Raw genomic sequence first — 72,089 nt, forward strand, 5'->3', positions numbered from 1 at the left:
CTTTTTATTGGGGACTTCAACACTCTATTATAATTACACCTCACTTCTGGGATTACTGCTGTACTCCAGTTCACATATTTATGTTATGTAGTGGGTTATGAAACATATGACTGTATACTGATTCCTTTAACAGGTTCAGTTTTGTTTTACTATGGTGAGGACTTGTTTGCTGATACCTCATTCTTCTGTAGTTCTGTAATGGCTTGGTGGTTAACTTCTGTGACTATGGTGTATAGAGTCTTGGGTTTGAGACCTACGTGGCTACTTATTTTGTTGATGGGCAGAACAAGGGCCGTAGGATACAGAGTGATTAAGGCACTTTTGAGTAATTGTAAGCAGGCTTGCATGACGGCAAGCACTGCTAACCTGCCATTACATCTGCTTACAGAGAGTTAGCTTTACAATTGCTTAACCAGTGTAGGCACTGCTTGCCGCTATGCAAACGGGCTTAAGTCTGCTTACTAGTGCTTAAATATGCTTACTACTGCTTATTTGTGCTTAAACCTGCTTACTAGTGCCTTATTCATTATGACACTGTCACCTCACATGTGCATTTACTGCAGTACTCCAGTTCATGAAAATATGTTATTTAGTGGGTTATGCAACATAAATATTACTCTTAACGTGCTTTGCCATGGGAAAAGGAATGTGCTGCAGTGGGTCTCCAACCGGGAATGCCTGCTCATAAGGCGAATGCTCTGCCCACTACACTATTGCTATGCTGCTTCATTTGCATATATCATCCTTGTTATCCTCTTCAGCCATTTAAGCTGCATTAACCATAGCTATGCGATGGGCACACCCGCGCACCTACAGTTAGCTTTAATTGGATTTTAAAAAAAAAATAAAGGGTTTCTTCATTTTATTTATATATACTGTTGCTGTTGTACACAAGGACTGTTGGTGGGGATATGTGGTCACCTATGAGTGGTCTCGCTCATTTCATACCCCTTTCTGCTGTTCTTCATTGCGGGGGCATGTATATTCTGAGAGCTCTGCTCTCAGACACGCCCCTGCACTCTTACACGCTCCGTGTAAGCTTAGGAGTTGCCATCCTGCTCCTAAATGGCCGCCTCCATGCAGGACTAAGCTAGTCCTGCACAGAGGAATAGTAAATCTGGGGGATAATTTATATTTGGTCAAGAACTGTATACCTTTAAATTTCATGACAGCATATTGCTGTCTAGTAATATGAAATTTGTAGAATGGTTATTTTATCATATCATTATTTTTGACTATCTTACTACACAAAATTTTACTAATACTGGCTGTGTGGCACATCTCTATCTCCAGAACCTACATTTTAAAAAAAAAATTATTTCAGCTCTAAAATTCTACATCATTGTTAATACACTATTGTGAGAGAGCTTACGCTTCTAACATCATTGTGTACACTTTATACCTTTGACCTAGGCTAAGTCTGAAAATGGTGAATTGAGATCTGCATTCTACCATAGTTAACAAATAAAATGTAAAATAAAGCAAAGTAAAATAAAATAAAACTGAGAACTTGTTGAGATGCATGGCTAGGCTTAAAAAAAGTCCCCAGTGGTTGTTAGGCTAGTACACATCTATAAATCAATGAACCTATGTTAGATCACACATTCTTAGCATCTGGTTTTCTGGTATATAAACCACAAGAGGGTGATGAGGTTGGACAAAGCTTAACAGAACAATTTTTCATGTCTGGGTGTAGGTTTCACTGGCATTTATTCACATCTGACTTCAGAACTGGTCAGTCTATCCACACTTTCAAAGCCAAACCATATAATCAGCATAAGTAAATCCAAGTATAACCCATACTCAGATAACAACACAGTAATAATAAACTGGTTCTAGATCTTGAGGTCTTATGGAATGAATATCCATCAAGATATGCCATACATTTCTTTGCCTCTGCCATGTTATTAAACAGGTATATACTTTCTAAACCTCTTGGGTGTTCTGATAAGGAATTCTAGAGTTTAATTATATACTGAATGCTATATGAATAACTTTTACCAGTCGTACTTGAAAATTCAATACTTTATGTGAAAAGATTCTAGCTGAGACCAGCTTACTAAGAAATTAAGTTGTTAGAAAGGATCATCATGGAAAGCCTTATGAGCCAGAATTAATGTGTACCTTATGATATTGTAGATAACACAATAAAGTTGTCAAATTGATAATCTGTCAGCATACATGAGATTGGTTAACCCAGATTTTCTTCTAGTAACACTTCTGTGGGCACCTTCCAATGGAAAGCTTAAGTTTCACATAACTAAAATAACTCTTCCACTATTTAAGTATGAGTTGGGTGAAATAGTTATGAAGCTCAAGTAATACTGGAGAACTAGAATAGAGAAATGCTGAGAAAATCAAAACTATATTATAATAGTAGATAAATCACTTTGTTAGCTTTATCATAAAAGATAAGTTTGCCATTAATCATTAACCAAAAAGTTTTACAGAACAAGAAATTGTTATTGTAGAGCCCTAGAAGTTTATTACAGCAAATATGTTTTGCCACATTGAATGGCAGCACCTTTGTTGCTGTTAAATATCAACTCCTAATAGTGCGCCAGTCTGAAGCACTATATTATTTAATATTGTGTATTCTTAATTCCTTGTTGGTTGTTGGTAATAATTTATGGTTAAACCAATTGTTTGATGAGTTTAAGATATGGGTCATATCCACAATGCAGGCCCTGAAAATGACCCCTGATGCACATCTGTACTGGTATGGGATCAGTTCAAGTAATGGTAATTCTTTATCTTCTCTATCTCAGCCATCTGGCAATTCATAAGATGATACAGCTGTGAAGGTAAACCTTCTTACAGGAAACCATGATACCTGCATGAGGAATACAGTCATATTGTTGGAAAGGTCTATACAGATATCGGCTTCTAGAAGACATATGTCTCATAAAGTTCTATTGGACTGATTATGGAGGATCTTTCTTTAATGATCCTATTTTGAAAGTGATCTATGTATGATGTATATTGAGTGGTGTATGAACTAAGCACTTTTCAAAACCCATCAATTCATCCATTCGTTTCTAAATGATGCTGGTGATGGTCATAGTGGTAGCAACCTGAGTAGCGCAGTGCAACTTTCCTTACCCCAAGGCATTCACAGGTCACCTGAAATACATAATATCTCCAGCATGTCCTGGGTGTGCCTCAGAGCCTCCTCAAAGTGGGCTGTGCCTGGTATACCTTCTGTGGGGGATGACATTGAAGCATCTTCACTAGGTACCCAAACCAGCTTATCTAGCTGTTCTCAGTCCTGAGGAGCAATGAGTCTATGTCAGGATCCTCCCAGATTACCAATCTCATCAGCATGTCATGGAGAGGGAGGCCAGTAGCCATATAAAGGAACCTTATTTCTACTGCTTGTACATGCGGCATCTTTTTTCTAGTTACTACTCATATTCATGAATGAGCCATCCACTGATTGTGACCTTGTTTTGGAAGAGGGGATTTGCATGACTGTGATTCTTAAAGCTATGCCATCTGGAGTTTTGTGTTTCTAGTATGATTCCCTTTCACAGATATGTCTACTAGAAATGGACATATGAACTGATGCCATTATGATTCAGTTAAAAATCAGAGTACCTCATTAGGAACAGGGATACCATGGCCACCTCTGTGGCTAGGACTGAGGGTGGTATTCAACAGGAAAAGTCAGTTGAGTTAGTTGAGCTATGCTCAAACCAAAAAGATACATGAAATTGCCATGTGGAATCTCTCCCACAAAGTGAAGCACAAAATACTGCCTAAACACATTGATATATAATTTGAGAAAAGTGAGTGTCACTAGTTGAAGTGCATATTCTTTGCAAGGTTACACAAAACAGATAATGTTTTCCGACTCACACTGTTGATGATTTTGACTGAGCATAGGTCCATAGGTTCGTAGGTTGGTACTAGGCTATCAGCCCTAGGGCCTATACAAGCCTAGCCATAGCAATTCCCTGGCTATTTCTTCCCACACTATTTACTTCATTTGACCCTTGTCTAGCAGGGTGACTGACGTGATCCATGGGGTGAATTTCCTTTCTCCCATCCAATTGTCAAGGTTCCTTTTGAAGAAGGTCATAGAAGCGCTCTGCTTGGCATGTATGGGCAGTCTATTCCAGAATCTGGGGAGTCTGTGGGTCAGGAACCTATCCCTCCTGCATGTTTTCTTTATTGTGATGACAAGGTTTAGATCCCTGGAGCGTGTGGCTCTGAGGGATTGGGATTTCTTTAAGTGGAGCATATCCAACAGCTCTGGGTTTGACGTGGCCTTGTATGTTAAGCAGAGATCACCTCTGAGTAGACGATATGTGACAGAGTATAGCTGGAGTTTTTTTAAGGCAGTCAGCGTAGGGCATCTGCTTTAGGCCTGTTATTCTTTTAGTGAGGTATTTCTGTGGCCTTTCCAGTTGTTGCAGATGTCTTGAGAGGTACATACCAAATGAGGTATTGTATTCTATAATGGGTCTAATGAGGGATGAGTACAGTGGGACAATGACCTCCTTTTTTCTGGATGAAAAGCCCTTAGTGATGAGGTGTGCCACATAGAAGGATTTCCTGACTGTTGTGGCGATGTGGTTATCGAAGGTGAGACCACTGTCCACTTGTGACCCTAAGTCTCTTATCACACTTGTAGTGTTTAGTGTACTGCCACTTATGTGGTAATTCACGGGTACATGTTTTTTCCCAAAGGGGATAACTATACATTTCTTGGCATTGAGCTTGAGCCCATGGCTCTAGCACCAAGCATCTGTTTCTGTAAGGCCCTTTTGTAGAGTATCCACATTATTTGGGGATTCAATAATGGCTCCCAGTTTGCAATCATTTGCGAACTTTGTTAGCCAGAGTCCCTTAGTGTTGGCCTGTACTTCAGAGAAGTAGATGCCAAACAAGAGCAGTCCCAGGACTGAACCCTGAGGAACTCCACTTGTCACTTGTCTGGAGCTGGATTTGGAATCAGCTACTATTACAGTCTGGGTTCTTTCAGTAAGCCAGTTAGCAACCCATCGAGTGACATAGGGATTAATGCCCAGCTTAGTAAGTCTATCTATGATTCCAGAGTGGGGGATGGTGTCAAAGGCCTTGGTGAGGTCCAAATACACTGTGTGGACCGCCTTACCCTTGTCCATGGCTCTGGAGACTGATTTGAAGAAGTCAGTCATGTTCAGGAGACAAGATCGGCCCTTCATGAACCCAAACTGGGTGGGGTCCAATGTTTGAAGGTTGCCAATGTCTTTGTTTATAAGTTCCATGGCCTTGCAGATCAGGATCATCAGACTGATGGGGCGGTAGTTCCCGGGATCCAAGGTGGATCCCCCTTGTGGAGTGGGATAACTGTAGCTGTGCGACACTCAGTGGGCACTAAGCCTGAGATGAGGCTATGATTAAACATGACACTTAGATGACGTGTCAGTTCATTTTGTAGTTAATGTAATACACAGCCCGGGATGTCATTTGGTCGCATGGATGTTGTATTCTTAGCTTTGGAGAGTGCGTTTTTTACCTGTGTGGCTGTTATTATCAGAATTTGGCAATCTTCCGGTATTGAGATGGACCATTTATGGGGTGAAAGGGGGGTGAAGTTGGTACTAAATTGATCTGCCAGGATATTGGCAATATCCTTGGAATCAGTATATTTAATGCCATTCTGTTGTAGGTCAGAGCAGATCTGAGCATTACCGTTTAGATTCTTGACATAGTTATAGAATGCCTTGTGGCTGTCTTTGGAATCTTTGGCAATTTTAATTTCATAACTAGCTTTGGAGGATTTTATGAGGGATCTCAGATTCTTACTGAGGCTGATAAGGGAGTTTTTTGCATCCTGGGATTTTCCTCTTTTCTGCAACAGTTTCTTCCTTTTGTTGTAAAGTTTGTTTATGGCAGGGGACCACCAGATTGGCTTCCTTTTTTGGAGGAGAGCATCTTGGTTCTATTTGGGATGGCACGATTCATGCATGAGTGGATGTGCTCCTACAGTGCCTTAGTGTAGGATTCAGCAGTCGAACTTTCAGCTCCCGTCTGCATGGGTGTCATGAAGTTTGTCACTTCTGACTTGAGTAGAATGAAGTTGGCTTTGGAGAAGTGTAATACCTTATTCATTTGTGATTAAGAAAACATAGTTGATTCTCCCCAAACACTGGCAAATAGCAGCTATTATTCAGTTATTTTTGTTTACTGGGGTAGTGCACTGATCTCAATGGACCATTTACTGGCACAGTCCAGATTAATAGGACCACATAAAAAATGAACAAAACATATTTACAGATACAGGGCTATGGTATTAAACTATTTTTGTCGTAGACATTCATTCCCGTCGCCAACATTAAAAAATACAATAAGTTCCTTTACCATAGAGAGCAGATTGTAAATACTTCAGTCATTCATGGATAATGGACTGATAATCGATTTCAGATTTTTCCAGCTGTTAGCATACATACAGATTAATTTTTTTATCCTGTACTCCAAGTAAGATGTTATTTTCATATTTACCACTAACAGTGTTATTCATTCAATATTTTATTTTGCTTTGATGTTCCACAGCAAAGAAAGTTCTTCACAATTTGAGTTGTTGATGAACTTGGGCCCACTCAACCAGTCATCTCTACACATTTCACTCAGGCCCCCTGACAATACCTCCATTTTTGTCCTTCGCCTTCCATAATCACTCATAAACTCATTCTCATGACTGAATTACTCATTTATGTATCTTAAACCCTTGCCCAGTCACTACTCTTTATCCTTTCCACCCTTACCTTCCTCCCCCTTTCCCAGACAGTTATTTCCACTTGTTCCACCATATTCACACTCTCTTTGGTCTTTCTGGATCTTCAGAAAATATGCTGAACCTGCCATCTAACCCTCTTTCCATCTTTCCAGCAGTCTGTTTTACTCCCTCTGCCATAAAATGTAACCTAATATAACTCCCTCTGCTCAAAAGTCACCAAAACAAACAAAGAAACAAACAAAGCTCACAAGACCAACTGTATCACTTACATAAAATCTGACCAAACCTAACTCCATAAACCCTTCAGTTCCCTGTAGGTCCACCCAGATGAAGTGGTCAGCACCTGCGCTCCTCTACATCACCACCTTTCTTCTTCCTCTAAAACCCTTCTGGTTGAGGCACTAGTAATGCAAAATGTGTGTATACGTACCCCAAACCAGTATCATTACCCTCAGTGCTTGACTCACTGCAATAGCATCCTTCAAAATATCACTTATTGTAATTTCTTGTCTTCTTTATCCCACCTTTTGTGCAACATCTCCATATCCCCTATCTGTCCTCTCCTCTCTTCTCTTCTCCTCCCCTCCCCTCTCCTCTTTATCCAGATTGTTTTCCTGGCCTCACTTTCCAAGACCTCTCCTGTCCAACCTCATTCACTGCCCTCCATCTCCATAAGCCAGAGGTTTGGGGCTCGACCTGGATGTTATTAAATGTACTGATGCATAAATATTTAAGTTAATTTATAGGAGACCGAGATCCCATACTGCCTATTACAGCTGAACAAATCTTCTAGATGAGTCGGTGATGGACAGGGATCACCTGCCAGCAGGGATTTTGTTGGCTGGGAAACACAACAGAAGAATGCACATTAGTCCCCACATCTTTCCTATCATACATTTTACTTTGCATTTGTTAGTTATTATTATTATTATTATATGGCTATTCATATAAAATGTACAAGATGTGAGCACCTTCTCCATAAATGGCTGCCAAATTCAGTAAGCGATGAAACGACTTGTCTAGACCAAAAAAAAAAACAGTGATGGGGCTGCAAGAAATAAACCCAAATAGAATGAAGATAAGTGTTGTGAATGTTCCCCAAATCTTTAGGATCAATGGCCAGCCTAAAATAAATGACTTGTGGCTGGCTGGGTAAATGTATATTACCAGTCAACAAGGAATATTTAGTTTTCTTTAGTGGTGTAGCTGTAAAGAAAGTGATCTGCAAGAATTTGTAAATTGTTTTACCAACTTTTTTGAAAAAAAATCCTGTCCTAAATAAAAGTAACCTGAAAAAGACAGTGAAATATGTAAAGCGGTGATCTGGTATCCCAACCAACAACCTCAACAGTCTACAGGACAAAGTAAAAGATTAGGGATAAGGTTAACTATTCAGAATGTTGGATCCTGGCAGTTGCTGACTTAGCAAAACATAGCAAAAATAAAGTCCTCTTTCCAGAGGGAAAAAAAAAATCAGTCCACTTAAGGGATAAGCATATCTTTATTCAGAACTTGAATTCTCATCCATCATTGAATAAAGATCTGCTTAAATTCTTAACTGGACTCTTTTTTTTTTCCATCTGTGAAGAGGATTTTATTCAGTTTTGCTAATTGCTAAGTTAGCTGTGGCCAGAATCCAACATTCTGACAGTTATCCTTAGTCCTAATCTTTTAAACAAAAGTACTTTTAGAGTAGACATCTAATTTATTTTTATAACTGACAGTGACAGAAAGAATAGACAGTGATATCCGCTAGTGGGCTGTACCTCTGCATGTGAATATCTTGTGTCCCATTATGCTTCATGTAATGGGGAATTCTTAGTACATGAGTGCATCTGAGGCAAACCAACTCCCTGAGTTCAGGAATGCTGGGAATTGCTTGTATCGCCTGTTCTCTTTTGCTAACAGTGGTTGATTATCTGAGTCCAAAGATAGAGATTACTGGCAACTGAAGTAATTAACTTTAGTGAAATAAATTAAAAAAAAATGTCCCATCGAATAAGACAAGTTTCACATTTTAATCAACTGAAGTCTTCCTGTGCAGATTTTACCTCCTGCTGTTTTGTTTTCAAGACTTTCAGTAGAAAGTTAATCTGCTCATTAGAGCCTGCAATGAGGTGCCAGACTTTTTAAAAAAGTAAGTAAAAAGTATGAACAGTAGAGCGCCAGGGAAACCACTGTATGCTTTTGCTGTTCTATAACCCAAATGTCTCTCTGCCCTGTTACCTTTCAAGTCTGCTGTGTTCTTCCTTTAAAAATACACTTTATTCTTTACTATCAAAGGTCAGTGGCTTCGAAATCGTAAAAAAAACAGTGAAATGAATGTACAGTATGAACCTCTCGTCTCCCTAGAGCATTCTGCAATGGAGAATTCTTTTCACCTTTTATATTTTTTTCTTGGTTTTGTTTGCAAGGGAGAAATATTTCACCTTCTGCAAATTTCATAGCTTAAGTTCTTGCTTTCCAGAAATTGCTGACTGGTTTCAAAATACACAGTTTGGCATTCAAATCCAGCAAAAATAAATCAGACACTTCCAGTGTCTTGGCATCTCCAAAGACTATAGTGTTATATTATGAAAACAAAACTAGACTAGCTGTTAGCATGTTAAATCTGAGACTGTAGTTTAACTACTCAACTGCCTTTCCAACTAGCACCCTCTCATGGCTGAAATGCAAACTGCTGTAGCTAATTGCAGTGACAAATTTTTATTTACTTTTTTATAGCTGCACCATATTGTATTGTAAGACCAGGTGTTAGTAAATTAAATTTATGATTTTCTTGCATATCCTTTTACTGTTTTCTTGTGATTAGCAAGCATTTGGGTCTGGAAAAAGCCGTAAGTAGGTTGAGTGCAAATGCTGCTTGGCCTTCCTCAAAATGTTATTTATAATAATTGCCTGTATGATAATGCTTCAAAGCTTAGTATCTCATACAGTTTTTCAGAACTATTATTTTGGCTCATTTTTTGTTCTCTTATTTTGAGATGATGCCTTAATTTATCATCAACACATTAACGGCTGCCTTCATAACTTTTATATTAACTTCTATCACTTTGTTATATCAAACATTTGTTACCCATCAGCTTTGTTTGTAATCACTGTTTTGGATCGTGTCTCCTCTAGGTAATTCCTGTTAAAGGACCTCTGACCAAGTGCAATGTAGCTGTTAATAGAAAATTTAAATAATAAATAAACACACTCAAGACAAAGTGTTGATTCAATTTATCGAGCTTATCCACACTGCAGAGTCTTCCTAAGTTGGAAGCATTGAACATTTGACCACCTGTGTGCACCTGTTGTGGTCAGTGAATTAAGTAATCTGATATATTCATGTGCTGCTTGCACATCTGTAGAATGTATGGGAAGAATGAGGTAGTTGCCCCCAGGTGCCAGCTTATAGAACAGATACCAAGCCTGGCAATTTATTATTTAAGCAACAACCCATGACTGGGTGTAGGCATCACAAGATTTACCCACAGTTGCTGTTTGATCATGAGGGGAAGCTCAAGTGATCAAACAAAAGCAACCGTGGTTAAATGTTGTGATGATACCCACATCCAAGAGTGAGTTATTGCTATTATACAATGACATTATTTAAGAAAGAAATCCCTTATCTTTCTTAAGTAACGCCTTTGTATAACGGCACTTTAGTGTCCTTTCTCCTTCTTAATGCTTTACTGTTGCACTGTGCCTGTATATGGTTTGTACAGCTACACATCTGCATAGTACAGCAGTACATTGCTAGGCAGCGGCCGTGAAGGAGAGCATACTGATATGCTTTGCCTCTGTGTCTTTTGTTTTTTTCTAATTATTATTTACTTTTCCAAAATAACTGAATTACCAGAAGCTCAGGGGACAAGACAAACATATGAGGACAGAGGCAGACATTCCACTAAAGTCTGGACAGTTGAGAGGTAATGTTAAAAGACTGAGTCATATTACCAGTATTTTTCCTTCTAACTTCGGGAGTTTTGCAAAATGTTCTTTCTTTTTTGTCTCATATTTTGCTCTATCCCGTTTAAAATTTGTGAAAGTAATATAACCTAACAGAAAGTCCAGCCACTCAGCAATAGTTAAGCAAATGGTCTGATTGGTGTATCCAGTCAGCATACACATTTTGGACTAGTAAAGTCCTTTTATTGTATAATTGTATGTAACAAGGAAACATTTCTTGCTTCTCTTCTGTTTAACAATCATGTGTTAAGCTTTTGGTGTCTGCCACAATCATCAAACAATGCTTGCCATGTGTTGAGCATGCATCCTGAAGTACCTAATGGTGTTCTTTAAAAATTAAAAAAAGCTGTGCATTTTCATGCAATTGAGACATCAAACCCCAATCTATACTTCTTTTGTGTCATCCCATTAAGCTCATTGATGACTTGATTGCAGAGAAGAAACTCTTGATTTAGACAACAAAACAGTTCATTCTGGTCTATACATTGCAGTATGTATCATTAGTTGTAATTTACTTAAAAAAAACAATTTGCTCTGGGTTATCTGACCTCAACAGCATGTCTTCCACACATCTACATTTACATCTTTGAAAGTAAGGGGAATATGTATGTTTAAAATACAAATGGCTGTATAAATATAATATAAAACAGAAATATGAATGGTAATGGTGAAGAATACTACTTGTACTGTCTTGCTCAAAAAGACATGCATTTCAACAGTCAGAAGTGTGAAATTGAAACAGTTTATTTACTGCTTAAGTGCTCAAACCATACCTCTCAACCTGCAAATGTTGAAAACAGGAACAAAGCCCCTTGAAAAATAGGAACATCAGCTAAAACTCTCGACATCCAATTAAAATAAAATATGAATACCAAATAACACATAACTCTTCCCACTTGGAATGAGAATGTGGGATACTACACAGAAACACATTTAAAAACCAAACAATGGCAAAAATTATGGAAAAATACAATCACATTATCAAACAGACAGTGTAATATCTGTAGACTTTAATGAGCCATAGCATAAAATTCAACCACTTCAGGGCACTTATATTTCTTCAGAAAAAGGGAGGTGTAAGAAGTGTTTCCTCCTTCTTTAAATTATTGCTCCCACTTGTATGTTGGTCACATAGTCTGGTTTTCTGTGTACTAGATAGCTTCAAATATTGTGTGATGAGGGGAATTCAGAAAATTGTGTGAAGGGATTAATCAAGCCTGAAAGTTGGGACGTACCTCCAAAAATAAGGGCATCCTAAGTCAGGCCTGAAAATATGAACATTCCTCCAAAATAGGGACAGTCGAGAGGTCTGTTGTAGACACATGAGGGTCAAAGACCAAGTCACCCTCTATATGCGTTCCCAAATTTCTGACCACAGGGTCAACTCTTAGGAGGTGTATTATGAATGCAGTAATTTCCAGGTGTGATCATCTTTCCAAAAGATACTATTATGCATTTTTTGGCATTGAGTTTTAAAGTGTGACTCTCTCACCAGGTATTAGTCTGTGTCAAGCCTTTGTGGAGGGTATTTGTTTTGTTGGGGGATTCTTTAACTGCACTCAGTTTGCAATCATTTGTAAACTTGGTAGGCCATAGGCCATTGCCATTGGCCTTGACTTCAAAGAAGTAAATATCCAAAAGGAGTGACCCCAGCAGCAAGACCTGGGGGAGTCCACTGATGACTGACCTTTTTATGGAGGCAGACTTGCCTCTCCTGACTTCTTGAGTCCTATCTGTGAGCCAGATAGCTATCCAGTGGGTGACATAGGGTGTATAACTGGATTATGAGCTTATCTACAATGCCCAAGTGGAGTATTGTGTCACATGCCTTGGTCAGGTTGAGGTAGGCAGTATGCACCATTTTGCCCTCATTCATTGATGTTATGATCTTCTCAAAGAAGTCTACCAGGCTCACTAGGCATGACCTACCCTTGATTAAGCAAACTGGGTTGGATACAGTGTCTGAAGATTTCATAAACTGGGTTGGATACAATGTCTGAAGATTTCCTATGTTGCTTTTTTATCATGTCCATGATAATTCTTTCCATGGCCTTACATATGAGACTAGTCAGGTTATGAGTCGGAGGTTTTCTGGATCCATGGATGCCCTCCATTGTACAGAGGGATAACAATTACAGTTCTCTATTCACCTAGCATGAAGCTTCTTTGGAGGCTATTATTAAATATTATTTTTAGTGGGCCTGATAGGCCATGCTTTATGGTATTAAGCAGGTATCCTGGGATATTATCAGGTTCCGCAGATGCTGTGTTTTTGGCTATGGAGAATGCCTTGAGGACCTGTTCCCTAGTGGTAGTTGTGGGTGTTATGGTTAGGGGTATTTCTTGAGAGGTTGCTTCTATGGTTTCTAGCCCAAGTACAAAATGTAGGATTCACTTGCATTTAGTGATGCTTGTCATGACTCCAGACTAGTAGGTGCCCCAACATTCTTAAAAATGTAGCTCACCCTCTTCCCCAACCAATGTCAGCCATGAACATGTTTGAAAAAAGCATATTGTCTCTAATAGTGCTTTCTTCAGTTTCCCAAAGAAACAAATCACTACAAATGATTTTCATGGTGTATATTGACTTCTCACATCTTTCCAAGTAATTCTCTGAAGTTCACTGGTCTCTCCCATAAAACTTATGAATTCCTAATGTCTTGAAAAAAAATCATGTCTAGCTGCACCCTTCCTGCTCTGGTGCCTGACATATGAATCAGATATCAGCTTCCCAAAAGGAAACAGAATTCTCTGCAGTGCCGCTGTCAGTAAGAGCTCCAGCTGATTGACCTTTCAGGCTTTAGACAAAGCCAATTATTTCCATGGCTACTGTGCAATATCCATGAATGACTCTCTGTTGAGGGGCCAGCATGGGCTAGAGTGAGGCATGAGGACACATAATGGATGTGCTGCCTTAGGCACCAAACTTCCTTGCTACAGTTTTGGCTGCATTCCTTCTCATTTCACAGGCAAATACATTTCTGAATGTCAGATCAAATGACAATGGTGTAGCCAGGATTTTTGGTATTATATGCCAGTTTTCAAAATGCAGCCCTCTTCCCTGAAAAGTACAGCTTACTTAATCCCAAAAGGTGCAAACTTAAGCAACAAAAAAAAAGTCAGCCACAGTGGCATAGTGAGAAAAAACATTTAACATTATATATAGCCATAAACTTTGATGATTATTTCATTAAAATTAAGTTGTAGCACATCATTGTACAAAATAAATAACTTCAAAAGTATACACCATAGTGTACATTGTGCATGCCTGTGTGCACCCACCCAAACGACTGCATGTGAATCAACACGAAGAAATACTAAAAGTAATGTTTCAAGTACAATATTTAAATATTATATTCAGCATAATTGCTTATGCACAAGTTTGTTCCAGTATATTAATTCTTGTTGCATGAGTGAAATTACTTTCCCAAACTGTCTAATATAATTATATGGGGACACAGTTTGGGAAGGGAATCCCCATGCATGCTATTTCAAAAGTAGGCAACTAAAGTGTTGAACCAACAGAACCAACAAAATAAAAAATAAAAATCCACCACAAAGCCAGGGATCCAGTACCAAATTCTTTAATATCAACATGAAAATGCAAAACTGCTCTAGTGCCTTGACACACAGACCTTCCAGGAGTTAATGAATTTAATTAAAATACATCATTCATACCCTCCACAATTAATACCAATAATAAAAATCATCCAGTCACTAAAAATCACAACATATACTTCCAAATGAATTCCATATTCAGTCCAGCAGGTGTCAATGTACCATATTTTAAAAATGAATATAATTTCCTTAAATAATTAATTTTTTTAAAAGAAAACTATTCTATGCTATAACCCATTCTAAAATATAGCCTTTTAAACCATTTGCAACCCCACCATCAACTGAATTAAAATGAACTGCTAGGGGGCATTCACATTTATTATTTCTAATGTCTCTCAAGTGTTCCTGCAATCTTACCCTAAAAGTTCTTTTACTTCCCCCAATATAAAAAAGATTGCAGGGACACTAACACATAAATTTCCCTCTCTGTATTACCGGAATACTTGGCTATAGGATTATACCTAATACCATTAATGTTCTTAAAAAAAATCTCACTGTATATTGACATATGGAACAAACCCCACATGCCCAGGTACCATAACTACTTATACTTCTAATACATCCACACTCAGGTAAAGAAAATGTACTATGGAGAATCATGTCCTTTATACTTCACCCTCTCTTTAAAGATATAAAGAGACTAGTGTACAAATTTTTAACAAAACCTCTACATTTAAGAAGAAAAGCCCAATAATACTTAATGTTAACTATTACATCCAGAAGAACATTAAACACAGTAACAAAATAAATCTTCTTACATTCCATAAATGTATAATTAACTACTTTGGAACTACTATTTTTTTCTCAACAGGACAGGGCATATTTGCAAAGTTATCATCCAAAATAATCTTTCTAGGGCCCTTATGATAAATTTATTACTATAGCCCCTTTGTTTAAACATAACACATGTTTTAATCACTTCTTCTTCTAAAACCACACTATCACTACATAACTTGCTTAAAAATAGTAATTCACCATAAGGCAATGAATTTAACAAATGGGGTGGATAGCAACTTCTACCATCTAAAAAGTGCTCTCCATCCTCAAACTTCCTATTGACTCTAGTACTAATACTGCTATTATCATGGCCTTCCAATTCTACCTCGAGGAAAGAAACTTTTTTTCCCTTTCTGAAGACCATCAAATTCAAAACCAAAACGGTTACCATGTAAATCTTGTACAAAAGATTCCACTAGAGACTCTCCCCATTACATAAAAAGATTGTCCACTATAAACCTAAAATACAAAATAACATATTTTCTAAAAAAATCCACTTTATACAAATATTCTGACTCAAACTGTCCCATCACTAACTTTGCATACATGAGGACAAAAGGTGCCCCCATGGTGGTCCCCTGAACCTGTTGATAAATCACCTGATTAAATTAAAAAAAATGTGTGTCAAACTAAACTATACCAAATAAATAACATAATTAGCCAAAGAGCTATCCCCCCCAAAAAAAACTTAAAGCCTCCAAATCCACTGAGTGTTTAATGTTAATATATAAACTTTTAACATCTAATGTGATCCAGTAATAACCTTTGGACCACACAACTGCTTTAATTTTTCCTAAAAATCAAAAGTGTTTTTCACATAAGAATCCAATTTTGTCACACAATTCATGACTGATGACTGTTATTTTATTTTTTATGGGTTTTTTTTTTTTGTTGTTTCTCTTTTGCGAAAGTACATTTTCAGTAGAAATGAACTTTCGTGAAAGTGTGCTCGGACGGTTATGTTTTGCGTAAACATGATTTTGAGCAATAGTCCTAGATCCATGTGTGTATATGTATATATATATATATATATATATATATATATATATATATATATATATATATATATATATATATATATATATCATCTTCTTTCAGCTGTTCCCATTAGGGGTCACCACAGTGGATCATCTGTTTCCATTTCTTCCTATCCTCTGCATCTTGCTCTGTCACACCAACCACCTGCATGTCCTCTCTCGCCATATCCATAAACCTTATCTTAGGCCTTCCTCTTTTCCTGTTACCTGGTAGCTTCATCCTTAGCATCTTTTTCCCAATATACTCAGCATACCTCTTCAGCACATGTCCAAACCAACGTAATCTTGCCTCTCTGGCTTTGTCTCCAAACCTTACAACCTGGGCTGACCCTCTAATATACTTATTCCTGATCCTGTCCACCCTCGTCACACCCAATGCAAATCTTAACTTCTTTAACTCTGCCACATCCAGTTCTAACTCCTGCCTTTTTGTCAATGCCACGGTCTCTAACCCATATAACATAGCTGGTCTCACTACCCTCTTGTAGACCTTCCCTTTTACTCTTACTGGTACTTGTCTGTCACAAATCACTCCTGACACTCTTCTCCACCCACTCCTTCCTGCCTGTACTCTCTTCTTCACCTCTCTTCCACACTCACCATTACTCTGAACTATTGATCCCAAGTATTTAAACTCATCCACCTTCACCACCTCATCCTCACCATTCCTCTATCCTCCCTCTCAATCACACACATATATTCTGTCTTAGTCCTGCTGACCTTCATTCCTCTTCTCTCTAGAGCATATCTCCATCTCTCCAGGGTCTCTTCCACCTGTTCCCTACTCTCACTACAGATCACAATGTCATCTGCAAACATCATAGTCCACAAGGACTCCTGTCTGATCTCATCTGTCCACCTGTCCATCACCATTGCAAATAAGAAAGGGCTCAGAGTTGATCCTTGATGTAATCCCGCATCCACCTTAAATGCATTTGTCACTCCCACCGCAGACCTCACCACTGTCACACTATCCTCGTACATATCATGTACCACTCTTACATACTTCTCTGACACTCCCAACTTCCTCATACAATACCACAACTCCTCTCTAGGCACCCTGTCATATGCTTTCTCTAAGTCTACAAAAACACAATGCAACTCCTTCTGACCTTCTCTGTACTTCCCCATTAACACTCTCAGAGCAAACATGGCATCTGTAGTGCTCTTTCCCAGCATGAAACCATACTGCTGATCACTAATCATCACGTCCCTTCTTAACCTAGCTTCCACTACTCTTTCCCATAACTTCATGCTGTGACTGATCAATTTAATCCCTCTGTAGTTACTACAGCTCTGCACATCACCCTTATTCTTAAAAATCGGTACCAAAACACTTTTTCTCCATTCCTCAGGCATCCTCTCACTTGCCAAGATTTCATTAAACAATCTGGTTAAAAACTCCACTGCCATTTCACCTAAACACCTCCATGCTTCCACAGGTATGTCATCTGGACCAACAGCCTTTCCGTTCTTCATCCTCTTCATAGCTATCCTTACTTCCTCCTTGCTAATCCACTGCACTTCATGATTCACTATCCGCACATCATCCAACCTTCTCTCCCTCTCATTCTCTTCATTCATCAGCCCCTCAAAGTACTCTTTCCATCTGCTCAACACACTCTCCTTGCTTGTGAGTACATTTCCCTCATTATCCTTTATCACCCTTACCTGCTGCACATCTTTCCTAGCTCGGTCCCTCTGTCTAGCCAATCGGTATAGGTCCTTTTCTCCCTCCTTAGTGTCCAACCTTTCATACAACTCTTCATATGCTTTATCTTTAGCCTTCGCCACCTCTCTCTTTGCCATGCACCTCATCTCCTTATATTCCTGTCTACTTTCTTCATCTCTCTGACAATCCCACTTCTTCTTTGCCAATCTCTTTCTCTGTATACTCTCCTGTACTTCCTCATTCCACCGCCATGTCTCCTTCTCATCCTTCTTCTGTCCAGCTGTCATACCAAGCACCTTTCTAGCCATCTCCCTTACTAGCTCTGCTGTAGTTACCCAGCTATTCGGTAACTCTTCACTGCCACCCAGTGCATGTCTTAAATCTTCCCTGAACTCAACCTCATAATTACCCTTTTTCAATTTCCACCATTTGATCCTTGGTACTGCCCTCACACTCCTCCTCCTCTTCTTGGTCACCAACGTCATCCTACAAACCACCATCCTATGCTGCCTAACTACACTTTCCCCGGTCACCACTTTACAGTCTCCAATTTCTTTCAAACTGGCCCTCCTACATAAGATATAATCCACTTGTGTGCATCTTCCTCCATGTGTATATGTATACACACACATATACCTTAACTTAAAATCATTTGCTTTTTTAGCACTGGTTTTAAACTTACAGATGCATTAATCCCAGGTTTAGTATCTGCCTGAAACAGTATTATCCATTCATACTCACTCAGTTCTAATGCATTATTATCACCCCCTCTTATATTTGGATAAATAAGATTAATAACCCAGAACTTAATATGTGCTCAGTACCCTTCTCCTCAACATGTTTGGCGAGGGCATTAGTGCTCACTCTCCTTTTAATGTCTGATTTATGTTCCACAATTCGATCTTTAAGCTTACGTGCTGATTTACCTACATAAAAAGCTAAACATCTTATGCAGGTAGCAAGGTAGACCACATTATAGGTACTACATGTGGAAGACACTTTAAAAGTATATTTCTTTTTTGTTGTGGGGTGTCTAAATTCATTATGTCAGTATATCTGGACAAGATACACAATTAAGACATGGAAAAGTCCCTGTTTTATCAAGAGGTCTGTTTTCTCTCATCTTCTTATCCTTATAACACAAATGCTTTTTCAGGCTAGTACTATTCCTATATGAAAAACTGGGTTTATCCCTTACAATATTCTTAATTTCAGGTACAGATGATAATAAACTCCAGTTGTTAAAGATAATATCCTTAACAGCTTTAGTCCATCTATTATAACTTGTCAGATAATGCAAATATTCACACTTACTACTTTTTCCCATATTTAGTGCATTAGTGTTCCTGTCTGAAAAGTGCAGTTTAGCCTTATCGTTCATTCCACTAATAGTTTCTACATTTAACTTTTCTAGAGACTCAGCATCATAGCCTCTCTCTTTAAAATCAGCATTCATATCATTCATCTGTTCCTCACATCTATTATCATTAGTATTCAGTCTACTAACACGTAGTAGCTGACTTTTTATCATACCTTTAAAGGCATGACTAGTATGCATACTGATTCTATGGGTCTACTTATTAGCCTGTACTTCCTTTTTATAAATAGATGTGATGATTTCATTATTCATTCTGCCTATCCTATCTAAATAATTTATTAGATCTTTGGAGTAATGAAAAGTAAAATTCAAAAACCTGGTACTGTTGTTAAGATAGTTAACAAAAGTATCAAGTCCTGTTCTGTCTCCTTTCCAATTGAAGAAGATTTGTACGCAAGATAGCGAAGCAGTTAAGGTATTCGCCTCCCATGCACAAGGTACAAGGTTCGATCCTGACCTCCGGCCAATGCATTATCTCTGGCCTTTACATTATCTACTTGTGCTTCTGTGGGGGTCTTTCCCCCAAATCATGCTGAATGTTTCCATCTGAAACTCACCCATAAATGGAAGACAAAGGGTTGGGAGGGTGGCCTAATGGTTAAGGTGTTTGCCTTACAAACACAAGGTGCAGGGTTTGAGTCTCTCAAGGGATAATTGGCTAGGCTTAAAATGGCTCGCAACGGCAGTTAGCCTAGTACTAATCTATGATCCTATGATCCTATGAAAACTTGTAGAAGATAATACTTTCTACATAACGTAGTGGACCAGCATGTATAAACTGTTCCTCCAAACATCCAACTACAATATTTGCATATGTGCTGCCTGTGGGAGTACCCATAGCCACAATGGCATTTTGATGAAAAATAGCATCCTGAAACATAAAAATGTTGTTGTTCAAAACAAGATCCAGTAGTTCTCAGATAGTCTCAACCTCTCTTCCATACATATCACCATGCATACATAGAAATTCTCATACACTATCAATACCAAAATCATTAGAGATTACGGTGAACAAAGATTTAATATCAATTTTAACAAAAACAAAGTCTGATTCATAATTTATCTTATACCACTCATAAAGGTGGTGCAAAAAAATCACCTGTGTCTTTGAGCTAACTCTTTATCTTCAGAAGCATTTTACTAAGTACATACTGAAGATACTGGAAATAGGTTCGGTAATCCATACACCAGTGGAAACAGTAGGCCACTTTGATGGTTTCTCATGAAAAAAAAATGTAACCCGTAATGAATCAGCCACAAATTCAATGAACCTATGATGGATCTCGATAGATTCTCTGTTTCAGAAACTATTGAACGCACTAAGGAGTATCAAGTGATAATAATGCCACCGTCACTCAAAATCCAGCTAATGTTAATATCGCAACACCCGTTCAACCTACCCCAAGGAATACATCGACTGTGGAGATGAATAGAACAGTCCAGGCTTCGGAGGTTTTCCAGCACACCCCCTTTTCATTTGAATCTACCAGAAATGATAGATGTGAGGAAGCACAACTCATCGAGTGACAGATCGATAGGAAGGGGAGAAGGGGTAAGATGGTGAAACAGCAGTCCACAAATGCGGAGCCACTCCAAATACAGGAATAGCAGGATAGACAAGTAGTGATCAACTTATCTGAACTCAATCTCACCAGTGAGGATATTGAACTCTTGCGGAAAGGTTTAACATTTATTCCATTGAATACAGACACCATAGTGGATGCAATCACTGATTTGAAGGTATTTATTAGAAACCTAAGCCTTAAGCTTATTTTTAAAGACTCAGTTTCTCATATATCGCATGTATGTAAATGGGCTAGTACTTTCACACCAATTAACCCTCCCCCCCTTACTGAATACGTTTAGTACCATTTGTGAAATGGAACTCTCTGAACTCTATGCTCAAAAGGAATTAAGGAAATTGTACAATTTAACACCTCGTGAACATGAAGCCTTCTTAAGACTTCAAAATAACTGTGAAATTATAATTAAGCAGGCTGAAAAGGGTGGGGCCATAGTCATTATGAACAGAAAAGACTATGTAAGGTCAATGTTAAAATTTTTGAGTGATACTGCAACATTTAATGAAATTATTGTGCCTTATGTTAAAAACCATATTAATGTAGTAAATATGTCCATTTATGAGTTGCAGATCAATGGAGACATTTCAATGGACATGTTTAACTATTTTAATGTTCCATACCCTGTAACACCAATTATTTATGGGCTTCCTAAGGTACATAAAAGTCTTAAGAAATCACCGGTGGTGGATGCAGTTTCGAGAATGTATTATGTTTTGAAATATTTTAAATATTTTAAATGTCTATATGTGTTAAAAACGATGTATACTTTTTAGGGGAAGTGTGTGTTCTCTTTAAAGCCGTGTCATGTGATTTTATTTTGAATGTATATAAAGAAGGGAGGGCATTTCCATTGCTTTTTTCACACTGAGGAACGACATTTGTCTGAAAGCTCTATGATTAATTAAGCCCTGTTTTCTGGGGTAAATATGTCTTGTTATCAAGTGTTTCCTTCAATCCTTCTACTGGAATATTTTCTGCTCAGGTATGACTGCTCTGACCTCACCACCTCCCCATCACACATACACGTTCTCACTTTCATTACTTAAAAACACACAGACACACACACACACACACACACACACACACACACACACACACACACACACACACACACACACACACACACACACTCGGAGCCCTCTCCGCACCAGATTGCACACACAGACATGTTCATTCACCCATAAATTAGCACACACCTAACATACCCTCTCAGTTAGCCCTACTGAGAAGTCCTGGGCAGACATACAGTCTCACAAGTACATTAACACTATGGCAGTGGGTGACCACAAGCTTTTGTCTGTGTTCAGTAATATGTAAATTTTTGCCTAATTTACTCAAGTATACTTTTCTGAAAGCTTTATTAAGCACTGTCAAATAAGAGATGCACAACTACAAAATGTAAAATTTTACAGCACATCATAGTGACAACCTCATATGTTGAACTATATATATGGTTTCTACTATTGTGGATTTATGACTTCTTTTCAACTTTGGGAATACAATACATATCCAAAATATATATCCATGGAGTTATTATTACCTCAGAAGGAAAAAGTGCATATATTTATTCAATAAAGGAAACTTTTTTATCACTGGAAAGATGATATCAACTAACATCTATGTACCGCCCATGTCAGTATGGTGGTATCATATTCAGTACTGAACTATATTAAGATCCTTAAGGATAGACTGAAAACCTTTGATGTATTTTGTACCCAACCTGAAAGTGTTATTAAGAGCTGCCAAAGAAGAGGATGCTATATGAGCTTTTATGCAAAACTAGCAAATGTGGGATTACAGAGACTGTCAGGATGGAATTTTGTATTATTATTAATTCCCATTAAGGGTAGGCGTGTGACTTTTTTCTGGATACGGGAGTGCAATATATGCCAAGACTATATTTATATAATGTATACTGATTTTTTACATCAGATGAAAATAACAATCAAACTTACACACACACGCACACACACACATACACACACATATATATGTATGTGTGTATATATATATATATATATATATCTATATATATATATATATATATATATATATATATATATATCTATCTATATATATATATATATATATATATATATATATGCAACATACAACAACCATCAAGTCAGATATCACTTGCATCAATAATTCTAAAACCATGCTACGTACAAGGTTTTAAAAGATTTCCCCCAGGATTCAGCAAGCTCTGCACAGCGTGCAGGAGCTGCTGGAGGCAATATGGCCACCATACGATCCAGGAATAAGTGCATAAGTGCTCCTGCACTATTCCTGCACGGACACAGCTCCTGTATCCAAATTACCCCATTTGCAGGTGAAAATCATACAAATGAGGTGAATTTGCGATCCAGGAAGCTGGCAACCAGCCGTGCAGGACTAGTCTAGTCTGCAGAAATGTACTCGGTTAGTAACCGAGTACATTCCTGCAAACTACAAAACGGAACCATGACAGCTCCAAATAAAGGGTGTATATACTGTGGAAAGCATGTCAATGGCCAAATATATGGCCATTGGCATGGAAAACATTTGCAAAAATAAAAAAAATAACTTTTATATTTTTTAGCCGATTTCGGCTGTTTAAGCATAGGGCAGTGGCGCACAAATGGGATCGGGCAGAAAATTAAAAAAAAAACTTGAAATAAGCATTCTATCCATAGTCACAATTTAGCCATTATACTCAATGGCAGGCAGAACACAACATGGCCAGTGAACAGTGGTTGCTAAGGGGGAAGGCTCAGTGTGGGACTTGTAACTAGGCATTAGCAGGCAATCCTATGCAAATGAGGGGAATGATACTGAATCCTAGATTCCCCCTCAAGGCTAGCCTGCACCCAACTGTGTTGTTGCAGGAAGGCCATGGTGCAAGCCTAAGAGCTAGCTGACATCATAGAAGGGTGTGTCAGGCATACTGTAAGCTTACTGTAGCCCTGTGGCTCGGGTTTGCCCTTAGCTTAGCAGAGCTAAGCAAGGGGGTGTGTCTGAGGCTGCCTAGCCCTCTTTATATTGCTGAAATGGGTGTGCGTGCCACTCACCATGTTTTAAAGGAAAAAAAAAAGTAAACCAGGAAATAGCAGCTCCGTGCACATCTGAGCACTGTGTATGCACTGCGTCCCCCTGGGCTTAATCAGGAAGGCAATGGGAAAAGAAAACAGCAGTAGGAAGGTAATCAAAGAGAACCAGCATAGCTGGCAGGTGAAAATGTATCAGAATCAGCCAGTTACACAGGCAGCAGCTCACTATAAACTATGCAAACACCTTACCCTCTGGTTTTTCCCACAAACTCTACACCACCGGTGTACACAAATGGGGAAATATTTCCTAATGAAAGCAACAAAATGATAGGGACTGCTTTTGCTCTCATAAATCAATATGTGGAAGAGGCTGAGGGTGGTGAGGATGAGAATGCTGATGACCAACCCTCAGTGAGGAGAAGGAGAAGAGTGTACAGACCCAGGGTAACCTACCAGGGGCTACATGAGCTGGAGATAGTGGAGCATTATAGGGTGGACAGGGACCTCCTACAGCAAATTGTTGAGCTATGCAGGCCACACTTCACACACAGAACCAACAGAGGGGAACCCATCCCAGTGGATACCAAAGTATGTGTAGGCCTAAGAATACTAGCCACAGGTACCTTCCAAAGGCCAACTGGGGATATCATGGAGATCTCACAGGCATCAGCATCCAAGGTACTCCACCAGTTCCTGGATGCCATGTCAGCACATGCTGGTGAACACGTATATTTCCACAACACCCGTGAGGCATTGGCCAGCAACATGCGTCTCTTCCACCAAATAGCAGAATACCCTGAGGTAGCGGGTGTTATAGACTGCACCCACATATGCATCAAAACACCACCCGGTGAGTGGGGTAGGGTCTACATCAACCGCAAGGGCTTCCCCTCCATCAACTGCCAGGTTGTGTGCAATGCCCAAGACATTATAATGAATGTGTGTGCTGTCTGCCCTGGAAGCTATCACAACTCCAACATTTGGCATCTAACGCAGCTGTACCAGAGATTTGCCAGTGAGGACATCCCTTACGGTCACCTAGTGGAGGATGCTGGTTACGCACTGGAGCCATGGCTGATGACAGCCATCAGAAATACACACACAAACAAGAACTCCATAATGAGACACACGTTCAGACCAGAATCATAATAGAGCGTGTGTTTGGGATGCTAAAGTCACAGTTCTGGTGCCTTGACACATCCGGTAGAGCCTTACAGTACTCACCAGCTACATGTACCCAAATTGTCATTGTATGTGCCATGCTACACAATATGATCCTGAGGAAACAGCTGCAGCAGGAACAGCATGGGCCAGGACCACACAGCCCCCCCACCATTGCCAAGGTCTGCACAGGCACAGAGTGACTCGGAGGAGGAACAACCTGAGCCTGGCCCAGTAGGCAGAAGGAGGCATGCCCAGTATGCCCAGGCCATGGCAAAGAGGCAATGCATAGCACATGCACTGACATGGTATGAACCCAGGGAATGACACCTCTCTCTGACTCACACATACAGTAAAAGGGATGCCAAACACGACACAACCTGTGCTTAACCAAGTATAGGGAGTGTCCTATGTGCATCTGACATAGTCAGCCCTCAAGCACCATCCTCAATACTGGCACAGCCACAAGGTAAGTCACACTTCCTACCAGTTGCCAAATGGAGTAGTATGTGTTTTTACTTGTATCTGTGGTATGGATGTGAGTATGCAAGGGAATCGGGTGGCTGAATGGGATGCCAGCAGATAGTAGACACCTATGGTGGCAGCATGAGATCTGTAACAAATACTGGTGTCACCATAGTAGCCAGTACTAGACAAGGTGACAAAACTCACTGCAGAAAATGTGCTGGGCCACGTGTCCATAGGACACACACATGCCAGTCAGGGAGGCTCACATACCCAACAACAGTCTCAGCCAGCAGGACAGGTGTAGACAAACACAAACAAAGGCTTTGCTAAGGCCTCTGATTGATGGCTATGGAGAACATCCCCCCAGACATACACAGACAGACTACAACAGGTCAGGCAGTGGGATGTTAGTTCTGAAGGGTAAGAAGTCAGAAACTGAAATGCAGGTCAATCAAACCTAAGACAAGTAGTACACTGATATGCCTCTAGTCAGCATGATAGGTTAGAAAACAGAATGAAATGGAGTACCTGAAATGCCAGTACAGTCATAGCAAATGTGTACAAGTGTCAGGTGTGCCCCCCAATCCTATGTAGAACTGTAGTAACAGTCAGGTGTGCCCCCCATCCTGTGTAAAACTGTAGTAACAGTCAGGTGTGCCCCCCAATCCTATGTAGAAATGTAGTAACAGTCAGGTGTGCCCCCCAATCCTATGTAGAAATGTAGTAACAGTCAGGTGTACCCCCCAATCCCATCTAGAAATGTAGTAACAGTCAGGTGTGTGTCCCCAATCCTATGTAGAAATGTAGTAACAGTCAAGTGTGCCCCCCCAATCATATGTAGAAATGTAGTAACAGTCAGGTGTGCCCCCCCCCAATCCTATGTAGAAATGTAGTAACAGTAAGGTGTGCCCCCCAGACCTATGTAGAAATGTAGTAACAGTCAGGTGTGGCCCCCCCCAATCCTATGTAGAAATGTAGTAACATGTATGTGTAGGTATAATATCAGTGGAGCACAGATCACCTGAGCTGGCTCAGGTAGGAGGATAGATTGTAGCATGTGTACAATATGCATGGCTGTGTGTGTTAGGTTGCTGTGTGTCGTATATTGTGTGAGAGTGGTCAGTATGTATGCATGGTGAGGTTTGTCCTGGTGGCCATTGCCCAGTACTGCTGATGACAGGGCCAAGTTCTTACAACTGCAGTGCCAAAAACAAAGCTTCCCAACAAAGCACATTCCAGCAGTAAGCCATAGTAAATGTTTAGAAGTAATATGTGTCACCATCTGAAAGATGGACATGGCATGAATGTGGGCCCAGACATACAAGCAGAACACAGGAGAAGGTACCCCAGACAGACAGTGTATAATATGTAACTGTCAAATGGACACGTCCTTGGAACTGTACATACAGGTTCACAGCACATTATTAGGGCTTGTATAGGGAATACCGATGTCGTCTGGCCAAACACTGGCAGACCACAAAGGGGATAGGTATGAAGTACTGAGAAACAGCTGATGTCTATGCACAAGCCAGCATAAGTGGAATGCCCCATGCATATATGTGAGGCAGATGCAAGTAGTGTCCATAGCACACATGCACCCAGCTCACCCCACCACCACCCACAGGTACCACTCCGGTCTTATCCCTGCTGTTGGGAATGAGTACAATATGACCCCCACCTCTGTATGGCAATAGCTAAAGAATGCAGCATGCAGAACAGATGTCCCATGCAGGTGTGTCATAGCTGTAAGCAGCACCCTGCCAGCATCCACACCACTGGATCAATAATGACAGAAAGTATTGGCATGAACTGGCATGAACACCTTGCACACCTACCCTGTCACCCCAGGGGGAATATAGTGTATTGCAGTCTGAGACTGTAGGAGTGACACAATGCAACGGCCTGCTACAGCTGGCCTGCATCACTACCAAATGGCCTACAGTCCTCTTCCAAAGGCCAGAGTCTCACCCGTACTGCCAATGTATGTTATGTCATGGACTCCCAAATAACAACATAACACAGTCCACAGAACCCAAATGCAAGGCCATGTGGACAAATCTCAGTAACATGTCCATCATGTCCTACTGCATGAACGGTGGACCAACACCAAATTGCTGCTGGGATGAGGTGATAACTATAGGGAACATATCAGATAATGTTTGCCATAATGTATGGAAGAGGATAGAATAATAGAGGGGGCGGGTAGGAGCATGGGTGTCATGGACTGTGCGAAGTCTGAAACCCAGCTGTGTGCAGATACTATCCCTGGCTGCAAACACAAGAATGGGTGGCTACAAGCCTGCTCATAAACTACAATGTGAAGGGGTAATGTCCAGAATTATGACCTCTGCCTCTGGGTAACCTGTGTGAATCTGTACAGCTGTGAGGTAAGGCCACAACAGGATATGGCCATACTGTCACGTTGATGGATGTACAAGCATTGGATCCTCAGCCACCACTGTACCAAGGTGCTGAACCATTTGCACAGACCCAGCAGCAAGTGTCTGCAGCTTCCCCTCTAGAATGGCATGGTTGTGCAAGACTATGTAGGCTGCTGACCACGATACTGGAAATTGCTGCAATCACCCTGTGTTCCCCAGGACATCACTGCAAGCAAATATGTATACCTGACAGTACTTGATGTCATAAAACATCACAGTGTAAACCAGTACATATGTCTGAATATCTCTGCTAACACCAGGACCATGTAGCAGAAGCAGTACAGACAAAATTATCTACAGTAACCCACTATCCTTTGCCCATTTTGACCCCATATTGTCAACCGATCTACAGATATCCCGCAAAAACAGTTTGCTAGCTGTAGGTGTAGGACACAAAAGTCTGCACTGGAGTACAATCTACCTGGAATGGATTCAGACATTCAACAAAGAAGGTCATACTGGGCATGCTCCCACACTTGAGGCCATGTCAGACAACAAAATACTGAAACGTCATACTGGGCATGCTCAGCATGTCTGGCAATATCAGTGGACCATAGATAACTGACAGTCGCAAATGTTAGTGCAATCACTCCTCAGTACACACCGGTCATGCTTTGCACACACATTGGATAGGAATACGCACATATATCCAAGGGCAACACACTATAATAGACCAAAAATACACATACATAGATGTGTGGAAGAGAGTGACAGAGACAAAGAGCCTCCCATCATGAGGCCTGTCCCACCCAGCACACATCCATTTGGCTAAAACCACATGATGTGCAAATGTCAGTCACCGTAGACACTCTGGTATCCCTCAGCACTATAGCGTCTGTGGTGCTTTTGCTAACTGTGTAACATGACTGTATCTGTTACAGACAAAACCACCACCGTAACAGATACAAGCATGCAAAATCTGAAGATAATGCTACTCAATGCTAGAAGTCTAAACCTCAAAATGAACTCTCCCGAGGCACTCCTAAAAATGGAGGACATCGATATCTGTGCAGTAACTGAGACCTGGTTCAAGGCTCCAGAGAGCACCCCTGCAATACCAGGCTACAACTCTTACCACACTTTTCGGCCACCGAACCAAGACCGAAACACTAAAGATGGAGGAGTGTTCATATTCACCAAGGATATTCACACCTCCAGGCTAGTTGCCCAACACAATGCATCTGAAATTCTCCAGGTGCAATTAACACTAGGTAAGACTGCAATCCAAATTGTAACTTGCTGAGCTTATAGTGTGACTACTACTCGTTTTCGGACATCTCATTTGGTGTTTAACTTGCTACATATCCTCACCATGCCCCCAAGATTCTCACTACACCTTTCTAAACATACTCGAAAATATTAAGATACAACCAAACCCCCTAATACTGGGTGATTTCAACTATCCTGTCATTAACTGGGAAAACTACTTGGGTACCAGCACTTTTTCCCAATGGTTCTTGGAATTCATAAATTCCAATGCCCTGGATCAACTAATCCATTGCCCACCAGGGTCTCCAATAGCCTAGACCTGGTCATTACCAACATGGGAGATAGATGCCCCACACCAGTGGTCACCCTCTCATTGGTCAGGTCTGACCATAAGCAAATCACCCTTTACATCCACATCCCACCCTCACCCCCCAGTAAGGAAACCTCCATAAAAAACTTCTCCAAAGCCAACTTCATGCTACTCAAGTCAGAAGTGACAAACTTCATGACACCCATGCAGGCGGGATGTGAAAGTTTGACTGCTGAATTCTACACTAAGGCACTGTACGAGCTTATCCACTTGTGCATGAATCGTGCCATCCCAAATAGAACCAAGATGCTCTCCTCCAAAAAAAGAAAGCCAATCTGGTGGTCCCCTGCCATAAACAAACTATACAACAGAAGGAAGAAACAGTTGCAGAAAAGAGGAAAATCCCAGGATGCAAAAAACTCCCTTACCAGCCTATGTAAGGAGGTGAAATCCCTCATACATTACAAAAATAAAATTGCCAAAGATTCCAAAGACAACCACAAGGTATTCTATAGTTATGTCAAGAATCTAAATGGCAATGCTCAGATCTGCTCTGAGCTACAACAGAATGGCATTAAATATACTGATTCCAAGGATATTGCTAATATCCTAGCAGATCAATTTAGTGCCGTCACCCCCCTCTCACCCCCTAAAGGGCCCATCTCAATACCAAAAGATTGCCAAATTCCAGTAATCACGGCCACACAGGTAGAAACCGCACTCTCCAAAGCTACGAATACAGCATCCATGGGCCTAGATGACATCCCGGGCTGTGTACTACATAAACTACAAAATGAACTGGCACCTCACCTAAGTGTCATGTTTAATCATAGCCTCACCTTAGGCTTCATGCCCACTGAGTGGTGCACAGCTACAGTTATCCCACTCCACAAGGGGAGATCCACCTTGGATCCCGGGAACTAATGTCCCATCAGTCTGATGAGCCTGATCTGCAAAGGCATGGAACACAATATCATGGAACTTATAAACAAAGACATTGGCAACTTCAAATCAGTCTCCAGAGCTGTGGACGTGGGTAAGGCAGTCCACACTGCCTAGCAGGACTTTGCCAAGGCCTTCAACACCATCCCCCACTCTGGAATCATAGATAAACTTACTAAGCTGGGCATAAATCCCTATGTCACTCGATGGGTTGCCAACTGGCTTACTGACAGAACCCAGACTGTAAAAGTAGCCAACTCCAAATCCAGCTCCAGACAAGTGGAGTACCTCAGGGTTCAGTCCTGGGACCGCTTTTGTTTGCATCTACTTTGTGAAGTACAAGCCAACACTAAGGGACTCTGGCTAACAAAGTTCGCAGATGACTGCAAACTGGGAGCCATTATTGAATCCCCAAATGATGTAGCTATTCTACAAAATTGCCTTACAGAAACAGATGCTTGGTGCCAGAGCCATGAGCTGTAGCTTAATGCCAAGAAATGTATAGTTATCCCCTTCGGGAAAAAACATGTACCCATGAATTACCACATAGGTGGCGGTACACTAAACACCAAAAGTGTGATGAGAGAATTAGGGACACAGGTGGACAGTGGTCTCACCTTCAATAACCACATCACCACAACAGTCAGGAAATCCTTCTATGTGGCACACCTCATCACTAAGGGCTTTTCATCCAGAAAAAGGAGGTCATTGTCCCACTGTACTCATTCCTTATTAGACCCATTATAGAGTACAACACACCATTTGGTATGTACTTCACAAGACATCTGCAACAGCTGGAAAGGCTGCAGAAACACCTCACTAAAAGAATCACAGGCCTAAAGCCGATGCCCTATGCTGACTGTCTAAAAAAACTCCAGCTATACTCTGTGGCATATCATCTACTCAGAAGTGATCTCTGCTTAACATACAAGGCCATGTCAAACCCTGAGCTGTTGGACATGCTCCGCTTAAAGAAATCCCGATCCCTCAGATCCACATGCTTCAGGGATCTAAACCTTGATATCACAATGAACAAAACATGCTGGAAGGATAGGTTCCTGACTCCCCATACTCTGGAATAGACTGCCCATACATGTCAAGCAGAGCGCCTCCTTGGCCCTCTTCAAAAGAAACCTTGACGATTGGATGGAAGATAGGAAATTCACCCCAGGGATCATGTCAGTCACCCTGTTAGACAGGGGTCGAGGGAAGTAAATATCGTGGGAAGAAATATCCAGGGAATTGTTATGGCTAGGCTTGTATAGGCCCTAGGGCCAATAGCCTAGTACCAACCTATGAACCTATGAACCTATAAGTAGTCATCTGCAGTTGTATACATGTACCTGTGGAATATAAACCTGTGTGTGCCTGAGTGTTGTGTGTCTGCCTCTAGATGAATGGGTTATGGCCCATGCACACACACTGCACTCCCCATAGCCCTATTATGGCAAGCATGCTGATCTCTTCACCTTGAAATACACCTTTGGGGAAGTAGTAGCCCAGAAATTTCTGTGGCACATCCTACTTTGGCAGGGCTGCCGATGTCATTCACTTTGAAATAAACTTTGGGGAAAGAGTAGCCCACTAATCTCTGTGGTGCAGCCTGTAACTGCGTAATGCTGTAGTGTGATAAACTAGGTAGGTAGGAGTTCTGTTCCCAGACATGGAAAGTATAAATGTTTGTCTGTGTTGGGATCAGTGCTCTTTAGGCCACTCACTACAATTTCAAATGCCCTTCTTTGGCAGGGCTGCTGATGTCATTCACTTTGAAATGCACCTTTGGGAAAGAACTAGCCCTGTAATCTCCATGGTGCATCCTATAACTGCATAATGCTGTAGTGTGAGAAGCTAGTTAGGTAGGATTTCTATTCCCAGACATGGCAAGTTTAAATTTTTGTGTGTGTGGGTTTGTTTGTCTGTGTAGGGATCAATGCTTTTGAGATCATTCACAGTCACTACGACTTCCATTGCCCTTCTTTGGCAAGCCTGCTGATGTCATTCACTTTGAAATACACCTTTGGGGAAGGAGTAGCCCAGTAATATCCATGGTGCATCCTATAAGTGCATAATGCTGTAGTATGATATATTTGTTAGGTAGGAGTTCTATTCCCAGACATGGCAAGTGTGGATGTTTGTCTGTGGAGGTATCAATGCTTTTGAGGCCATTCATAGTCACTACAACCTCCATTGCCCTTCTTTGGCAAGCCTGCTGTTGTCATTCACTTTGAAATACACCTTTGGGGAAGAAGTAGCCCAGTAATCTCTGTGGTGCATTGTATAACTGCATAATGCTATAGAGTCATGTACTAGTTAGGTAGGAGTTCTGTTCCCAGACATGGCAAGTGTGGATGTTTGTGTGTGTGTGTGTGTGTGTGTGTGTGTGTGTGTGTGTGTGTGTGTGTGTGTGTGTGTGTGTGTGTGTGTGTGTGTGTGTGTGTGTGTGTGTGTCTGGGTAGGGATCAATGCTTTTGAGGCCATTCACAGTCACAACCTCCATTGCTCTTTTTTAGCAAGCCTGCTCATGTCATTCACTTTGAAATACACCTTTGGGGAAGGAGTAGTCCAGTAATTTCCATGGCACATCCTATAACTGTGTAATGTTGCAGTGTGATATAGTAGTTAGGGAGGAGTTCTATTCCCAGACAGGGCAAGTGTGGATGTGTGTTTGTTTGTCTGTGTAGGGATCGATGCTTTTGAGGCCATTCACAGTCACAACTTCCATTGCCCTTCTTTGGCAAGCCTGCTGATGTCATTCACTTTGAAATACACCTTTGGGAAGTAGTAGCCCAATAATCTCCATGGTGCGTCCTATAACTGTGTAATGCTGTAGTGTGATATACTAATTAGGTAAGAGTTCTATTCCCAGACATGGCAAGTGTGGATGTTTGTTTGTCTGTTTAGGGATCTATGCTTTTGAGGCCATTCACAGTCACTGCAACCTCCATTGCACTTCTCTGGCAAGCCTGTTGATGTCATTCACTTTGAAATACACCTTTGAGGGAATAAGTAGACCAATAATCTCCATGGTGCATCCTCTAACTGCGTAATGCTGTAGTGTAGTATATTAGTTAGGTAGGAGTTCTATTCCCAGACATGGCAGGTGTGGATGTGTTTGTTTGTCTGTGTAAGGATCAATGCTTTTGAGGCCATTCATAGTCACTACAACCTACATTGCCCTTCTTTGGCAAGCCTGCTGATGTCATTCACTTTGAAATACACCTTTGGGGAAGGAGTAGCCCTGTAATCTCCGTGACACATCCTCTAACTGTGTAATACTGTAGTGTGATGTACTAGTTAGGTAGGAGTTCTAATCCCAGACATGGCAACTGTGAGACTTGGTGTGTGTGTGTGTTTCTCATTTGTATCATGTGTTGAGGTGACTGTGAGTGTGTAACAACTGGACTCACTGTCGAGTGGGTTTTGCAAATTTCTTATATGGTGGGCCAATTATATGTCACAATGTCCACCTTACAAGGATAACAGATGTCAAACAGCAGAGAGGCTGAGGTAGACAATCCATACCCCTACATGTGACATCAAGGCCTGGCGAACAATTTAGGCAACCCTTGTATTACCCAGAGAGCACGCTCAACCCATGTCTCATACACAAACACACTTGGCTAGGCAACAACCACTATGTTGGTAGTCCCCTGAATATTGCCCACAGATAGTAACCATGGTGTGATTGCAGTGGAATACAGAGGGCATGGCACCCTGTCCCATCATTACAATAGGCACATAATTGCATACAGTGCTCCTTCACTATGTTCCCTACTGGATACCTGCAACAAGTGTAGTGCCAGCAAATGTAACCCACAAAGGACATACTATGCCTTATGCACATGTCCTGTATGGACAGATGCCACTGACACCAGGGAATACCTGTATCATGCTGTCAGTGTAGGTGCAAGGTCAACCTGGTGTCCATTGCCAGTTCTCACCACATGAGGCCAGGAATGGCACTTCTGATGATAACAATCTGTATACATAACATGCCCCAGACAACCCAGGTACACTTCCACATGTCACAGAACATGCATGTGGGATGTGTGCACATCCCAGACACTGTCCATGTCATGGACTATAGAACACATACATGGCAAGCATTGCACAGCAATGGCCACCCACAATAGTAACCCAGATGACTGGATGGTAAATACAATACCCACCTGTATGGGCAAATCCAGACACTACACCCCTGAGCCACACAGCAGACCATTGTCATGTGGCCTGATGCCAAGGTATACCCTCTACCTAGCCTTGTACAGCCTTCTGGCACAGTCAACTACTACACACCTGTGAAGCAATGCATCCATGCATGCCAGTACTGGCAACCTGTGTCTGTGTGTGTGTGGAGTATAATGATTTGGATGCCATTCACACTCACTACACCTCCCACATTGACCTACTGAAGCATGTCTTTTGATGTCAGACACCCTGGCATACCATTTGCCCATATATCATCCTGATAACCCCTGTGGTGCATGTAATACCTGAGTTTCACTGTATTGTGGCAAACTAGCTAGTTAGGAAGTCTACGCCTGACCCTGCCAACTGTGATAATGTGTGTGAGTCCCTGAGAGAGTGTGGCTGTGTCAACCTTGACACCTGTTCATGTGGACAGGCTCGTGTACTACACCTTCCTTATCCCTCCTTTATCATTGTTGCGGATGTCAGTCTCCATCGAATATACCTTTGGACAGCTTCCCAACATATAATCTCTGTGGCACATGCAATAGCTGCATAGACATGTGATAGCAATACATAGTCAGGCAGGGGTTTGTAACCCTGTGCTGGTAAGTGTGTAACACAAACATGTTTACTCTCCCACCCCCTCCCTGTCTTACTTTGTCTATGTCTGTCTCTCTCACTCCCTCTCTGGTGGATGTGGAGAAGTACACCTGCTTTATTTGGGCAGCAGCTTGTGATTTGTAAGGGATGCTCATGATCAGCTGATGGCTTCTGCACGAATTGGAGTCCCCCACTAGCTGATTGCACGTGGGACAGCTGTGGTAACATTCCCATAACCAATTACATGGAAACACACTCCTATAACTAGGAACATCATGTGGGTGTTGGCCCTTTTCATTTACTGTGAGCAAGACTTCATGTCAGTGTTTGGCAAACAGCAGCACAGGTGGTAGTGGAATATACCTCTAACAATATACACTGTGGAGACAGGCCAACAAACAGGAGGGGGATGTTCCAGACATGACTACAGAATATAAGTGTTGTTCTTCTGCCTTTGGAGTAATGTTGATTTAACAGAGTTTGTGTGGATATGGCTGGTCGACATGATTTAATACCTGTCATGACAGTGTTATGTACTTGAGAAAACACCCACCTATAAGGTTATCTGCAGACTGGCCAGTGTTTGGAGTCTTATGTGTCTTGTGTTACTCACAGTTCACTTATCTTAGAACTGCAGAAGCATAGTCTGAGGACTGCAGTCAGTACATGGTGACAGCCATGAGAGTTACTGACTTCATATCCCTCACAGGACATGTGTCAAAACAAACCCTGTTACAACAGTAAATGTATGAGGGTATCACAGCAACATGCCAATATTGGCCCAGTGTTTGTGGCTCCAGCCACAAGTCTGTCAACATTTGTACATATGTCATGCAGTAAGAGGTGCATATGTTCTGTACACCATTATGTATTGACATCATACCTGATAACAAGCCATTCAGATATCAGACTGCTAGACATGTTATGTATAGTAGGGATTATTTCTGAGGACATAACCTGGGCATTCTGTGGTTGTGTGTACAGTAGTGGGGTCTGTGTACTTATGGTGATTGTCAACAGTGTGTGTATTACGAATAAGTACCTTGGCCTGTGTATAGACTGTGGTAGATGTCATTGTTCTTGGTCCTGTTTTATCTGATGTTACATGCTGCTCCAGTGTATGATACCCTATCGGCTCACATGTTTGTAGGGCCAAACACACACGTGTCCCATACCAGAGACAGGCATTGGACCACACTGTGTCGTGACCCAGTATATGTAGGATTAGTGTGTGAGTGGCACATATGAGGAGGGTGTTGATCAGACAGTCCATATAGTGTAATATTAAGCTTGCGTACCATATGTGGCTGTGGCTATATTCACATTGGTTGTGTGTATGCACTTTCACACAGGTGTCTTGTTACTCTGTGCTGTGACATGCCTGTAGAGCCTGCTATATTTGCAGATACATGTGTATTCCCCCATACGAAATGTAGGCCAGTGTTGTGGCAGTCTGCCTGTAGTTTACACAGTGCTTTGTTACATGCCTAGCAGCTTAGTGTAATTACCCAGTGTGATGTTATGTCCAGATATTTGCAAGATGTACTGCTGATGGGCCAACATGACTGCTGTGTATTTCGGACAAAGTTGTGGGATGCTGTACAGATGTATGTCACTAACTAGTGGGTAGTATGTGGCCATGTGACCTCTGCACCATCAGTTATTATGTGTCAAGACAGACAGGAGTGTGTGAATGCTTAAACTGTGTGGTCATATGTAGTCCAGTATTTACGTGATATACCCATGTACATGGCTGTTAACATGCACATTGTCAGGCTTGGTCCACATGTCTCACACTAAGGGGATCTGTGTATACCACTGGACTGACCAGAGTGTGCCAGACTGTCCACATATATTGGTCATATCTCTGCTGTAGTCCACAGGATTGTTACTGTGCTATTAGTGGTATTGTACTATGATGTCTTTAGGATGCCTGTCAGTAACTGGTGGCGTACATGTCAACATAAGATGTGACCTCCCACACACAACATGTCGGTTAAGACAACCCCTGTTACAGTAGCAACAGTCTACATATATATCTGCTATACATACACGACATCCCCTTGCACTAAGAGGTTGAGACTATTGGTGCTGAGGTATGACTCCACTCCATGTTCCATATACATATATACATATATCTATATAGATATATAGACATATACTTATCTACATACATATATATATATATATATATGTACATATATATATATATATATATATATATATATATATATATATATATATATATACATATACAAATGCATACATATACATATACACATCTATATGTGTCTACACATATACAGATATATAGATATATATGCACATATAGTTATAGATATCTACATATATATTGACATAAATAGATATATATGTACATATATGATGTACATACACACACACACACACACACACACACACACACACACACACACACATATATATATATATATATATATATATATATATATATATACAGCGTGATCTATAAATGACCATATATATGAGGCACTATACAGATGTGTATAAATACATATATATCAATATATATGTGTATGTACATGTAGACATATAGCTACATATGTATATGTATATATCCATATCCTTGTCATGTGTAAACATTACTGTTGTGTATCCCTTCCCAGATGTATCACACAGTATGTATCTGATATGTGTATATTTAAATATAACAACATACGTAATGCAACAGTAATATCACTAACATGTATTATACAATTGTAGAATATGTCTACTGACAGATATATTGGAAAAACAACAACTGTCTTCACAGCTGTCATGGTGTCATGGTTAACTGTTGTGACTATAGTGTACAGGGTCCTGGGTTCAAGACTTGCAAGGGCTATTTATTTTGTTGCTGGGCAGAACAAGGGGTACTGGATACAGAGTGGTTAAGGCAGTTTTGAGCAGCTTTAAGTGTGTTTGCATGGGTTTGCGCAGTGGTAAGCAGTGTTAACATAGGTTAAATGTACAGGCACTTACACCGTGTAGGCTTCTCTTACCAGTGCGCAAATGTGCTTAGCTGTAATATTCCAGCAATGCTGACACTTGCTAAGCATGGCCCAGCCCTAGTAACAAGTGCTCACATTCCGGTCTGATAAAATAGCAGGGTAATGACATCTTTAATAAGTGTATTTAATTCCATGTACATAACATGTGTCTATGTGCTGTCAGTACAGTAGCAAGGGGTGTGAGTCTCCTGTCTGGACACTTGAGTATATATGACCTGTACAACACTCTTATCCATGTGAATGTGTTACATACAAGGGTAGTATCCCAGGTTATGTGCAGTCACACTGGCATGTAGTGTATCATGACGTTACTACTGTTGACAGTGCTTTCCCAAGCAAGAGTAGATTTCTAATTGTAGTACTTGCAACAAACACCCCTGCATGCATAGATGGACTCTTGAGCCCTCACTGTCGTGTTCCTGGTGTGTGAGCTGTGTCACATTATATATTTCCTACTGGATAATGATCTGACATGTGGAAATTGACTGTAGACTACTGTCTGTAGAGCATATGTCAGTGAGGGCTACCAACATGTAGTAATGGCATACCTATCGGTGTCAGACATCTATCTGTCAACACATTCATCCTACTTCATAGCTAGTTGGTGAGTTGATGTCTGTCAGTCCCTGTATAGATGTGCAGATGTCAGGTATCCAGCTTGGATATGTACAGGCAACCTATGCTTGACTGACACTGACATGTCAGCCCAGCTGTGTTATAACTGGCACAGATAGGACACAACACCCTGTATGCACCACATGCCACGGGTACCTCCACTAAACTACCACAGTCAACAGAACATGCTTGGGTACAGGTCTCCAACACAGACACTAACCATGTTTTGTAATACATGTTGAAACACAGGTGCCCAGTAGGATGGTAGCTGGAATAAAGAAGCTGAACTATGAAAAAGTAAAATCTTCTTTTTTAATACAAAATGGTGAGCACTTTCACAATGGTAACCATTGCTTCATCAGACAGTTAATTCAAACAGCAACAGCACTTAAATACTTTAATTCATTACTAAAACAACCAGTCCTACCACTCAAAGTTAATTCAGCACTCAGCAATCAATTACTTACTATGGTTACGTTTTGCCCTTAGTTAATTGCTGAAGTCAGAAAAACACTGTTTAAAAACCACATGCACAAAATGTAAAAACAAGAACATGTGGATGAATATAAATAAAATACATAAAAAGTCAATGAATAATTACATATACTCATGTTCCCCATTTAGTAACTGCTTGTGTGTGTGGGTGTAAGCATAAAAATATAAAAATATACATATATTTATATAAAAATATAAGCAGTACACACTCAACAACTTAATACATATATTCTACCTAATAAATACACATGCTGTCCACCTAGTGAATACATATGCTTTAAACATACATCTCAACAAATACTTGTCTTTAGTGATATCTATGCTAGAAGCAGCTCAAAAAATACTGTCATATTGACCCAAAGCCCTGCATGTGTTTATGTAGTCTTCTCTTGTTAAGATAGTATTATTATTATTATTATTATTATTATTTATTTTATTTTAACCTTCTATATTTTAGCACTGGCTTCAATGGAACACTATCATTCAAACCCAAACCTCTCTGTGCTCCTAAACACAAAATCCATTTTACTTCCATATTTTCAGTAGTATTGACTACATCCCCCATCCTATTGCTGACATTCTGAATGTGTAAAACCTGAAACAAAAATATATGGTCATCCCCTTATCCAATGTGTGCTTAGCCAAAGCACTATACAGTTGCCCTTTTCTAGTGCAGTAAAGGTGGTCCCTTATCCGTTCCCTAATGTGATGGTTAGTTTTGCCAACATAGAAATGGAAACATGCTGTGCATTGAGCTACATACACTACATTTTTAGTATTGCAATCAGCAGGATTCCTTAGCTCCCATAGATGCCCTGTTTCAGGGAGCTTAAAAAACCTTGATTCATCTATATAAATGCACTGTGTGCATTTTCCACATCTATGGGTACCATTCACTGTGCTATCCATCAGAGTAGGTATCCTTGGATAGCAAAGCTGCTGTTTCAGATTTTTCTTATTTATAAATGCAAAATGTGGTTGTCCACCCACTATGTTGGTAGTATCATCATCTACTAACAACATATGCCAATTTTGTCGTATGATGGTTTCAAACCTTTTCACATCTCTTGTATAAGGTAAAACCATTGGAATATATGATAATACACTATTCCTGATACCTACCTTGTCACTATCTGCTCTATCAGAGTAGTAGGGCTTAGCTTTACCTTTCCTTTCCTTGTGTACATTATGGTACACCTTATCAATTTCATGTTCACTATACCCCCTATTAATGAAACCTGTTCTTAGCTTAGTTAACTCATTTCTATACACTTCCTCTTGACAACATAGGCAAGATGTTCTCATTGCCTGACCTCTGATTATGCTAGGAAAAATCTTAGGATTATGCATACTGTTTCTGTGTAGAAAAGATGGTCTGTAGCATTATTTCCTATGTAATTTCGTACACCATTGCTCATTTTCTCTGTATATGGTTACGTCCAGGAAGTCTAAACTCATTTCAGAACAGTCCATCATAAACTTTAAAAAGTCACTGGTAGTATTTAGGTGTGCACACAGGGATTTAAGTTGTTCACCATCACCTTTCCAATAAAAATATCATCTACGAAATGCCTATAAAAGGCTATTTGGGGATTACCTAATAGATGTTCATGTTCCCAGTTAACCATAACCAGGTTTGCATATGTGCTGGCACAACTTGTGCCCATGGCAACCCCTGACAACTGCTTATAGCATATGCCATTGAACATAAATATGTTGTGCTCTAGTACCAATTCTAGTAACATACAGAGAAAGTCTATCTTGGTATTAGAGAACTTTCCCTGCCTTGTCAACACTGATTTCACCATGCTTATCCCCTGGTCATTGGGTATACTTGTAAATAAAGACACTACATCTAGTGTGGCCAGCATCCCCATATCTGCTGTTCCCATTTGCTTCACTGTCCCATAAAGGTCCACTAAAAACTGTTCTGTGTCTTTCAAGACATATGCATATTCATTGAGTGCTGTCTTCAATTCCTTATCCAGGTATATAGAGATGGGTTCTGTTAGCCATTCTGCCCCTGCTGCTATAGGTCTAAATTTCGGGTTGTATGGGTCTTTGTGTATCTTGGGGAGACCATGGATTTGAGGTATGAGTGGATTTTCAACAGTAAAATAATTAAAAAGATCTTTACTTAATAGTTCCATACACATGCATTCATAAACGGTACTGGCAATCTGTTCACTCATTTCAAACACAATTGTTGTTGGTACTTCAACATATACATTTGGATCCAGTAACATTTCTTGCATAGCTGTATTATAAAAGTCAGTATTCAATATCACCACTGGTCCCCCTTTGTCAGCGGGTCTTATAACTAAGCTATCATTAGTCTGCAAGTCACACAATGCTTTGCGCTTACTTTTTGTCAAATTATACTTTCCTTCTTCTAAAAAACTAATGTTTCCTTTGCTATAAATGGCATTTTCACAAGCTTTTAAGAAAGTTTCTATATTATGCGGCAATATTGGTACATACAGACTGTTTTTTCTTAAACTGAACATCCCTTGCCTCATTGCCATTTCCAAACTGTTGTTTCAATGTTACATTTCTAGTAAATATACGTAAGCATAACAGAAATTCACTAATGTCCATTTTAGTCGAAGGTATAAAATTTAAACCTCTGTTTAATAAAGAAGTCTCAGCTGCAGACAGTTCATATTTGGAAATATTCCATATTAACTCTCCTGCCCATACCCTCACATTTTCTTCAAAGTGTGAGTTTGTAACTGACCTGTTGCTTCTTTCCGTTTCTGGCCCCTGTAGATGGCCTGTTCCACAGATTTTCTTCTCCCTGCTCGAAACGGTAGGGGTAGAACAGGAAAAACCTGTTGTTGTCCTCCTTCTATATTAATCTTCCTTCTTACCACGGCTGTAGTTGTGGAGGCAGTAGTTACCTTATTATTGGTTGCCAAAGACGATGGCACTTCCATCGGTGTAGAATAGACGGAATGTGCCTCATTTGGTGAAAGGACACTCCCTCCTGGCTGTTGATTCAGTGTTTCCTCTTCCTCCCCGAGTGCATCGGTCGTCTCTTCAGACTGTACCCGATGCTCCGCCCTCGGTCTCTCATGCTGCTCAAATGATTGAACTCACCCTCTGTTGGTAGGCTGTTGGTGGTACCTCTGACTGCCCATTGATTTCTCTCATAAATCTCAAATTGCAGTTGGTATTAGACTGCTCTGCAGACTGTGCAGGTTTTGGCCAAGTACAGACATGCTGGTTGATGAAATCTGTTAAATCCCTACACAGTTTCTTTTTCTTTTGCTCAAGCAGTCTGGTTTCATAGCGGAGTATCTTATCAATTAGTTCATGCATGAAAACTTCAGTAGCTGCTTCCCCATAAAGTGCAGACAGTTCATGTTGTTGCTGACATATTTTTCATTAAGCTCTTGTTCCACTGGCTTGAAAAAGTCCAGCAACAATTGTATATATATGCTTTACTGGTGTTAAGATTAATTTGTTGCCACTGGCCTAACAAAGTAGAATAGGTGTTTCCATATGTGGCCAAGTCCCCTTGGTATAACATTTAGGTTTAAGCAGGCTTCAAAATGGAACCGTTGGCTCTGGAGCCACTTAACCTATACAAATCATTCTCCACATTTCTTTTCAAGTTGCATATCTCAGCTTCATTGATGTTGTTAGTATTAACAGTCTCAGAGTTCATATTAAGAGTGCCTGTTTGTAGCAGTGGATTATCTTGATTTGTCAGCAAATTTTGAAGTCTCCTTTCCACATTTACACCAACTGTTGCATCCTCTGCAATGTTCACAGTACCTTCCGCCATCATAAGATACACAAGCAGCAAACAAATAAATCCAAACCAGCCCATAAGTTGAAAATGTTGAAACACAGGTGCCCAGTAGGAAGGTAGCTGGAATAAAGAAGCTGAACCACGACAAAGTAACATCTTCTTTTTTAATACAAAATGGTGAGCGCTTTTGCAATGGTAACAATTGCTTAGAAATAAGAAAAATCTGAAACAGCAGCTTTGCTATCTAAGGATACCTACTCTGATGGATAGCACAGTGAATGGTACCCATAGATGTGGAAAATGCACACAGTGCATTTATATAGATGAATCAAGGTGTTTTAAGCACCCTGAAACAGGGCGTCTATGGGAGCTAAGGAATTCTGCTGATTGCAATACTAAAAATGTAGTGTATGTAGCTCACTGCACAACGTTTCCATTTCTATGTTGGCAACACTAACTGTCACCTTAGGGAACGGATAAGGGATCACCTTCACTGCACTAGAAAAGGGCAACTGTATAGTGCTTTGGCTAAGCATACATTGGATAAGGGGGATGACCATATCTTTTTGTTTCAGGTTTTACACATTCAGAATGTCAGCAATAGGATGGGGGACATAGTCAATACTACTGAAAATATGGAAGTAAAATGGATTTTGCGTTTAGGAGCACACAGAGGTTTGGGTTTGAATGATAGTGTTCCATTGAAGCCAGTGCTAAAATCTAGAAGGTTAAAATAAGATAAATAATAATACTATCTTAACAAGAGAAGACTACATAAACACATGCAGGGCTTTGGGTCAATATGACAGTATTTTTTGAGCTGCTTCTAGCATAGATATCACTAAAGACAAGTATTTGTTGAGATGTATGTTTAAAGCATATGTATTTACTAGGTGGACAGCATGTGTATTTATTAGGCAGAATATATGTATTAAGTTGTTGAGTGTGTACTGCTTATATTTTTTATATAAATATACGTATATTTTTATATTTTTATGTTTACACCCACACACACAAGCAGTTATTAAATGGGGAACATGAGTATATGTAATTATTCATTGACTTTTTATGTATTTTATTTATATTCACCCACATGTTCTTGTTTATACATTTTGTGCATGTGGTTTTTAAACAGTGTTTTTCTGACTTCAGCAATTAACTAAGGGCAAAACCTAACCATAGTAATTAATTGACTGCTGAGTGCTGAATTAACTTTGAGTGGTAGGATTGGTTGTTTTAGTAATAAATTAAAGTATTTAAGTGCTGTTGCTGTTTGAATGAACTGTCTGATGAAGCAATGGTTACCACTCACCAATTTGTATTAAAAAAGATTTTACTTTTTCGTGGTTCAGCTTCTTTATTCCAGCTACCTTCCTACTGGGCACCTGTGTTTCAACATTTTCAACTTCTGGGCTAGTTTGGATTTATTTGTTTACAGTTTTGTAATACATGTTGCATACATGTCAACTGGAGCACCTCATCGACCATTTGCAGGAGGCACCAGATGATTGGCTGATGCATGTCACTCTCATCTTGAGGGTCACCACAGTGGTGTCTGTAGATAGATTGCCTGCTGGCACATGGGAAGTGGCATGATACCACTGTACACACATCCCCTACACTTCCCATCTCTCCATGGACAATAGCTAGGTACACACCTATGAACACCTGCAGAGATGCACCCCAGTACTGACAAATGTGTATGTGTGCATTACTGAGGATACCAGTGTCTGTGTGTTAGTACACCTGTAGTTGAAAATACTCTGAGGCCCTTCACACCCACTGCAACACCCATTGCCATAGTTAGATGTGGCTGCTGCTGTACCAGACATTACATGTACCTTGTTACTCACTTCTCCCTAAAGGCTACCTGAGCCTTGCAATACCAGCACAACACTGTTGTACAAATGGTGTGACAGGCATGCGATACCCACTGAGTTCTGGCAAGTGTAAGTGTGCATGTGTGTATATATGTAGGGTACAGCATTCTGAGGCCACATTCTCCTATTACAATACGTATTGCCACACAGTATTAGGGATAGTGATGTTGCTGCCCATAGGAGAGGCATGACAGTGCATCACCCTGCTATGCCTATGGCATGTGCATTAGATGCATATCCTTTTAGTAGCACTCTTGGGATGGACAAGGGGTTGTATTGCAGCCCTGGTCAATGTGTGATGGTGGGTATGTCAGAGTGTCATCATGGGTTCCAGTGCATACAATATCCACAGTGAGGTGTGGGTGCTGGGTATACTGTCATTACACCATGGTACCCCCGGTACATGTCCCATGTACCACTGTATGGTGACCACTGTCACCATCAACCATACAGGTAACTGATAACACTATCCAGCTCAGTTATGCATGTGCTGTATGAAGCCTACCTGTAACACATTGGACACACTGACAAGTTAGTTAGCACTGATAGGCCCAGGTCTCTTGGATGTGTGTCTGACTGTTATGTGTTTGTTAATGTGTATATGATGGTATGACACACTATGTATTGTCCATATACAACCATTACATCCCCCATTACCATACTGTACATGCCTACTGTACATGCCTGGGGATGTTCTGCATGTAACATGTAACCAGGAACACACCTCATCCTAAACGCTGTGTGCTGTGTGCAATTAAAGCTACACACATCAATAGCACTACATACCTAGGTAGGGGTCTAGTCCCAGTTTTGTCAAGTAAGAATGTGAATGTATGTGGAGGGATCTACTTCAGGTTGCTGAATATACATGTCCCAGGGGGTCATCTGTCCATGTGGCACAGGCAGTAACTGTTATACAGACCTGTGACATGTGTTCAAATGTACCCAGGATATGGAACAGCCATGGTGTCACCACAGTGCCATACCCCTTGTGAGATACGACAGCAGACCATCCTCCTGCTGACACATGTACACCTACAACACAAATGAATAACAATATGGAGACCCCAAGCACTCAGTGCTACTAACAGCCATAACGCATCATGGCTGGACAGCTACACTACCTGACATGTAAGCATTAAACATTACTGCTGACAACATGTTACACAGCAGTACATTGGTACACTGTAGTACAGTCACCATGTGCATCTGAACCATATTAGCCTGTCCCTGCATCGATGTTATGGATGACGGGGATGTGTCACAGGTATCATCATATGCACAGGGTGTGTTGTTGGTTTGCCAGAGACCTAGGGTGGGCCATACATTTAACACCATGTGTGTGAGTGAGGGGTGTAAGTTACTGATATAGCTGTGGTGATGTGGTGTGTGTATATATGGGGTTGTCCTAGGTGTGTTTGTATTGTGTGTGGATATGCATGCAAACAGTTCTGCCATGTGAAAGCCCTATACAGGTGTTTCTTGGACAGCTGCAGACCATACCTGGCAGGGTGTGCAGTTCACCACCTCCGGCCATGGACACGTGAACTGTGCCTGCCAGGGGTTTCATGGGCATGGCCAGGTGCAAGCCTTGATATGCTACTCTTCCCTGATGATGACATATGTCCACTGGAACCAGGTCTCTCCTGGGACTGACCAGGACCACGTGCATGTGGCCTGCTGTGCTGTGGTGTGGACAGCACCCCCCCTGCAGTGCTGGAGCTGGTACTGCCACTACGGGAGCAGCTTGGTGTCCTTGCATGTCCATGTCAACCACCAGATGTTGGTGTTGCTGGCCTATGTCCACATGGCCATCACCCCACTCCCACCACATGCTCTAGCACGGACAAACCATGGTCGATGAGACGCACCATCTCACCCAACCATCTATCCATGACCTCTGTATAATCACAGAGGGCACCTGCAAGATCATGGATGATGTCACTTACAGATGAAAAAGCAGCCCTCTGCAGCCTCAGACCCTGTCTGGCATACAGTTCCATACATGCCTATGCCCCCATGACAGCCTGAAACATGCATCTGGTGGTACCAGATGTGGCACTTCTGCCAGGGGCATGATGACCAGTGGCCCTCCCATGAGCACCCTGGTACATCTGCCTATGTGGTTCACTGCCAGACATCTGGCTATGCCTGCTGTGTTCAGACATAGCAGCCATAGATACCACACTGTCCTGTGCACTGCCACCAACTGCCAACTGTCCCTCTGCTATGGCCACTGGTGATGGGGTATCTATAGGCACTGTGACTGTGCGGGGATGGGGTGGATAACAGGGAGATGTCAAACGATGGTGCAGTTTCGGCCCCTGACAACCCTGCTTGTGCCTCAACACACCTATCATCATTTTCAGTGTCGGTATGGACACCAACATCAGATTGCATGCAGGAGGGACCCTGACCCACCTCGCCACCTGTGAGGCGAAAACAAGAAATGCACTTTAAGACCTGTATGGCATTGCTTAACAGTACACGCATACACACACACACACACACACACACACACACACACACACACACACACACACACACACACACACACACACACACACATACTGACATTCCATCATAATACCTACCAGTCCCTGAGTTTACAGACTGTCCCAAGTGTATTCATGTAAGTTCACCATCCTGCATCACACTTGGAAACCAATCATTAACATATCATTTTTCTACTTTCCTAGACAAGTGATCACAAAACATAACCTGTTACTCAATTTCCTCTTTGACTTGATTGGAGTACGTTTTACAAGGACTCACTGCTGTCATCCAGTGTTCACCCTGGGTATGTCCAGACATCATCAGCATGGCCCCCATATGTTAGGGGCCACTGCAGTCACTCAATAATGTCACGCACTGGAGTGTCATACATAACTATTGCTCAGTAGATGCAAGATCTGTCGCTCAAGCAATTTATTATGTGGACAACAGTAATATTTGGATACACTCACTGGTGTTGTCTAGTAATTCCCCAATGCATCTGTAGTGCTGCATAAGTGGGTAGCCTTTCAGCTTTCTGCTGATTGCAATTTTAACAGTATACCTGGTGTCTAGTTTCCTTCCCAATGCATGTTCTATGCTACAGACCTTATTATACTATCAGCTGTCCTGAGATTACATATCAGACAAGTATTCCTGGTGGCTCATGTGTCAGTCCATTTACTGCACAATTCCAAAGGGAAGTACTGACGTATGAACAACCCCACAATCACACATGTGCATACAAGGACACCCACACAAACACACACACACATACACACACACATCCTACATGCATCAACCCCCTCCACTCCACCAGATTAAACATACAGACAAAATAACCCCCACCCACACATACACACTTACAGGTGAGGTTGCACAAAGATATTACACACAGACCTCCCATTACCCATCTGTCAACATGCATAATATATGGTACTCAACAGCATGCAGTGCAGCTATAGTCAATCCATGCTAGTAACAGTATACATGTGTGTGATGCATGGGCTGTGTTAGGTGATGCCCCTTCCACTGAAAAACACTGCACCCATATACACAGTATTGCTGTGCACCTGTTTAGCACCCTGCCATGTACTGTGCACCATACCTCACAGGTGTACACTCCATTGCTGAATGTGTATTACTGTGTCAGTTATGTCTGCTCTAATGCTCACAGCCCCTATGTGTTTGTCTGACACATACCTGGGATGATATGTGTACAGATGTCATTTGTGAATGCCTGATGTCTGATTTACAGATGTCATCATCAGAGGTGCATGTATGACCAATTCGATACTATTACACTGACAACCGTCAAGCATTACTGTGGCTATGGGGAGTGTACACACCCTTATTGATATGATGCCCTCTTCCTTGATATGCCATGGGACCACATTACTGAATATGTTAACATTACATGAGCCTGATATGTGGTATATGTCCTGTACAATCAAATGCAGTGTCAAACAAATGTGTTAGTTGTGCTGATGCTGATTGAGATGCATACATTTTTGTGGGTGCATATGTGTGCACGCCCTTATCATGACGGTTTGTTGCACCTACTGTTATGTGTTCTATAGCGGTCACTATTCCTGGCAGGAGTATTCTAGCATGGGCCATCTGCATTTGCTAGTATATGGTCAGTCTGCCCTACACATGTCCCCCAGCTCTGCATGATTGCAAGGTCAGCTCATGTGCACATCCCTTGCAGTTCACACACTGCTGTCACTATTGCTGTGGAGTCAGGGTTACATCTCCCACAGTTTCTGACCCTGACTGTGTGCAAATACAGCCATTCATAGCATCCTTTGAATCCCTGCTGCAGTGCAGTGGTGTGTCATGATGACACCCCCTCCCCACCTTCAGCGTTTTTGCAAATGCTTGACTACTATGGCCTACACGTGTGTCAGTTTGCAGTGTCCCAAACACTGAACACCATGTGTAACAGCCTAGTCCCAGCTAATGAATGGCAAACATACAGATGTACACTGGCACCGGCACAGTACAGATGGGGATGGTGGGCCAGAGGTGGGTTGAGGCATTGGTTGTGCAGCACATGTATCTTACATGATACTGTCTGTAGGTTTTCAACGTGGTCATGGTACACCAGTACACATTGCAACTCATGCCTTTTGGGAACCTCTTCTGTTATGCATATGCTACCTGTAGTGAAGCCTGGCTGATGTTTCCTGTGGTACAACTGTCACTTCTGATTACTCTAACCCATAGGCCACACGTTTGCAGAGCCCAGGCAATTGCTGACATGGGTACTGCGCAGCCAGTACTTGCTAGACATTCCTGCAACCCCCTCAGTGTTGTGGCATGTTACTAGGCAGCCCACATGATCAGTTTTGTAGATGTGACATCATCTGTCTTAGACGACCATCTTTTTATTTCCTACATCATTCCTGTCTCATACATCCTTGCTACATAAATGACTGCCTGCACTGTTTGCCATGGTATATGCAATGGTGAGGTATGGCTACATGTCCAGCTCATGGGTGCTATTTGTTGGGTATGGGACCCACGCCATGTCATGTAAGATTTGTGCAAGCCATGGCTGCCTCTGTTGCAGGTAAGTGTGCACATTTGATGGCCAAATGTCTTGGACAGCAGACCAATACTTGGTGTGACATTGGGGATGTGTACTTGCTGGAAGGTGCATTTCCATGACAAATGCATGCAGTCAGTACCTCAACAGCTGCTTCCACTATATTTTATCTGGAGTGTGTGCACAAATATGCTTCCAGTGTGAAGGTATGTATTCCCCATATTTGCTGCCCTAAACTACAATTCCATATTACGCACTCATTGCTCATGTTGGGACCATATTGCAGGTTAGATCTATAACAGTTACCATTGTAATACTGGTATATGCACTGTTGTAGCACTGTATAAGGGTGATGTTTCACATATGTCCCTACTGTAGGCCATTTGTCCCACCATTATTTTCATCTCTGTGGACACATTTTGCAATGAAAGGATGTTAGTTATATTGCAGGAGTCTGACATACTCTTCAGATACACCATCATGGTCACCACTGTGATGCAGTGCAGTTAGCAGCAACAATACGTGAACATGTATGACATGCCTTATGGGTAGGTGTGTTAAATGTGTGCATGGAATATACCATAGCCATAACATGACCGGTGTATTGGCAAGCCTGAACAAAAACCATACTCACCAGCTACAGGGTGCTAACTTGGAGGTATACCTGAGGGACCTACATAAATGTGTGAGAGATGTGATGTCAGTAGCCACAGCTGTGGCATTGGTACATCAACAGTACAAGCCCACAATACTACACCTTATGCACATATGTGTATTACTACTACACAGCAGCAGACTATATATATGTCATCTCACATATGCATGACCTACCTGTACAGATGAGGATGGGTACACAACAGTGGTCTATTGATGTGCCCTGTGGCCTTACCTGCATGCTCCTCTGCCAGTGTGTGGGTAGCACCCACCTCCACTATACTCTCTGCCAGTTGTGTGTGTGGGCGGGCAGGTGCCACAAGGCTGGCAAGGAACTTCTCAACACGTGTCAGGTGGATGGATGGCATGACCCCCCCCCGTTTTGAGGTGATCCCCCCAGACTGCAGCAGCATGCTGACAGGCATTGCAAAGTAGGTCACTGCAATAATGCTGGAACTGCTCATAACTGTGGTTATGCAGGCCAACATCATTTACCCTGTGGACAAGATCATTCCACAGGGCAGTCCAATCCTGCTGCTCATGGGCTGTTCTGCTGAACAACACTTGGTAGTGCTACACCAGGTGTGTGATGATGACCTCATTTTCGTCTGCTGTATAGACAGGGAGTCTCTCATACAACATGTTGCCTGAAAGACATAAAGATGGAAACAGGTCTGAGCAACTCATACAGCAAGGTTACCATAGTTCTTAATACACATCTCTGTCCCCCCACCATATCTGCAACAACAATCTGATCACAAAACTCAATAGGTATGGCTACAGAATACCTACCATTGGGACATATATCGTATTATACCACACTTTGTGCTATGTGTTTGTAGCCATTCCACAGGGCAGTCCAATCCTGCTGCTCATGGGCTGTTCTGCTGAACAACACTTGGTAGTGCTACACCAGGTGTGTGATGATGACCTCATTTTCGTCTGCTGTATAGACAGGGAGTCTCTCATGCAACATCTTGCCTGAAAGACATAAAGATGGAAACAGGTCTGAGCAACTCATACAGCAAGGTTACCATAGTTCTTAATACACATCTCTGTCCCCCCACCATATCTGCAACAACAATCTGATCACAAAACTCAATAGGTATGGCTACAGAATACCTACCATTGGGACATATATCGTATTATACCACACTTTGTGCTATGTGTTTGTAGCCATGTTCCCTGTGGGGACACTATCATTGCTGGCCTGTTACGAACAATGTCACCTGCATGCCATTGTAAGGGCCACTATAGTTCCATATATGCACGTGGTCTATTTGCTATGTGATTGCTGCACATCTGTTTTGTGTTATTGGGGATATCTATGCATGCTGTTGGACATGATCCAGGAATGTTCTATAACAGTGACACGATAGCATGTTTAGGGAATAGTTGCCAGCATAGCCACCTCTACCACCTCATCTGGCCATGATACCAGACCACATCACATGTTTGACCCACCCTGGGGCCACATCATCTACTGGTCCTGCACTACCTTCAGATGGAACCACCTCAGGGGATGGTGTCCCCCTCCCTGGGAGCACACACAGACATGATCCTGTCAACTGAGGTCAGGTCCAGGGTCTGGTGCATAGGGAGCTCCACAGAGGCATGAGAGATGTGCTACAGCACCTTGAGGCCTTCAGGACACATTCCCAGCTTCCACATGCTCCTCCTGCTCAGCCTCCAGCCAGGCACCTTCAGGGCCATGAAGCTGATGTTGTGACTGGCAATGGGTGGGGGCCTTATTCTCATTGTTTCCATATGGGGGCTCATGAGGCTTCCATATCACAGACAACACTCACCATCCAGGGTGTTTACCCACCACGTGTCATATACCGCCCCTGTAGGCTTTCTCTATCTACCAACCCAACCCACCCCCACAAATATACCTGCTATCCTTCCCCAAATTCCCAATCCCACCTTCACAAGCAAGGGCAATGTGGTCCCAACAAGGGGTTCACACATGACATAACAGTCCATAGGTTCATAGGTTCATAGGTTAGTACTAGGCTAACTGCCCTTGTGAGCCATTTTAAGCCTAGCCAGTTATCCCTTGTGAGACTCAAACCCTGCACCTTGTGTTTGTAAGGCAAGCACCTTAACCATTAGGCCACCCTCCCTGTTGCACACACTTACTGCTGTGTATATATATATATATATATATATATATATATATATATATATATATATATATATATATATATATATATATATATATATATATATATATATATATATATATATGTGTGTGTATTGATTTCTGTGATGTTCCCTCACACATAGCATGTAGCACTGTGATGCAAAACTAGGGGACATGTATTTATATACATATGTGTGTGTGTTTGCATATATGTAGACATACACATATATATCTATATATGTGTAAATATATATTATGAGTTGTATATATATATATATATATATATATATATATATATATATATATATATATATAAATATATATATATTTATATATAACCAAAAAGGAACCAGGAGCAGTACAACTTTTGCCAATAAAACCATGGTCTGATGAAGTCTGCTTTTTGAGCAGACGAAAAGCGCTTTACGTGTATTTAAGTCCAGTGTATTAAAGTCTAGTATCCTGTGGCGTTTTGGTTTTATTGGCGAAAGTTGTACTGCTCCTGGTTCCTTTTTGGTTTTCTCAGTTTGTGTTTAAAAGATTAGTATATTTATATATATATATATATATATATATATATATATGTATATATATATATATATATATATATATATATATACATATAGGTGTCTGTATATCTGTAGACATACATGCATGTATATATATATATATATATATATATATATATATATATATATACATACATACATACATACCTATATATATATATATATATATATATATATATATATAGGGTGCATTCAGACATCAGGTCCACACTCTCTGACTCTCCTTCCTGCACAGCTATACTGTTCTGCCTTGCTACAACACAGACAGGTGCCACATGTGGACACAGCCTAACATTAGGGGGTATATACAGGGACAGATTGCAGCTAAGCCTATTACACATCCATGGCATTTCTGCATGCTACATTACATGTTAACTTGAGTGTCCTGCAAGTGGTGGGCTCTGGAACCCACGTGTCCATCATACTGGCATTACTTCCACCACCAGCTATTGGGCACACTAATATACATGTTTTCCATTACACAACACACACTATGATGGCTTAAATCTTGTCAGTCAGTGCTGATCTGCACAGTTGACAGGTATGGCCCACTGCCCACAGGGACAGACACTATTGTCCATAGCAGTTATTCAGCTGGTCATCATTACAACAACAACACTTGATGGCACATATAAATCATTCCACATCATCTATCCCATTATTATGGACCAAGTACTACATTCAATTACATGCATATATACTTCACATACCTGTTGTGGGAATGCTGTCTGTTCTGGATAGTGTACTGGATGTATTTTGTTTTTTGTTCTTCTTTTTTTTGCTTTGGCTTTGCCTTTAACTTTAGCTTTCACTCTCTCTCTCTCGCTCTCTCTCTCTCTCTCTCTCTATATATATATATATATACATATATATATATATGTCTCTCTCCAGTAAATGGACTGAGCTGCTTTGAATAGATTGCAGCATGGATTTTGTAGGTGATGCACATGCTCAGGTGATGGCCTCTGCACCAATCAGTGCCCTCCACTTGCTACATGCATGCAGCATGCTGTATAGTACTTCCAATTGCCACTGTCATGGCAACCCACTACTATAAATCCCTACATCATGTGACATGGTCCCTTTGCCTTTCCTGTATGGTGGACATCCATCCTGTGTGTGGGCAGCAGTGCTACAGACAGCAGGTAACAAGACCCCTTACAGGAGGACCTGCAGACTCATTCCAGCTACATATTTGTATAAGGTTCTAGAACTACAGACAGAGTGTGAGTAGTGTTGTTATATGCATTGTATAGCACCCATGTTACAGGGTTTGTGTGTACATAGTAGTTTAACATGGAATGCAGTCTGTCGGCATAGCTCTCAACTGTGGGCCTATCCAAATGACGGCCAGAGGTGTGCCTGTTATATTTTGTCTGTCCACCACACAGCTCTTGTGTCAGATATATCACTGACAGATTGTGTGTTGAGTGCCATCAGTACATGGCTACATCCATTTGTGTTTCTGACTTCATATTCCTGACTAAGGGTATGTTGCAGACTATTCTGTAACACCAGCAACTTACTCAGTGTATGACAGCACTATTTTACATATGGGTCTGTGTTCCGGCCTCTGTCCTCCACCTACATACCAAGCTTTGTCCATATGAAATGCAGTAAGGGGTTATGTAGTGGCCTGTGATTATGTCATGCTGCCATTCCTGCCATCATTCCAGGGCTGTTGTGGCCCCCGCACATATTGTGGGGAAGAGTCCATATAGATCTGGGCTTCAACTGCACAAAACATGTGTGCCCTTCTGCAGTCAAGAAGTCAGTGTATGTAACAGTGTTATATGCCCCTGTAAGTCAGTCTATGAGGGGGGTATGCACCATAAATAACCTAGGCTGTTACAACATGTGAGGGATATCAGTAGTAAGCTGCCCTAAGGTATATGGCTGTACATTACCATACATTTCAACTTGGGAGCATTGCTGGCCTACTGCTTACTGCCGTACATACTGTTCTGTTTGTCAATGTGATTGCGATGTTTTCAGTTATGCATTGTTATGTAACAGATACATCCCATTGTGTCAACATAAGTCTTTTCCCCCTAGGGATTGAGTACAGAGTGTAGTTAGAGGCTTCTGGACTATACATCTCCATTACTTACTCTTGATTGATTGTTATCCTGTGGCCTAGTCTGTCTTTACTGTTGTACTACATGAAGGCCTTGGCCTGGACAGCAGCATATGTTATGCTTTTAGATTACTGTATAAAATGATCTGCTTGAGAGTTGCATTAATCAGTTAATATGTATTTCAAAGTTTAAACAGCTATATGACATGGTATACACAAATGTAATAGTACACAAATAAAACTTTCTTATGTATGTAAACCTGTGTGTGGTGTCATAAGGGCTTTTCATCCAGAAAAAAGAAGGTCATTGTCCAACTGTACTCATCCCTCATTAGACCCATTATAGAGTACAACACCCAGTTTGGTATGTACCTCACAAGACATCTGCAACAGCTGGAAAGGCCACTGAAATACCTCACTAAAAGAATCACAGCCCTAAAGCAGATGCCCTATGCTGACCATCATATACTCTGTGGCACATTGTCTACTCAGAGGCGATCTCTGCTTAACATACAAGGCCATGTCAAACTCTGAGCTGTTGGACATGCTCCACTTAAAGAAATCCCAATCCCTCAGAGCAACACGCTCCAGGGATCTAAACCTTGTCATCACAATAAACAAAACCGGCTGGAGGGATAGGTTCCTGACCCAGAGACTCCCCATACTCTGAAAAAGACTGCCCATACATGTCAAGCAGAGTGCCTCCTTGGCCCTCTTCAAAAGGAACCTTGACTATTGGATGGGAGATAGGGAATTCATCCTGGGGATCACATCAGTCACCCTGCTAGACAGGGGTCTAGGGAAGTAAATATTGTGGGAAGAAATATCCAGGGGAATTGTTATGGCTAGGCTTGTATAGGCCCTAGGGCCAATAGCCTAGTACCAACCTATGAACCTATAAACCTATATATCCTTTGACTTCTCTGTGTGTATATGTTTCAGGCAACAATTGTCTTTTGTATGGGTGATTCATACACTGTCCATTTGATAAGGTGGCAACTATAGAAATACTGGCTGTTAAGTAAGCTGTGCACCCTCTAAATATGTATTTTCCTATACATATCTCTGTGTGTGTATGTGTAGCTACATATATATATCTATATATCTATATATATATATATATATATATATATATATATATATATATATATGTATGTATCTGCATATATGTGTGTGTATATGTATCTTTGGAATATTTATTGCTTCCACATTGTACATTCCCTATGGTAGCCAAACTGTACTGCATGATATGTTATTGATACCATCCTGACATCATACAGGTGGGATGGATTACTGTTAATGTCTTGTGCCCATGTTGTGTAGGGTCCTGGATATGGGACTTGCAACAGTTGGTATTGTATTGCAGAGCAGATCTGTTTCACTGCGGGGGAGGTGGTGATAGCAATATTTACAAGATGTATTTAACTTGGGCCCCCTCATCCCCATTAATGGTGCCTTTGGTCATATATGTATTTATGTTCTCTTCTACACCCATATATATATATATATATATATATATATATATATATATATATATATATATATATATATATATATATATTTATATATATATATATATATATATATATATATATATATATACACACATATATATATATATATATGTAGACATATATATCTATAGATGTATGCATATGTGTATATATATATATATATATATATATATAGCGATATAGATATAGATATAAATATACACACACACACACACACACACACACACGCACACACACTCACATACATGTATAAATACATTTCCTGTACTGTTGAATGACTGTGCTGGATAATATTTTTGTGAAAACATCAGGGTTAAGTATATCTGACATGGCTTAGTGGTAAATCACTTTGGCTATGTTGTGCAGGGTCCTGGGTTCAAGACTGCCAGAGGTTGGTTATTTTGTTGCTGGGCAGAACAAGGGCCACTGGATACAGAGTGACTAAGGCACTTTTAAGCAGTTGTAAGTGGGTTTTTGTGGAGGTAAGCAATGCTAACTTCCAGTTACAGTTTCTTATACTGATTTAGCTTCTCATTTGCTTACCCCTGTGCAAACAAGCTTAAACCTGCTTACCTGCTGCTTAAAAGTGCTTACTCCCACTTACCCCCGCACTAATTTCTTTAAAAGAAATGAAAAAGGGTTGACAGGAAAATGGTGAAAAAGGGGCACAAAGAGGGAAAGACAGTAGAGAAAATAGTTAGGGATGTGCAGGATGGGTGTAGGGAAGGCCCATAGCTGCCCATTTCTTATACAGCAACAGCTGTGCATATACACTTATTTTAGGTCGATTTGGACACTCATACTCCTGAGAGAGGGGTGAGGACAGCAATAATATGTTGTGAAGCCAATTAGACCAGATTACATGTGTCCACTAGACATGTGTGCGAAATGGACAGATCTGTATGGGGCGAGATTTTTTTGGGGAACAGATTGCCCCTTTTATTTCAGGTGAGAGTAGGATGTTGGGGAGGGATTGTAGGTATATTCGGGTAGGTAGGTTGGGTAGGATAACAGACAAGACAGACAAGGCAGCATACATGGGTGGTATATGACACATGTGGGGGCAAACACCTTGGATGGGGAGGGGTGTTTGGAAGTCAGAAGCCCATGAGCTCCCTAGTGGAAACAGTGGGACTGAGGTCCCCACCCATGGGCAGTCACCACTGCACCTTCACGGCCCCAAAGGTGGCTGCACTGGGGGCTGAGTAGGAAGGCCAGGCTGACCTTCTAGTTGCACCATGCAGCCCTCAAGCTGACATAGCAGATCTCCAAACTCCCTCCTGAGCTTGCTGTTCACCACGCCCTGGACCTGGCGATGGGTGACAGTGTCCTCTCAGTGCCCGCTCCCGGGGGGGTGTTAGCCCCATCACCTGAGGCAGTTCGACCTGAAGGTGGTGCAGCACCAGCGGACAAGGAAGTCCCAGGGTGGGCCCCAGATGTGCTGGTGTCCGGTGCCATAGCCAGATGAGGTGGGAGAGGTGGGTCTGCTGGGACCGGCCTTCCGAAACGTGCTATGGTGTTTCAATTTTACAACATATGTATGTTAGTAATAGTCAACATATTCCAGGATTAGGGATAACAGCATGCATAGATATTCCCATTAACCCAAAACACCAGATATGGAGCAGTTGCATAGCAAACATAATACATCCATATATGGAACCACAGTGGCCATTACAACAGCATGCAGATACATTGATGGCAGCATGCCACCAATGTGGGAGTATTTCAACATGGCACATGCATAGAAACAAATTTAAATATTTATCAAACAGTAGGACATATGTCACAACAGTATATTTAATGGAGCACATACCAATTGAGTTGTGTATTTAGTTTATTGCTGTAGATATGGTGGGGGGGAATATATCAGTTAACAACTAGTATATTCCTGTAATTCTCATTACTTTCCTAGTCAGTGCTGTGATCTGTACATTACAGGTATTAGTACACTGCCCTATGGCCTTAGTTTGGACAGTGGTATGGATGTGGACAACTATATACATGAACTGAGTTTTACCTGCAGTATATACCTCTTACGTGGTATACCTGTGGAGGTATTGTTTGTTAATGCTGTGTCTGCTAAAAATAAAAAAGTGTCCATCACAGTTGAGTGATATATATATATATATATATATATATATATATATATATATATATATATATATTTCTGGGTATTTCTTCTCTGATTTCTGTCTATAAGTATCCCGTGGTTTTACAATCTGACCCTGTAATTACAGCACTATTATACAGGGATTCCCGGACAGTTTTATTATGTAGCACAGTGTGGATGACAGTGATGAGTAATACTTTATTATTCAGAGCAACTGCAACACTAACAATGCCATACAATACCAGAGTAAACAGTACCAGTCCAGGATTTCAATCTTTTATTTCTAGGCACAGTTTTTGTATCTGACAGAACTGTGGGGGCAATGTTTGTTATCACAGCCTAAATGTTGCCACACATATTACCAGATTCCACATTAGTATTGTGCACATACATCTCACTCTGTTACTGCACACACTCTGGTCACAGCTTTACAACATGGGGGGTGAAAATGGGACATACTTGGCTTATTACTCTCATAACATTTTGGGGACTTGCTAGAGTGACAGGTTTGTTCTTATGGATGTCTGACAATCAGTTTATGTCATTATTTGCTGCCTAAACATCTGGGATCATCCCACTGACTTGCCAGGGGGACAGGCAGTGGATATGGGCCAATTAACTGGACATTCTGGACATATCTGTACAGTTGTGGGGTATGATTCTGTATACAGTTTACTACCACTCCCAGGATTTGAACCATGGCTGTGTGTGCTAAAAATACAACAGTTCACATCTCAGGTGAGTGTGCTATTTGGATTATGTTGTCTATCTTTTCACTGTTTTCTAAGTCTCTCTCGGTTGTACAATATGACCTTTTGTGATTACAACAGTCATATACAGACATTCCTACACATTTTATTTATGTAGCACAGTGTGGGTAACGTGCTTAATACAACAGTACTATTAAGAGATTGCAACTCTACATTACCATATGATACCAGAGTAAACACATGCAGTCCAGCAGTTGGACCTTTGTTGTCAGGCTGTTAACCTTTTATTTACATACAACCTATATGAGACTCTTCCTGCTATAGTCTCTGGTGTATTCAGTACATGCCTTAAACAATACTGGTTTTATACTGGCAATTAACTTACTACTACTTTTAGATTTATTTCTTATGGCAGTACATGCAAGAGTATTACTAACCTGCCTCTTGATGCAACCTCTGCAATCTACAGGCATGGGCTTCCCAGTTCACAGCCCACTCATCTGCCACTGTCAAAGACATAAGAGGAATATTTAGCTATACCTATCCATAATATACATGAGCTGGCAATTATTAAACAGGTAGTGGACTGATACCTACACACAGCTGGCACATCCCCCGTCCTCCTAGACTCTTGGAACCACTGATCCAAGAGCTCCCTCTTTCTCTCCTTCAGGTCAGCATAGTGATGCCTGACCTACTCACCAGTTCGGGGTATACCAGTTGCACTGGTGAGGTCATGGGTGAGATGGTCCCAGGCTTCTGCTTTATATTGGGAACCCTAGTACTGGCCCTGCAGCAGTCTCTGGTCATGGTCTTTAACAAGGATTCCTGCCATGACCTTGGACTCCTGGATGCTCCAACACTGTGCCAGAAAGCACACTCCCTCTCCCATACAAGTCATAGTGCCTACAGAAGGAAGCTGCAACCAGTTATGAGATGTATTCCCGCCTGTTGGGTTTAAATAGGGCCGATTTCCCGCACTTTGCTGTGATTGGACGGTTTTGAAAATGCTAAGCTATGGGCAAACCTGCTTACCTAAGGTTGGCATTGCTTAAAAGGGTATACCAATAGGCAAACTGATTTAGCTGGCTTACACATTGCTTGCACCTAGTAAGCAGGGCCGTGCAAAGCTTAGCATTGCTTAAATTTTAATTTGCATACTATTTGCTGTTTGCCATTGATTTATTATTCATTACATGTTATATATGTGTTTGGTATCTATGATTCATGTGTACGTACACTGTATGGGGTCCTTGTGTTTATTAGGGAATTTCAACCCTTTATCACAATGACACCTCACATCTGGACTTAATGCAGTACTCCAGTTCACATATTTATGTTATGTAGTAGGTTACACAACATAAAACTATATATACATTCCTTTCACGTGTTAAGTTTAATATTCCTATAGTGAGGATCTGTTTGGTGATACCTCAATTGTATGTACAGCTGTGATGGCTTAGTGGTTAATTACTGTTATTATAGTGTACAGGCTCCTGGGTTCAAGACCTGCAAGGGCTGTTTATGTTGTTTCTAGCCAGAACACAGGCTGTTGCATACAGAGTGATTAAGGCACTTTTAAGCAATTGTAAGCAGGTTTGCGCAGGTTTGTGTGAAGGTAAGCAATGCTAACTTCCGGTTAAATATGCTTACAGAGTGTTAGCTTCAATATTGCTTAAGCTGTGTGTGCATTGCTTACCCCCGTGCAAATGGGCTTAAACCCGCTTACTACTGCTTAAATATGCGTACTCCCACTTACTACAGCTTAATAGTGCTTACTCCCGCTTACCTCCGCACTAATTTAGACAGAAATGTAAAATGGTTCTTGGGAAGGTGGTTGATTTGGACACTCTATGGATTTATCATTCATTACACATTATGCCTTTGATATGTATCCCTGATTTATGTGTACATATACTGTATGACGCACTTACGTTTATCTGTGGATTTTACAACATTATTACAATGACACCTCACATCTTCATTTAATGCAGTACTCCAGTTCACAAATATATGTTATTTAGTAGCTTATGCAACAAAAAATATTGTTCATAAGGTGATTTGACATGGAATGTACTGGAGTGAGACTCGAACCGGGAATGACTGGTTGTAAGACAAATGCTCTGCCCACTGCATTATTGTAGTACTGCTTCATTTGCATATATCTTGATATTTATCCTCTTGTGCCATTTAAACTGCAGTATACATAGCTAAGCAATGGGCAAACCCACGGATCTACGGTTAAATGTTATCTGTTTGATAGATAGAAAGAATTAACTTGTTTTTATTATTATACTTTAACTATTGCTCTTCCAAGCCGCGGTGGTACAGCAGTAGTGTTGTTGCCTCACAGCAAGAGGTTCTCCTGTTTAATTCTCGTCTGGAGTGCCTTCTGTGTGGAGTCTGCATGTCCTCCCAGTGGTTGCTTGGCCTCCAAAAGACATGTGTGAATGGGTGTGCCTTCGCTGAAGGTTGGGCGTTGGGCTGGCAACTTGGCACCATAAAAAAATCTACTGCCAATCATCAGCAGACTGGAGTTCTGCTGTGGCGACCCCTAACCGGGAAAAGCCAAAAAGACAAACAACTTTAACTATTGCTCTTATAAACTTGGGGGGATGTTGCTGGGGGTATGCAACCACCTATGAGCGGTTGTGCTCATTGTTATGTCTAAACTGCTTTTCTTTATTGCAGGGCCATGTATATTCTGAGAGCTCTGCTCTCAGACGCGCCCCCTGCACTCTTACATGCTCCATGTCCGTTTAAGAGTTCAGGCAGCACACCTTCATTAATATGCATGGCACGCTGTTGTGCTGCCCCTAAATGGTCGCTTCCATGCAGGACTAAGCTGGACCTGCACAGAAGATTAGTGAATCCGGGAGTTCATCTTAAAGCTTACACAGTGTCAAACTCAACTGCATTAACATTTGACCTTTGGCTAGTGCAAGTAATAGATATTATGTGTTGTTTTTCTGATATTACTTTATATAATTTTCACTTTTTCTAAATATGTCAACAACCTAGTAACACAGACAGAACTCCTTAGCCTCACAGGAAAGCTCTCCTCTAGATGAATAAAATGCTGCTGACAGTATATGTGTAACTCGAGAGGTTGCTGAGAAATTGTAAGTTGTTTACAAAATATTATAAATGTAATAGTGACTGTGTGTACTGTGACTTATAATATTCAGTTTAAGATATGGAACCTAAAGAATACTACCACTATAAAAATAGTTTGTGCTGAAGAGTTTGCCATTTATTCTTCTTTCATAATCCCTGTGACTCCAGAGATATGAACATTTGTTTGAAATGTAAGGACATAATTTGATTCTGTCAAAAGACTTAGGCACCACCCACTGGAAGTTACAGTGCCAAATTCTTGAGGTCCATTGGAGTGAATGAGTTAAGATCTCATTCAAAGTAGGACATCAAAGGAATCCATGAATCGCTCCCCATGCTGCACAGTAATGTCACTACTAGCAGGAATCCATGCATCGCTCCCCATGCTGCACAGTAATGTCACTACTAGAAAGTAAAAGCAAATGTGTGGTGTAGGGACAAAACCCACAATCATTTTTTCTTCAGTTATCATCAAAGAATTGGGTAGATCCAGAGCATTCTTGTTATTACCATATATATATATATATATACATATATATATATATATATATATATATATTTATCTTTATATTTATATATATATATATATATATATATTTTGGAGCTTTTCTCCCTGGGCCTCCACTGAAAATGGACCTATGTCCAGTCGGACTCTCCCGGTCAACAAATGTAAATAAATAAATAAAATAAATAAATAGTGTGTGTGTGTGTGTGTGTGTGTGTGTGTGTGTGTGTGTGTGTGTGTGTGTGTGTGTGTGTGTGTGTGTGTGTATGTTCTTTCTCTGTACACCAGTATTCTAGCACTATTCTTTAACACCACTTGATTAACTCTGGTTAATTTGATATGAAAGTCCAGCAGGTTATTTTCATCCTTTTGTTTTGTTTCCACTCTGTTTCCATCTACTTATTCCTTTCCTGGGATCTTGCTTCGCATGGTGTATTATTTTACATTTTTGGAGGTGTATGCATTGAATAAAGTGTGTTTAGTTGTACTGCTTTAATTGAATCTCAATTTCAGGTCTTTATCAGAGCACTTCATGATTGGTATACACTACTCTTTAAAATACAGTGATGGATGATATGAATAAAATAGTCGTTTTGCCTTACAGTGGGACGCCACGGTGGTGCAGTGGTTAGCGTTGTCACCTCACAGCAAGAGGTTCTCTGGTTTCATCCTTGGCTGGGGTGCCTTCTGTGTGGAGTCTGCATGTCCTCCCTGTGTCGCGTGGGTTACCTCCAGGTGCTCCAGTTTCCTCCCACATCCCAAAGATATGCTGTAGGTGGATTGGGCAATCTAAATTGGACCTAGATGTGAGTGTGTGTGCCTTCTGTGGAAGGTTAAGTGCCAGGCTGGTAACTCAACACTCTAAAACTCCACTGCCAATCATGAGCAGACAGGTGATCTGCTGTGGCAACCCCTAACTGGGAAAAGGCAAAGGAAGAAGAAGTTGTTTTGCCTTACAGTCCTCTGACTAGTTTCAGATTTTTGGGTTGTCACTCAGAATATTCCATTCGTATTTGGTTCTATATATTTCTCGTCTCAATTGTTTTGAATAATAGAATGCATTTACTCTTTTTATATTTATTAGCCATTTACCTATAGGTGATCTAGTGGCCATTCTTAGCTTTTACTGAAGTTAACTATTTCGATTAATAAACATTTCAGTGAACATTTGTTTTATATAGAAATGAACAATAAGATGCATGGTAACAGTAAATGTATTTATTTATTTATTGCTTTGATGGAGCCCATTTTCATCAGAGGCCCAGGAAGTAAAACTCCACAGGAATTTTCATATTAAAATCAGGATAAGTTGTTTCAGATTACAAATCAGTTATGACACAATAGAGAAGGGGACAGTATATGCTTTATATACAGTACCTTCAAACTGAAATGGTAGTGGGGGATAATTCTACAGGATAAGATAGTAATGATAAAGAGCTGGCTATAGATCAGTTTTTACTGGGGGCAGTGGGAGAAGTGGGAGGTATAGTAGTGTTCTTTAGTAATATTTTGAATACAGGTCTAGATTTGGTTTGCTTTAAGAGGAGTGGGCTGGCATTCTACTTGTTTGATACATCGCTGGAATATAGTGATTTTCCTTCTGAATTGTTTGTTTTGCTTGTGCACAGTTGGAGTTTGGATGTAGAACATAGAGCTTATGGTGGACTGTAAAGTTGGATAATGTTTGATAGACAGGGGTGTAGCTGGGGTTATAGATAAGACAATGAGTGATAAGAAGTTGGGAGTCATTTAATTATACTGGTAGTTCTAGTCATTCAGATTTCCTTAGGGTGATGCAGTGGTGGGTCCTATAGGGGAGATTGGTAGTGTATTCAGCAATTTTATGGTCACATTGTTCAAGTTTGCCCATTAGGGAAGTTTTTTAAGTTGTTAAGGACTGGAGCAACATAGAGGAGAGCTGGAAGTAGCTGAGTAATGGCAATGCTTTCTTGGCATAGTGTGATACAAATTTTTTTTCTCTCTTTTTTTTTTTTTGTTTTCACTTTATAAAGGGAGCCAGTCCTTTGGTGAGTTTTCTTTAGCACATACAGCATGTGTTAGTCAAAATTTAATTTGTGGTCAAAATATATCTAAATTTGCTAAACAAAGTAAGAAATAGCTACCACTGCTAAGGAGACAATAGCAGAGTTGAGCTAATAAAATTGGTTTAGATTGAATCTAAGTAACAGATTTAAAGAGATGGTTTAGAAACTAAGTAACAGTCCTGAAGATAACTATATTACTAGTTTCGACTAAGTAGGAGTCATAGGTCATTAGGGAATAAAAGCAAATATTGGCTGTCGTGTCTATCCAGCAAACATAAATGTTTCTCTACAATAGGAATACACTTTATGGCATAGTGGAATTGTAACCTGCTAAGAATGACATTTAGTAAGAAACTCACTCTAAAAGCCAAGCAACCCAACACTCCATCTCAACAGAACTTTGATATCACTTGAGTCTAACAAGAAAATGAAGGGAAAACTAAACAGCTGGGCCTACCTGATTACCAGTAGGAATTGGTGTGCACTAAAAGCTTTATTGGGAAAGAGAATAAAGAAATATATGATGCAGACCAGGTTTATACTGTGACCTAGGTAGGTTTATCTTGATCTTTAAAACAGATGTATAATTCTTGGTTAAAGAAAAGTGAGGGCAAAAAAAACAAAAGTATATGGTGCTAGAAATTGTAGAATAATGCTAGAAAAGGTTCTCAAATAGTCCAGACAGCTGATGCTAGAGATCAGAACCATACTGCTCAACCTCTTACTGCAAGAAATCTGGACAAAGCCTCAAATAATGGGGGGACTAAGGCCCAAAAATTGAGACAGAGTTTAAATATTGCACTTATAAACTTAGAAGTTTACTAGAATAACAAGATTTGTGTTAGCATACATTTTTCTGAAGAATATGAAGTCTGAAACTCAAATGTATGTCATTATTTATCGACTTCAGTCCTCAGTGATTTGTCCGGAAAACACAAATTTTACAAGGAACACATTATAATATGTGGCATAAATCTGGACATTTTGTCAAAATCTGGAGAGTTGATAAGTATGCTCAGAACCCCCTCATATAAACCACCTATTGGCTCAGGTGAAAACAAGTCAACAAAAGATGTCGAATGGATTATCATTTCATGCCAAGTATTGGGCTATCAGAGGGTACAAAAAAGTAATAAACAAAATGTATGAAAATTTCAGAAGAAAATTGCTTCAGATGTTATTGAACTAAAAGGACCAGAAACAAATATAATGTAGGCAGTGTAATTCTACAAAATAGCTAAATTGCCTCAAGGCTTTGCATCAACATTTCATATAAATGAAACTAGTTTTAGAAATATCTGTATCTCTAACTAGCCAAGCAAGCAGGAAAAGATGGTCCTTCCATTGTATCTAGACAATAGTTTTATAGTACCAGACACATAGTATCAAATGTTATTTTTTCCTTGATATTTACTTGGGAAAAGTCTCACAAAATGTAAATCTGAATAGACTAAAAGGTAGAAATAGTTAAATATGGGGACATTTTTTTGTCTGGAACTTTGGCACAGAGGATTAAGGTTATGATCTCCTCTAGAGGTTCATTTTGTAGTCTTAGGTTTGATTCTCAGCCTCCCTTTCTGTACTGTGTGACTTAAAACAAGTCACTTCCCAAGACAGTACTCCTAAGTCAACCTCAAAAGCAGAAACTTGTACTTAGTAGAATTACCTAGTTAACAAAACAAAGAATGACTTATGCAGTGGGGAGATGCATTCACATTCCCTAAAACTTATTGAGTATGCAGGAGTTAACACACATTTAAAACAGTTATTATCAGCTACCAGGGCAACTGTTAAATCCATCATGTGAGATAGTTATTAGTTGTGATGTCATATTTCTTTGTCATGAAGTTAGGAACTGAAATGAGTTTGAGAAAGCCCAAGGAAAAATTAGCTTTGTTCTGAATTTAACAATAGGATGTGGTTTGCTATTAAGCAAAAGAGATTCCTGTAAATGACTATTACACTCCAAAGTTCAAGCCATACCGGATAAACCACTGATCGTTTATTGACAAGTACTACGGAGACACAACGTCATCTAGATAACTAGATTTCCTCAGAACAAACAATACAGATTCCATGACACTTAAATACTCATCAATTAAACAATTAAATATATTACATCACTATAAAATTTAAAAAATCAAATTTGTATACAACCATATGACTAGTTGATATCATTCCTTAAAAATGTATGGCTTTTAAAACACATTCAACATTTGTCTAGCAACACATGTCATACTCATAATATGCATCTGATTCTGTGTGTTAAATAACATAAAATGTATATCTAAACCTATTATATACCCTTAGTCCTTATTAGGTGTACTGGTTGTATCACCTACAATTTGGGCTAATTTTTCCTAACACATGTACTACATACTATTCTTTTTACTCCTACGCAAGCTATTCATTCTATCTCTATTATAATAAAAACTCCTTATATATAATTCATTGTATATTTGATGTATAACTAAAAACACATAAACTAGCGCATTATGTGCTATATTAAATACTATTTCATTCTACACATAAATCTAGCTACACTTACAAAATTGTGTTTTACTATGTTCTTACTAGTGGTTTTGTGGGGATGACTTCATTTAGTCCCGGGTGTGTTGCTGCATCTAGTGGTTTGCAAGAGAACAGAGTCTTAAAGCATTGGTTGCATTATCACATTTTGTTCCTATTATTTGTTGTGATGTGCAAAAAGGTGTGATATTACCATACAAGCAAAGCTTTGTTGCTGCAATATGCTTCTTTCCCGGTGTGCTTGTATATGCCGGATATTGGCCTATAACAGACAAGAAGTGTGATGAGAAAGAAAGGCCACTTTGATAACATGATAAATCTGATATGCTTTTAAGAGATCATGACCCTCCCCCATCCCACACAGCAAGAAATGTAGATCAACTTTTTTCGCCTGAAGTCTAACAGCTTGAACTCAGATGTAAGGATGGGTGGGCCAAAGAGAAAACATGTTATCTGATAATTTTAATGCTAGGGTTAAAAGAGATTTAATAGTCCCTGGAAGTTGTTAGATGTGCCTCTGTTGACTTAATAATTGATAATGGACTTACTTTTACAGTTCACTTGATAGGCACATCAAAACATCGTTATGAATCATGAGCAGATAGAGCATAGAATTCTCAACCTCTTGAAATTAGACAATCCACATTTCTTACAACGTTTAAAGACGTGCTGGAAAAAGTGTATGATGCTAAGAACTTGGCAGTGACTTCTAAATAGTTAAGGCTCTGAGTTTGCCAAGTGACTACATTAAAACATCAAAGATCTGAAGGGTAGGTAGAGACAATCATCAGATTTGATGGCTAAAAAACAGTAAAGAAGCAAAGAACTGAAGAAAAATCATTACTAGCATAAAATAAAACATCAAGCTGGAGATTATATGGAGGGTGTCTCATCCCCATTCCACAATGTGCATTTCATGAAAGAATCGGGTGTCTGTATTTATGTGGTGCACTCAGCATGTAGTAGTAATCAGGTGCATATATGGAACTGTCAAAGTCATAAAGTAGGCAATCCAGCATGGAATCACCACAGTAAAGATGCCAGCAATAGAGTACTACATATTATATAATGACTGGCCTTTAACATTCAAAAATGAACACACTAATTAGCCCAACCAGTGTACCCATTGTAAATCGAGAATATACCAACGGTAAAAGTCTGGTTACTAAAGTATCATTGATCGGCCAGACTTTTTATCTATTGGTATACATTAATCTGAAGGAAAGAAAGTCTGAAACTGAAATGTGTGTCATTATTTAGTGACTGTTCCTCATAAAATTTGTGATTTTCTGACAAATCACTGAGGAACTTCTTCTTCTTTTCCAGGTTAGGGGTCACCACAGCAGATCACCTTGTCCACTCATGATTGGCAGTGGAGTTTTATGGTGTCAAGTTGCCAGCCCGGTGCCCAACCTTCCCCAGAAGGCACACACATGCACTCATGCCTAGGGCCAATTTAAAGTGTCCAATCCACCTACAGCATGTCTTTGGGATGTGGGAGGAAACTGAAGCACCCAGAGGAAAGGCACATGACCACAAGGAGAACATGCAGACTCCACACAGAAGGCAGCCCATGCAAGGATCAAACCAGAGAACCTCTTGCTGTGAGGCAGCAACTAACCGCTGCACCACCGCGCCCGCCCAAATCACTGAGGAATGAAGTCACTAAATAATGACATGCATTTCAGTTTCTGACTTTCTTTCCTTCAGACAATGCAAAAGAGCAATATTACCCACTCCCTTCCTTATTTAGTCCACATTTCTTAAAATAAGAAAAAACAATGTAACCTCTGGACAGTTTAGAGGTACTTATGAGAGCAGAGAAAATAAAAAAAAATCAGGTACATTCTGCAAAGCTAAAGAAACATAACTGATTTTTTTCCATGGATTTTCCCCATCTCTCATGCCTCTAAACTGTCCGTAGGTTACAGCTTTCTTTTCTTTTCCCAAAAAGGCAACAGAGATCTTCCTATCTCTTTTGCTTGCTTTCCAAATCACGGATGTACTATGTAAACATGGGAATGGAAGTCCCTTATGAATGCACAGTACATCAACAAAGCAGTAGACTTGGGAAACAGCAAGGAAGAACACCACAGTGCTTTTATACAAAGACATTATTTAAGAAAAGGAAGTAATTTTTTTCTTAAATAATGTCATTGTATAATAGCAATAACCAATGACGTGGGTGTCGTATATTGAAGATTTACCCACAGATGGCTTTGTTTAATCACTCGGGCTTCACCTGCATGATTAAACCACACCAACTGTGGGTAAATCTTCAATATACCACACCACGGAGTTGGTTATTGCTATAATATGTGTTCTATCTAGGGTTATTATGTATCACAGCAAATCAGATTAGATAAGAGAGCAGCCACTTGGAAATAAATTTCTGTGCAGACTGAATTTTATAATATTATTCTGTGCCTCTGACCCTAAAATATTGACCCTGCAGCAATGCCAGACATGGTGAGGGAGGCTGAAAGTCTAGGGCATGGGTACATAGGGTACACAGTATCATCAACTGCATGCCCTGTAAGTGTATAGTGTGGTTAGTGTCAGCCTAAATATGGTGTTATAAGTGAAGACACAACCTGTTGATGTGAAGAAACATATAGCACTTTGACAAGTGGTTATAGTATGTAACATGGATGTGCAATGCATTACACTGTATGCGCTACATGTATATTGTGTAGATGGAAACTGACATTACTGACCATACTGTGGTAGTGTTATAAGAAGATAATGATGTATATATTCTTAAATAAAGGAATACACACACACACACACACACACACACACACACACACACACACACACGCACACACGCACACACAGCACATGCATGTAGGAAAACAGAGACCTGTATACTGTGAGAATGGAGATGGCTGACTACAAATTGTGTAGTCCACTGTTGCATACTAAAATATTTGCAATGCATTTTCATCATTGGCTATCCATGTGTACTAATACCAATTTGCATCACATTAGGGCATCATATGTAGTGAATGATGTCACTGCCCTGTAACATTACAGTTCCCTATTGTGCTTTACTGTTTTAAAAAAACTCTAGCTCATGCTTAGCTGTTCATGCATCATGTACTTGCTGTAAAATGGCAGGCTGAGCTGAAATTGTGGATGATATTTCTACTTTGCTGTAGATATCTGGCTTTTAGGTGGCTTGCTTATAGTAGCACTGCAGACAGCCTTGATAACTGTGCAGTTGCTCCTGTCTTTGAATGCACTGACACTTGTGATACGTGGAATTGCTATCTATGAACTGCATTAGCAGTATTGCTCATGGTGCGCTGCTCATCTTCATGGGTACTGAGCATCAGCTGCCAGCCTGGTGCTCTGTAATCCATCCCCTCTGCATCGCTGTAATGTTAGCGCCTCTAAATCCTGCCTTAACGAGTATTAGTGTCCTTCTTCCTCATTTTCTTTACTTTATACGTCAGAACTGATACAAATTTGATGCTGAATGTTGGTGCTACACAATTAACAATGGCAGTATTTTTTAAATGTCTTTATTTTAGATTGTCATGTCTTTCTAAAAGAGTTTTGATGCCTTGGAAAACTATTGTTTTATGTCTCTGATTGTTTGTTTATATATTACACTCATCATTCATGTTTCCTAAAAAGTCTAAGGCTCTACCTCTTTCTGTAACATCTTACTTTTCCCTAAAATAGAATCCTCATTTTTCTTTAGTGCAGCTCTATAAATAAGTCGATTCAGTGAATCTGAGTGTTTACTTATCACTTATTTGCAAATAGCTGTAAACCTCGTGGTCTGTGAGCCTCTTTATCTCTTCATCAAATCCCTTGACTAGGTTCTAGTAATAACTGTGCTGTGGGACACTGGACTCTTTACATGTGCCTAGGATTACTCTTCTTTTAACATTTAATCAGTTGCACTTAAAAATAAAGCAGGCAAGTTTGAGGAGCAAGCATCTTACTTCAAGAAGAGCATAAATCTATGTCAGGTAAATAATAGAACAATAGGCTTAAACCTAGCATGCACTATGCCTTTTACAGACTATGGGACCTTTCAGTACTTGAAGAGAAATATCCTGAAGCATTAGGGCAAACTGTATTATTCCACTTAGTTTGCTACATTACTGGCTGATTTCAAATGTACAAATGAAACTAAACTGTTTTAAGAAATGTGATGGCTGAATATAGCTAAAACCAAGAAC

The sequence above is a fragment of the Protopterus annectens genome, chromosome 2.part0, assembly GCF_019279795.1.
Source record: "Protopterus annectens isolate FY-2018-M chromosome 2.part0, PAN1.0, whole genome shotgun sequence".
In the NCBI taxonomy this organism is placed as follows: Eukaryota; Metazoa; Chordata; order Ceratodontiformes; family Protopteridae; genus Protopterus; species Protopterus annectens.